This window comes from Myodes glareolus, chromosome 15, assembly GCF_982192425.1.
Source record: "Myodes glareolus chromosome 15, mMyoGla1.1, whole genome shotgun sequence".
Classification (NCBI taxonomy): Eukaryota; Metazoa; Chordata; class Mammalia; order Rodentia; family Cricetidae; genus Myodes; species Myodes glareolus.
The window spans coordinates 75,643,996-75,716,084 of record NC_142040.1 but is presented as its reverse complement, the minus strand read 5'-3'; the positions used below and the strand labels follow the sequence as shown (position 1 = coordinate 75,716,084).

Below are 72,089 nucleotides of genomic sequence, written 5' to 3'. Positions count from 1 at the left end.
TTCTAGAACTTCAGGAAGCCCCCCCCCCCAATTTTTTTCACTTTTGTGACAAAATCCCCTGTAAGTTAGAGCTATGCAATACTGGAGATAGCAAGGTGAGTGCTGGGTGCCATGCATGACATCAACTGTAAGATAGCTTTAGATGGGGCATTTACATTCGCACAGGTCTGGGTAGGCAAAACCCTTGGTCAAAGGCCAGCATCTTCTACTTCTGGTGAGGGCTTTCCCAGGGTTGCCTGTGTACCCCTCCTTCCTGGGTATGTGGTGTTGGAGAAAGTAGAGAAGAACTCTCTTGGATCTCTGCTTATAGATACACTAATTTCTATCTTTTAGATTCGGCTTCAACCTTTGTACCCTACTTAACCTATTTTCTCTCTCAAGAGCCCCACAGCCTCCATCAGCCATGTGGATTTAGGACATTGATATAGATTCGAGTCAGGCACAGTTGTTCAGACATTAACATTCTTTCCATGATCCTGAAAGCGGATACCCTTTGAATATGAAAATTGAATTCTGTCCCCAATCCTTTAAGTCTCAACTTAATCTATCATTACCTTTAAGATCCAGAATGCAACAGGTCCCCCTAAAGAAAAGGTGTGACTTACCGTAATGCACAATCCTTCTCCGCTGATCACCTGTGCGAGCCGGTAAGTCACATGCTTCTCATTAGACTCCTCATTCCAAGGGAGATTAGAAAGGGGTTTCTAAGCAAACCTGAAACCTAATAAGGGAAATCCCTGCTGGTCTTATAACATCACAATAATTCTCAGCTTGATGCTTTACCTGAAAGCTTCGCTAGAACTGCACCTATGTCCCAGGCGTTGGTCCAGTCTTCAAGGTCACAGCAAGGACCTGCCCCCTAAGACATTTCGAGGGGAAATCTGAGCACACAGTTCCTAAAGATGTGGGCTGATCCTTGGGAATCGAGGAGTGCAAGTGCCCTCACCTGGTGATGTTGGTGTGCAGGCCCAGTGGTTCCTGGGACACCTGTGGTAGGCCTGCTCTCTTCGTGAAAGACAAAGCAGAGCTGTATCTGATTAGCATTTTGCCCTGTCCTGTAGACAGGAAGTTTGACTCATGCTGTGTAACCTCTCTGGTTCTCAGTAGTTCACACAGGCAGTGTTTCCACTACAATCCGATGGACAGCCTTTAACTCTAATCAGGTGACTGGTTAAGTCATGGAACCAATCCATGGACCTTTTATGCAGTGATGGTTCAGCCACATTCTGATTACCCTGCTAAATGAAACTACACCCACTACCATGTGTGTGTGTTTGTGTCAATGAGTGTGTTTGTCACATGAATGAGCTGAGAATTTTCCAGCTCTACATGTTCTCATTGTATTTCCCAGACTACTCCCTGCCTTCCTGTGATCTGGGAGAAGACACAACGCTGCTTCTTCAACATTGGTTTAGAAATTCCCAAAGCTAGATGTTTAATTCAATCTCTCCCATGCTGTACCTTCTACAAAGCAAAAGAACACAACTCAGCCTTGATTTCCCTCTTTATTCTGAGGATAATCTTTTCCTGAATGTCTTATCATCTGTTCCTCATTTCTGGTCTCATCTGAGACCTCACTGAAAAGGCATGTCTTGTCCACTTGGCTGTCCATACTCTGAGACATCATAGACTTTTTATAGCATATGCCAGAGGCTTTACCCACCACACAGCCCTAAAACGGCTTCCCGTTTTTTAGGTATTTCCTTATAGCAGCGCCACACTTCTCACGTTAAACTCTGCATTCCTTGGATTTTTCCAGAGAAACTATACCTGTATGATACTGAATGTATCTGACACCTCTCCTCAACAAACTAGTTACACACACATCTCGGTTAGAACAATCAGACTTAGGGCCATGGCAGGATTTCTGGAATCCAGAAGGATATGGTTTGGAAAATCCGGGTCTTCCCTGCACTTACCTATCACAGGACATTGCAGTACAGATTAGACACCCGGGGTTTCCAAAGCTGTCAGCAAGTTTTACCAAGTTGCCATTCTTGGTTCTTGTCTTGTCAAAGGAAAGGATTCAGCCAAGAGACACAGTAGTTTAGACAAAGTTTTATTTAGCAAAGGGTGACTTTCTCTAAAATGAACAAGAGCACTGACTCAAGGGTGGGTAACTCTCTGACATCTGAGCTTTATTAGCTTCCTTGGAGTTTTTAATTAACAATGTGGGATGGGTAGAGTACTCGAGACATGCAATGATCCTGTCCCTTCCTGAATCATGGTGGACTGGATGCACATTTTGGGCTATTTTCTCCCATGGTCCTTTTGAAAGAGTAGGACAAAAAATGCTATGTTAATGATACTATAATGAAGCTGGTGCCTCTTGACAAAGCAGACTCTTCCTTAGTCCATACCCATGACAATTGGTAACGGCCTTTGATGCTTTAATTTCTGTTTTAGTGCAAAGGATCCAAGTATAACCTTAAGGAAGCTTAACCCCAGGCATTCCCACTGGCAGGGGACACAGCTACAGTTCCCTTGTTACCTGACATCTAACCCCATGCTGAGAGTCTCACAAACAGTGATTGTAGTTTGGGTGCCCCTTTTCGGTGACTTCAAACCTAATGCAGAGTAGTTGGGGTGGGGGCCATCATTTCAAGATGTGTCATAACAATGTCACACTTGTGACCTGTAAAATGTCAGCATTGCCTTGATTGGGTGAGGTAGGGATGAACACAGTACCCTTCTTCCTCTTAGGTAGGTTGTTCAAGAAATTTCAAGTCCTTAGTGGGAGGTCCTGCTTGCGAGCACCGCTCTGTGGCTGGCCTGGGGTTGAAATTTCCTAGACACTGAGCAGAGGGAAGCCTGCAGGTGACACAGTACACAGTCACAGTCCTGGTGAGCTGACCAGCAGGTAAAGTTACCCTGAAAGTGCAGCCCACGCCCTTAAAAAGCAGGTTTCCCCAGGGCGGGGAGTGCTTAGTAGGAACAATTACTTAGTAGGAACTGCCCGAGAAAGGTGTTTGGAGAGCAAGAGGTGGACAGGGCAGATTTTCTTACAGAGGTCCTGGGGTTGATTTCTGAAGATTTGGAGACCCCAGGGTCAGGGGTCAGGTCTGAAGGGCAGCAGTGAGTGGATACTGTAGTAATGTGGATTTCGTTTCCATGATGGTTGCTTGACTGAATTTAGGATCACCTAAGGAGACACACTTCTGAGAATGTCTGTGGGGGCTGTTCCAGGGAGGATGAGGACCAGAATTCAACTCACTCTGCTTCTTGAGTGCTGATAATGTGTGACCAGCTCCCTAATGCAACTACCACTATACCTTCTTCACCTCAACAGCCTGTGCCTTCTAACTTTGGGTAAAAATCAACCGAGTGTGATTTTTTTCCAGTGAGGAATGACCCCATAGGCCTGGGCATTGGATCGCTGCATCCCCAGTTTGATGGCACTTATTAGAGAAGCTTTGATGAGACTCAGCCTGTTTGGAGGAAATCCATAACTGCGATGAGGCAGGGGCTTTGAGGATTCAAAGGCTTCCACCGTTTCCAACTTGCTCTCTTTATCTTGTTCTTGCTGTAAAGGGTGTGGTCTTGCCATTTCCTGCTCTAGCTGATATGCCTGTTGCTGGCTGTCATACTTCTGTGCCCTGAAGGACTCATCCCCCTTCAACCATCAGCCTGCCATGACGATCAGAAAAGCAGCCCTCAGAGTGCAGGAGACCCCGGTGACGCCCCCACAGTCGCTACTGGCTTCTAAATCAGCAGGAGAGCATAAAAGGCACTTGGCTTCTCAGAGGCATCATTCCTGTCTTAAATGTGAAATGCATGATATGGAGATATTCAGGCAATCACAAGTTCCTCTGGAACATCCATATGACATGCTACCCTGGATTGTGAGTACAGGCCAACAACTTTCCTAGATGTTTCCTGATGGAAACTCTCAACCAGGGCCCAATGGGCTGAAACTAACACTATTATCTTCATCGCAGAAGGACAAGGGTAAAGTAGTAAAAGCCGAAGTGAGGCATCCAAACCCATACACCCCTAGACTCACAGCGACGTGACAGCGGCCCTTTCTATCTATGGTCTACGTGAACCGCCATCACGCGGAGCCTGATTTGAGGATCAAACGTGTTCCCCTTTGGTTGCTTGGAAGGTGGATATTGGATGGCTTTCTGGAGCTGGTTTATAGGTGCAGAAGAGTTTCTCAGGCTAGAGAGATGGATGGGTCAGTTCCAGATATTTGGAAGCTGCCCAGAAGTCAAGCTTTCTTCAGCAAGCCCTGAGCTTAAGAAGGACCAAGAAGGGAGAGCAAGTGGGTCCTTGGTTAGTCCAAAGACCTGGATTAACATAGCCAGCCTCAGGATCTGAAGTTGTCAAGTCTTTGTTTGGAAGCTGCACTCCTGGCCTCAAAAGAGCTCTTGAAAATAGGACAGCCTCTGTCCATCAGCCGGGGACTGTCTGTTCACTTGTATTAGACTTCTCCAGAGTGATACACAATGAGGCAGCACTTCCTGAAGCTAGACCAGGGCTGCTCCAAGGTCACATGCCTATTTCAAATCACTGATGTTGCCATCAGGAGCGTTAACCACAGGATGCAGGTAGGACCACACCTAGGTCAGCACCTTCCCATCTGTCTCCCCTTTGCAATGCCTTCAAGAGGCCATTTTGCACACTGAGGTATTGAAATGGCCTCTGCTCACCAATCATAATTATCACACAGCCTCGAGTCTCCATTTGGGGGAGTGGGAGAGCAATATGAAGAACATTTAGGTAAAGTGTGCAGCCTCCTTCCTTTAAAGCCTTTAACTCACTCAGGAAAGCCATTTCCATTAGAGAAACTTGATATTAATAAGTTTTTAGGAGCACAAAATAAAAAAAGAAATAGACTTACTCAAATATTGCCCTTCTTGTTTTAAATGGAAGCAGTAACATATCAACAATAATTCCTCCGGATATCTCTTAGCAGGACAAGGGGAGGAGAGCCGGAAGAGCACCCCTTGCCTGAATCTGTATGCAGAGTACTTGTCAACTCTGGGAGGTGATGGCTGTTCCCGATGCCATCTGGGGCAAGGGCTGCATTTTATAACTGTGCTAATACCTTCCCAGCCAGTCACCTCTACAGGCTATGACTTTTTGAGGTGAGAGAACCTTGGGTTTTGCCTCCAGCGGGTCATTAACTGTTGCTAATGATAGACCTCCCGAGGAAATCGGAAGTAACAAGACGTGATTTGGTATAAATACAAGCTGTCAGAGGCTGTCCCCCCAAAACGGCACTGTTGAGGTGGGACACCCTGTACGTCTTGGCCTATTTTCAAACAGCATAGAAGAGCGCCGTGAGGCGCAGGCGCGTCTTCACCCTGCCATTTTTGATCAGCGCACTTCAGGGAAGCTGCAGTCTATCCCTGACCCTAGTTTTGGGCTGGTGCCCTGTGATTACTTGCCTGTCACATGTCAGGTAAAGCGGCATCCTATTCAGTATCCTGCCCCTTCTCATGGGAGCTCAAGTCCATTTGCAAGCGGGTAAGAATACGAAATCAAAACCCCTCTGATACGAATGGTACTTGAGGTGATACTACGGTGAGACTTTGGGAAGATGACGTCTGCTTCCTGGAGGAAACTTGAATATACTCTCTGGACAAAAACCATGTCTCCCAAATAAAAGCACCCAATCACTTCCAAAATAAAAAAGAAACCCAACATATCGATGCCTTCAAGTTTTATCATAGCTATGATTTTCTGTGAAACTTCTAGAGAGTCTCAAGTCTTCGGGTGACTTGCACAAACCGTCGAGGAATATCCCTGGCAGGTAAACAAAGCTGCTTATTTGCATGGGCAGCTTTGTGGGGTCTCTGCCTCTCAGCAGGATCCACACCCAGCAGCTTTTGCACATGTACATGCGTGATACTTTGACAGTTGTAACAGTGCACATTCTTTTCCTTTATTTAATTCATAAAATTGTTCTATTAAATATGGCTTGGTGAGGCCCAGTTTTTCTTAAGGGTCGTCTGAATCTGTTCAAGTGTGGACCAAACGATTTGAACTCCCCAGCATGCTTTGCTCCCCTCATGAACAGCATGTATGAAATGCAGCATCCTCTGACTGGATGGACTTTTCATCAGCTTGCTCGTTGTGCGGTTTGATCCGCATACACCACTGGGCAGATGGAGTTGGGGTGTTGGGTCACCCCCATTTGTCAGCACATCTGGATTCTCTGTACTCATCTGCAGTGCATCAAACCATCACATAAAAAATATGCACTTCTCTATAATTCATTCTTGCTTTATTTACTCATCTATCTTTGCAATAAAATGTCATTCTCTGTTATTAAAATTCTGGAAAGTTTGTAGTTGTTTACATGTTTGCTTTCCTAAGTTCTGATTCAATTGGAGGCATCCTAATTAAAAAGAAAACAAAACAAAAAACCCAAAAAACCAGCATCAGAATCACATGTTCCCAGCAGCCCACCACTTCCATGTGGCTGTCACTACTCATGTAGTTCTATGTTCATGTAGTTCATATGTAGTTCATCTAGTTCTAAGCCCACCCGAAACCTCAGAATACAACTTTACTTAGGATCGGGATCATCACACATATATTTGAATAAGAAGTGACTATGATGGATTACACTCAGCATAAACCCAATGGCAGGTCTCATACAGGAAGAGGGGGAAACACACAGGAAAGACAGACAGGACAAGCCTTGTGGAGGCAGCTGCACGTTGCCTTCACAGAAGACAGAAGACAGGTTGGCAAAGTGCGGCCACCCAGGGCCTGGGTGCTTCCCATGCTGTGAGAGGTAAAGAAAATTTTACCTCATAGCCCTTGGAGGGATAGCAGACAAAAGACAATCAATACACAAGCTGAAATAAATACCAGAGACAGTGGAGCATGCTATCAAATATAAACGTCTATTAATAGTCTGCATTCGTGTATCAGATGCTGATTTAGAAACCACTCCTGGATTCTGCTATGCGGCAAGGGAACACAGTCAGTTGTGTTAAGGTTGTGGCACTTTACCATTGCAGTTACAGAAGAGGAGCCCAGTTCCCAGACTGGGTTGTATAAACCGCCAGTTCTTCCAGTCATTCGGGACAAGCTGAGACACAGGTCCATCCTTGGATGGGAGTGATGGTGAGGCATTTAGTCTTTCTCTGCCCCCACACAGGGTGAGATCACCAGCATGCTGTTCCAGTTCTTTGGTCCACCGTCTCTGTATAAATGGGAAAGGGCGATTGGAAACATTGTTGTGTATCAATCTCCTAATAAATATGTGAACCGCTATAAAACGATCCTTACATGTTATCTGCCGTAACGAGAACTCCATAAAAACATGTTTATGTTAGACTGAGATCAAATGGAAAGGTATCTTTGATGATTTCTCAGTCGTTTAGTAAGCATTTGATTTCAACTCTTTCTGCCTCTTTTGAAACACATTTTGTGTGCACTGGAATTCAGATGTTTGAAAAAAATAACACACGTTATTTCTAATAGTCGGGATCTAAGAAATAATTGCTCACGTACAGTTGTAAAGTAATTTAGGATTTGAGGTGGAGTGAAAATTAATCTAGCTCTTCTGAGAATACTGTTGTGTTGTCAAAATATAACCCTGGATGATCCCTCCATGAATCAGAAGCCAGGGACTAGAAGGGTCTCAGCCCTTACTCCATACTTTCTAAGTCGTGAAACTAGGTGTGTGTGTGGGAACAGTTGACAGAGGTCGCTGGGTAAGGCCTGATCATGTCTGTAGTGCCATGATTTCTACACTCCCCTCCACGTCTTCCTCATCACGGATTTTTTTCTTTTATCAAGTGTATTCATCTCCAAGCGTCTAACCTCCCCTTCCAGTGTCTTTGGCCTCCACTGTTGTAGGAGGCCGCTTGTTCATTTCCCAGCCACCCAAACTCCTGAACCACACAGAAACTGTATTAATTAAATCACTGATTAGCCCACGAGCTCTAGCTTCTTATTGGCTAGCTATTACATCTTAATTTAACCCATCTCCATTAATCTGTGCATCACCACAAGGTCATGGCTTACTAGCAAAGTTTCAGCGTGTCTCTCTCTGGCAGTGACTCCATGGCTTCTCCTTGACTCTACCCTTCTTTCTCCCAGCGTAGCTCTGTTCTACCCTATCAGGCCATGCCAGTTTCTTTATTAAACAATGGTATTCAAAGGATACTGAGGGGGAGTCCCACATCTCTCCACTTTTTCAATCTACTGAGAGAGTAGATGTCATGTTCAGTAGCCTGGCAGGGTCCAGTTGCAAACACCATTGTCAACCCTAATGTCTCAGAATGCAAGGAGTTTCCCCAAGTAAACACTAAGCAGCCCTCACTCACAGAGAGCACCTCTACCAAAGTGCTCCATTCTTTTCTTTGCTATTTTGTTATCACAAAAGAAAAAGATAAAAGAATGCAAAAATAAAAGCAGAAAGCTATTCTTTTCTCGAGACTAACAACACACTGGATTTTGATCTTCAAATTTTATTCAGACTAACATAGACACGACTAAATTTTAATCAAAGAGTATATACTTTTCTCTAATTTGCATTCAGTCAACATTTTTCTGTAGTGTTCTATAATCCTATATACATGGCACATAATAACTAATATATCGAAGGCTGGCTGTTTCTCCTGAAGCATATACTGTAATCCATCATTTCTGCTAGTCAGAGACAGATTTTCTCCAAATCTTTCCTATGCTCACTTCTGCAGTTTTCCCCAAAGACATCTACAATATACAATATTTGATAATGTGCTCCACCATCTCTGGTGCTTGTTCCCGTGCGTGTATTGATTAGCTTTTTATTCTTGTGACTAAAATAACTGACAGAACCAGTCTACAGGAGCAAAGACTCCTTCTGGCCCCGATTTAGGGTTGATGTTTGCTGTTGCCTGACTCGGTACAGAATATCATGGCATCCACATCCTGTGGCAGAGGAGAGCTGTTCACCTTATACACGATAAAGGCCTAATAAACAAGACAGGGCAGGGCCCTCTAACACAGCTTGAAGACCTTGCTTCAGGGACCTACTTCCTCCAGCTAGATCTGTATCTTAGAGTGCCCAGGACTTCCCCAAACAGCACCAACACCAGGGCACCAGACATTCAAAGCAGGAGCTCCAGGGGATATCTCATATTCTAACAGCAATAGTGTGGACCAGAGGAGTCAATGGAGCATAGAGAGTATACAGGTATGATGGTGATGATGGTGCGTGCCAGATCTAATTCTCAGATCCTTTCCCTAACTGAGATTTCTGAGTTAAATTGTCTGCTTCTCTGAAGCCTCGACAGTGGGATGACCTTCTGTTCAGTCTGAAGCAGTACTGAGAAAGCACACAGGTGTGCAGTCTTCTTTGCTGAATGCTCTACATTTACTAGAAAAAAAGTGTGAACTCACTATTACAAGGGGGAACATGGTATGAGCATGCTCACTTTTCAGAACACAGTTCCAGAATCACATCCTCATTTTTTGTGAGAGCCTGTGTCCTGAGCTGGTTAGAGACAGGAAGGACCTGGTTCGCTGTCTGCTTAGGTGACAGGACATTTTGTGGAGGATCAGCCTGGCAGTCACCAACACTCACCCCTGGTGCCAGGTCAGCTGCCGTCTGAGCAGGTCAGAGGGTGGTGACTTACTTTCAGTGTGCATCAGTGGGCTATTTTTATCTTTGTTTTCTTTTTGTTGAGCTGCTTGATTTTATGTGAAGGTCCTACTTAGACCAAACTTTTCTCTAAGGACCAAAGACACAGCGATAAACTCCTGACAAAGATGCTCTCAGGGAGTTTTTCACAGTGCAAGAACACAAACTAGCAACTGAGAAAAACAAAAAGACTCAATAACTAGGCTAAGGTCCTGAAGCAAGGGTGTGAGAGAAAGGAGATCTCTGGGAGGGCTGACCTAGAGGGAAAGCCTTATAGGAAGGGAAGGAAGCCAGGGGCTTCCAAGAACATGGCGTCTCCCTGAGACAGGAGGAAGGGGAACCTGAAGAAGCAGGATTAGCCAGGGTGGAAAGTTTACAAGGGAGGTGGGGGCTTAGGACAGACGATGGGTGTGGCATGCAACAGGGTGTGACGGTGGACCATCTGTGTGACAGCGAAGACTGTTGACATCCTTCCAAAGGAATCAGGAAACTCCTGCAGGACCTTGATGAAAGGAACAAGATTTAAATGCATGTCAGTTTCTGATAACAAATTAGACACAGGATCAATAATTAATCATGACATTAATTACAGCATCCATAACAATGAAATGTCTGCATCACTATTATACTTTTGAACCAATATTAACTATAGTGATTAGTTTAACATAATCTCTGCAATGTAGAACAGTGCATATAATAGCTAAGACAGACACCTAATTAGGATGGCTCTAAGTTCTAGTACTTAAGAGAACATCAAAGGTGCAGGATATTCTTATAGAGTTTGGGTCTGCTGAACCAGTGGAGAGTTTGCAACAATTCGGGATGCAGTAGGGCAGACAGGGCTTCTTTATGCTACTAAGGGATAAAAGCTAGACCTTGCAAATTGTCTATTTCTTGGAGTTTTCCAGTGGAAGCTCCGGACTTGACCCGAGGTATCTGAAACCACACATATACACACACTCCCATGTACACACTCATGCTGGAGCACAGGCACACATGGGCACCCTAACACACACAGACAAGCAGACACATACTCGTACATGCTACAATACTGTGTATAGGAAGATGGTTGAATACACTGTGGAATTGCATCAGAACGCACAGTCCGTCTTCCTCATAGAACAGCAAGGGGAAGTAAGAGCCAAGAAAATAATGACAACGTCTCAAGTCCTCATGATCAGAGGCAAAGAAGAAAGGAAGCATGGTCTCATGACTGCTTTGAAAGCAGACAAGGTGAGGCTGAACTGTAGAACATACGGGAGCTCAGCTCAAGATCTACTTCTGTGTTCCTTCTCTGCCACCCACCAGAATCAAAGACAGAGGCGGGATGGGAAATAAAGATCAGTGTCTGCCGTTAATGCTGCTCAAGGTGACTGGGTGGTGGCAGGGTGAAGTGAGTAGCTCTGGTGACGTGGAGTTGTGACTTTAGTCAAGACCAGAGAGGAAGGTGAAGTACTCTCGATGGAGTGAACGAAACCACCAATTGGTGGGCGTCATGGCGGATGAAACCCAGCACAGACAGGCTCAAGGTGAACCTTTCTGGAGGAATAAATTAAATGCCTCATCTAGGCTGCAAGGCTCTGAATTAGTCAGCCCCTCCTGAGAATAAGATCTAAAACTCCTCACAGTTCAGTGAGGACATCTGCTCTGTGCAGAGCCTCAGTCAGAAACTAGGAACAAGATGTCAGGCTGCGTGAAGAAGCAGATGAAACACGCATGAGTGATGGGAGTCATTACCAGGGAGAGCCCCTCCTATAATCCTTTGTAAAATCCCAGAGAAGGGAACATGAAAGAGGGGGTGGGATGGGAGTAACAGGGGTCAATGGGCTATGCATATGTTAAGACTTCAAAACAAGTCAGAGCGTCCCCGATTTTCACATCCCGTAAATGGATGGTAGAGCGTGGTGCACGCCAGAGACCAAAGTAAGCCGGAGCCATCTTCACTCAGGAAGTGATTGCAGGAGACAGAATGTGTCATGAAATTCCAGGGAAGGCATATTTCAGACAAAGTCTGTGCGCATTTCCTTCTAAGGAAGGGGGTTTCATTTCTGCAGGTGGTGAGCAGCTTCGGTTGGAGCCACGCTTTCAGGGGTGGGGGTGGGGTGGGGACGAGGCTCCCGAGGATTCTCTCAGCACATCTGGCCCACACCCTCCTACAGGGTCCAGAGAGAGCCTCAGTTCAGGGTGAAGTTCAGTGTTTTCCACTTTCCTCCAGGTGACAAACTGTCTTCCTAGGGTCCCTGCGTGTTTGTTCGCGATGCACCCTGCCTTGAGGTCTTGACAAGTCCTTTATCCCTGTTAGATACAGACCTGTTGCTTCTTCTTTTCTTTGTGGATTCCATCTGCACTCAGATGCCTCTAGGGATGTTAAATACCCAGATCCTGTTACTTTGGTTCTACCTGGGTGACACCATCTTTATTTTCATTCTGTACAATGCCTCCTCCATGGAGATGTGTCCTGTTTCCCAACGACTGACAAAGGAGAGATTTCCATGGAAGCATTTGACTCCTGCTCTTACTGTAACTGCCTCATTGGAAGCCTATGTGCACTCCAACATTCTTCGCTGAGATAAATGTCATTCTGTGGTTCAGTTGCCAGAACTAAGCTCACTTCTCAGCTGTGGAAGCTGCAGGTACTGTTTCAGTCTCCCAGGCACATGCTGGTGCTGGTGTGTGTTGGAAAAGCAGCTCCATATAGTCTACATGCTGGGTTTGAATTTTAAAGCCCAATAACCTCCAGTTCTACACTCCGTTGGGCCACCATATCCTAACAACAGCAGGAATCAGCTACCCGCAGATCCTATTGCTCACTCCTGCACTAGATCATTTCCCAACCTGAGTTCTTTTGTCTGCACCCCAAAATTTGCAGTACAACTCTGTAGGGTTCTGGGAAAGATGACCTGATTTTGCATCTTGATTTGATTTTCCCTGTACAGAGAGGCCCAAGGGTCATGGTATGAATTTTAAATGCAGACGGCAGAGGCTCTAAGAGTTTCATTTTGCCTTTCTTATCTCTGCCTTCATCAAAGGCAAGGCTTTAAATGGCCATAGCTGTGTCTGCCTGCTGATTACAGGAGAAGGGGGCTCATGGGGTCTCCTGAGAGGTGCACATTCCAAGTGGATCTAAAGTGTCCCTGTTACTCTGAGATGGCTTGTCCCTGCTATTTTTCATTTCCCTGTTCTGGAAATGGTATGTGGGCAGTCTTTTTGCTCTCGCTGTGTGTTTTCAAATATCTAAAGTGATGCTTGGGATCATACAACTCTGCAGACGTATGTTGACTGGACCAACCCTTAAAGGACTGAATTTTCTGAGAAGGTTGGCTACTTCATAACGATAGAAGGCCTTGGGGTTAAGCTACATTTTTTTTAACTTGCTCCTTCCAGAAAAGTAAGTAGCAACTTTAGGAAACTGAGTGTTAGAAATACCTAATTTATTAAAGATTAGCATCAGATTAGAGTACGTTTCCTGCCAGAACTCAGCCTTCTCAGGACTGGGTCAAGCTCACTTCAAGTTCACCAAACTACAAACGGAAACAGAGTCCTAACTGTGAAGGAAACAAAATGAGTCAGTTTAAGGAATCATAGCTTTTTCACTGAGGTACTTCCTTACTGAACGACCGTCTTCATCCTCTCCTCCATCACTGCCCAGCTAGGCGAACTGACTAGCACACGCATGCGCACTGGAGTCCTTCCGGTCCCAGTTCTCCCATGACTTCCTCCACTCTTAGACTTAACCTTACTGGCAGAGCTGACCACTGACTGACACTTCCCTACTCGCTCCCAAGTCTAACTCTGCTCCGAGAGTTCTGCCTCTGCCAGTTATTCTAATGAAGCATGAAGGCTGATTTTGTATTAAGAATTACGTGAGTAAAGTCAGTCTCTAAGAACTTCCCTTAAAAGTAAGTACAGAAGCTACCATGCTGACATGTATGTTGGGGGCGAGAGATGTGTGCTTGTTATTTTCTTATGGCTGTGCCCCCTTTTCCTACAAAAGAACTTGAGTGTAAATGTGAGCAAATGCTTGTGCAATTACCTCATTACAAGAAGCCAAAATGGTGGAGTCTCAGCAAAACATCTCTGTATTGTCCCGCGTTGATGTTTGTCTTGACCTATTAAATACACTGTTGATTACTATTATGCTACCAGATATGCTTTGGTGGAAATGTACGTTTATGATTTAATTACATAAAAAAAAGAAGTTCCCTTAAAACCAAGCTCCTCCATTCTGTTCCTTTCTCCATCGGGTCCCCACCCCCTTCAGAAGTGTTCTCTTAACCCACCATGACTCTATGTCCCAGAGGATGTGACATGGAGGTCCTCTTGCTTCTCGCTTCTTTTCCTGTATGAACACACAGTCATTTTAACCATCTCCCTCTACTTTATGGGGTGTATTCTGACACAAGGCATCTTCTGCCAGGTCACTGATGCCTCTGGGAACCTTCATCACAGCCCTCCTCCATCTTAAATTTCTGGACTTAGTAATACAGATCATGGTTGTTTAGCCAAGGTGTGTCTGATGGCCTTCCTGCCCCACGCAGCCTCTGGCCACCCTGCCCGGTGCCCTTAGTGCCTACAGCTGTGCCACGCTGTGACAGCTCCCTGCTTCCTCTTCTCTGTCAGTGTCAGGTGCAGTGTTTTTATTTTCTGGTTCGTCCTGCCTGGTATTCCCCAATTACGCCTCTTCATTAAGCTAGAGAAGATTGAGTTTCATAAAAATATAAATATCTTATAACTATTGGTTGTGATTGTTTGAGCATGAATTCCTAGGCAACCTGGAGGTGGAAACAAGAGGATGGTGTGCTTGAGATCAGCCTGGACCACAAGCAAGACATCCCAATAACACAAATGAAAAGGAAACAGGCAAAACACCCTCAGAAATAACATGAAACACCAGACAAGTCTTGGTGAGAAGCATGCATGTAGAATGTGGTGGCTGGGGTTTAAGGCCAAGTCTGTGAGTCTCTTGAGTCCACTCTGTTCCTGCCTTGACCCATGACAGTCGTGAAGACTGTCCTCTCACTAGCAAGCCAGGACTATTCCCTGACCCCAGAGCCTGAAGACAAGGATTAAATTCATGGACCCTTGTTTCTTGGGGACTGGCAATAATATCTCCTCTATAACCATGTTGGATGGGTCAGTGGGCAGCTGTCAACCCGGAAATGGTGAATCACAGCCCTTTGGGAAGTGTGCAGCTGGCATCAGTGACTAACGCAGCTTAAGAATGAGCTGGTAAGACTTAGAAGCATGTCAGCTGCAGAGCCGTCTCTGGGTAGCATTTGAAACATGCACTAGCTAGCTCCCAATAGAGGACAGTACGGGCTTCCCACTGCAGCTCATAGGACAGCTCACTACTCCTCAGGATCCATAAATCCATCGTCACAATTTTGGATAATTGCGAACTCAGACACCTTTTCCTCTCTCTATTTTTCCCCACCTCACCTTACCTTGTGCCTTGTAACTTTTTTGGAATATTTACTGTTCTATGGAAACAAGAACACTAAGACTGGGCATCCCAGCATTTTACCTCAAGGCTTCTGGACTGTGTTTGAGTAAAAGCAATCAATATTGGTTAATAAGCGAGATAGGTGTTATTGGTGTTCTTTTCAACTCTGGAATACTTCATTTTATGTACAGACCGCCTATGAGAACTTGGGCTTGGATCTTGTCTGGACATTGCTGGACATAGTCACTCAAATTAATAACGTGCCAGAATTATCTTACATTTAATGCAGCTGGCTCTGTATTGACTCTGTAAATTAAATTTACTGCACGGTGCTATTGACAGCTGTGTCTTGGCATAGGTAATGGGTTTGAATGGAGACAAGGTGGTGTCTTATGCCTTCAAGCAAAATGCTGATAGCTCATCATTTCCATAAAAGTGGGGAAATTCTTCATCTGTCACCATCCCCTCTCTCGGTAGACTAAATCAGCACAAGAGGTGGCTACAATCGGCTGAATTCACCTCTGCGTTGCAAAGCAGAGAAAACTCTCCCAGGCCGCCTGTAAAACAAGTGCTAGAGGATTCATCGGACGTGCGGTTTGGGAATCCCCACACATCATGAGGAAGAATTTTTGTCTCAAGGACTACAATTGTGTCCTGTGAATTTGATTTGCACATAATGAAAATTCTCATAAATGTGTATGTCCAAGGCCAGGTCTAGACGCACAGCCTTCCACATGTAAACGGCTCTACTTCCAGCATGGGAGGGCTAGCGAGGAACCTGTGCTGCCATCTTTTTTGACTCGTGAAAGTGACCACTTGGGGACAGACGGTATGGGGTACCATGAGAACAACTGGCTACTCCTTCTGTGGGGCACGCGGGCATGAGGTAACAAACAGGCTAACAATAAGGACAGCTTGCAGTACCAAGGCTAACTAAGAGCCTTGTTATATGTTAGGGCAAGGTTTGGCTGGGAGGGATATGTAGGTGAAAGCTGTCTGCTCGGGTAACCCCATCACAACCCCAGAATAGTCTATGTTCACATGGTTCGTTATAGAGGCCTTTGACTAAAAATCCCTTTTTTTGGTTTAGTCATAGATGAATTTATAAAAAGGTGTGTCCTATTCTTTGTCCTATTCTTAAATATATTAATACTGTGCAGCATAGTCAGACCCTGTAACAGTGGGCAGAAGAGAGCAGAATTTGAAAGACAGCTCTATGGGGGGAGTCAGTACATGTTGAGGAAGCTCCCTAGACAGGAAGTAGGTTCATAAGACTTCTGGAAGTGATTGCCAGGCAATGGAAAAGCCCAAGTATACTTGAGACTGCTTCAGGAATTGCTCAAGTGCTGGCTGCAGGAAGGACCACGAAGTTACAGTACTCATATCTGAGCCTTCGCACCACCATCAGCCCCAAACCTCCCGAGACATGCCTTCAGGGCATTCCTCCATTGTAAGACTCTGGGAAGTCAGGGTGGGCTGGTGGCATAAAACCAAAAGCCTGCAGTTCAAAGTCAGGAGCATCTCCACCAAACTTCACTAATGTCTGTGGTTGGTTAGTTGTTTAACTTTTTTGTTGTGTTTTACCTATTGTTCAAGTAAAGAGAAAGGTAGACATTAAAAGAGAGAGAGAAATTGAATTCTATTTTAATTTTTTTCTTGTCAAACCTTCCATGATTCATAAAACCAAATGTATCATTGTCATGTAGAGCCATCAGATTGGGGTGTGAAAAAAGACACACTATACATTTCAGTGTGCAAATAGCTGTTAAGGGGAAAGATTGGTGGGTCAGGAATCCAGTCAAGCCCAGAGCAGAAGGGCATGTACGTGATAGACTCCTCAAAGATTCATGAGTTGAAAGCTGTGTTTCCAAGTCAGCACTTAGATCCAGGACTGCTGGGAGATGATGGGAACATGAGAGCTTCTTCGTCAAGGAATCCATATATTGTAAGCTGAGTTGATGACGTTGTCAGGGTGTGATCCTGGAGGTGGTACCTGGTTTGGGATGTTGGTCAGTGGACTGCTTGTATCATGGTCCTTTCTCATTGTTGTCTCCTGTGCTTCCTGGCTGCTCTGTGCTGAGCAGCTTGCCCTTGTGCCATGGGAGTTTTGACTTGCTTTGGGCCCATGACAATAGAGCCGGCTCGCCAAGTACTAAGATTTCTGAAACAAACCTTTCATCCTTTACTTTACTTCTGGCTGGGGCTTTGTCACTGCAGTGGAATCTAACTCTCAATTGTCTGAATCCCTTAGTTATATCAGCTTGGTTTCCTATAAAAATAGGAGTTCAGTAGCTTTGGTTACTTTCCTGTTCAAAAATCACTTTCCATTGTGACTCCTTTAGTAAGCCCCATCACGCAGGTCACTTGTTCTGCCACTCATCTGGTCGGTCCAACCTCCTTCTCATTCCTTAGATACCAGCACCTCAAGAGTCTGATATTATTAGACTTCCTCATAGGAACTGTAAGCAAGGCAAGTACATGTCGATTTATGCTCAGTAAACTTGAAATTTCTGTAAGAAGCATATTGTTTATAGTGGATCTGTTCGGACTCAGAATTTGGAAAACAAACAAACAAACAAACAAAATGCCTATACACCTGCATCTCATTTTTCTTTCATGGAGTAAAAACAACAGTTGTGTAAGTCACCAAATTACAGAATTATCTCTATCAGTGGTCCTCAACCACCTTGATGCTGTGACCCTTGAATTGAGTTCCTCATGCTGAGGTGACCCCAACCATAAGATGATTTTATTACTATATCGTGATTGTAACGTTACTACTGCTGTGAGTTGTAATGTAAGCATCTGATATATGACCCCAAAGAGTCTTGGCCCACAGGTTGAGAACCACTCGTCTAGGTAATCACAGGTAGCCAACTGATAACTTGGTGGATGATGTTCATATTCTCTTAACAATTTAGGTATTATCTTGCACAATTTTACAGAACTGTGTTTGCGCTCAAATCTTCAAGTGAGATAACACTGAGCAATTAATAGTTCATTTCTAAAGACAAATTACTTTTCTCCTCATAGCCTCGTTCATGACCAAGGCCTTTACTAAAGAGGTATTCCTCCAGTACAACTAATGCTTTTATATGTAAAACTATATGTTTTAATACTGGGAACAAATAGTAGAATTCCTGCAAGACAACAAAATTATAATGTTTAAGTACATTTACCAAATGCGTGGAAGGAATTGCGCAGTGTGAATTGGAAGGAGCCCAGCTGAGAGTCAGGACTTCCGCTGCCCGCTTTTCAAGGGGCCTTTTCTTTGTGCTTCCTTTGAAAAAGTTCATCATAGGAATCAGCTTGAGGAGACTCTTCCTGGTTCATTGGGAAATGCCAAATATTGCTTCATAGTAGACACTCAAGGCCCATGTCTCACGAGTTAGAACGGGATCATGCCTCTCTGTGAATTCATACCTCCACCTCTGAAGCACCTCATGCCTGGTACAAAATCTTCAGAAGAAAATGGCATCTGCCATCCTGTCAGGCTTCTCTGGTCAACCATGAAGGACTTTCTGGGTGGAAGGAATTCTGTGTGGGCAGCGCTGAATAAGCCTTGTTGGTTATTACAGCACTGGAAGAGAGTTCTAGGCGAATGCTTGACCTATTCAGCTGAATCACCTCAGGTCAAGGCTTCCACTTCTCCCCGCTGGGGCTCTCAGCGGACAGCTGCCTCCACTCTCCTGTGATGCTTACTGTAGGGTAAGACAGACCCACGGGTGGCAAACTGTTTGAGCCTTGCTACAGCCTCACACATACTGAGGTGGTGTTGCGCTTAATTGGTTATGGATGCTGCCGGGGTCACATGCTTTCTTCGAGCAAGGGAGAGCCAGGAAGGCTTTCTTTCATCCTCTGTATGAGAGAGAAGCAGGGCTGTGGCACCTAGCAGAGAAGACGGGCGCTCAATGACAGCCGCTTTCAAATGTGCCTCGGGAGCAGATCAAAGTTTTCTCCTCCAGGACTTCCACACGCTCTCCCTTCATCTGGGGGGCTTTCTTGCCCCCCACAAGTAACCATATCCACATAAAGGATCCCAGCTTGGAGTTATGTCGGCATGCCTGCACAGCTCACTCAGTCCCATTGGCCATGTGTTAGTGGTATGGACCAGAGAACTATTCTTACTACGAGAGGGTCGTACATCAAGAGTTCTGGAAGATGTACAAGAGAAGAGGGTTTCAAAGGGCATGCTTCAGTGGACGTGCATTCCTGCAGCTCATCTATAAAAAGACTCTCAGGCACGCAGGCAGCTCTTGGCAGTCTCAATTTCCCCTTGATTTCTAAGCTCTAGCAAACCGCAAGCAGTGCTGTGGGCTTCTGCTCCAAGCTGGCCTAACAGATGGGAGGCAGAGGCAGAGTCTGCCCTAAATCAGGACTGCATGCGGAAAAGAAGATGTCCTGGCCCTGGAGTGTCACACATCACCCTAAAGATGCCCGCTGCAAGAGTTCACCAAGTGCAGGCGTCCAAATGCATGCCTTTGGTAACACTCGGCTCTGTGGTGCTGCTTGTCTTTCGGGCTTTGAATGAATTTCTTTTTGGTTAAAAAAATGTCATCTCGTGTGTCCGTGAGAAACAGGACTGAACTTTTTCTCTTTTTAAACAGGACTGTAACAATGAGGTGAGTGGTAGGCTGTTTCTTTATTAGTTCTCCTTGCATTTGAAATGGGAATCACATGATAGATGTATCTGGACTCCAAGTAGAATCCATGAGCCCTCCCTGCCCACCCTGGCCTCATAGACTGGGACTGCTGTGTCCCAGTAGCTTCTCAATGGTGCCCAGGTGAGCCAGCTCTGCTAGTTCACACCCTGACCCACAACTTACTTCAGGTGACTCTGGAATGGGGCTCAAGGCTTTAAGACAGAAGTAGGAACAATATCCCAGAGAAGCAGGGAAGACTAGGAAATGCCCAGCTTCTGAGAGTATTTTCTCAGCCTGGACATTGAACAGGACCCCACAGCATGTGGTATTTGCTCAGGTACAGCAGGCATAGGGCTGTTGACCTTGCATTGTGCTCTGAGAATTTGGGATTTCAAGGAACACTCCTGTAGCATACAAGCTCCTTTTCTCTCTCATAAACAAAATAAATATTATGAGCCAAAAATAATCAAATCTGTCTTTGAACACAAAGAGAGACCCATTTGCAGTACTTTTTAAAATAAAATTTGAAGTTTGCTTTATCTTGTAGAGTGATTTGTAATTTCTGATATTAGTAATGTTGGATTCTCAAATCTGACACCTGCTAGTTTTCTTTGTCAAAGAGTCCTCCTGATTCTCAAAGGATTCTCACAAGGTTACCTCATTGTCATTTTCAATTGAGAATTCTTCTCATCCTTGCTTTAACATGATAAAAGCTAAACAATCTAAACACTTTCCTCCCCACTCTCTTCTCCCATGAATCCCACATACCTTCTCATTGCTATTTTAGACACTTTGTTCTCCTTCCTGTCCCTCCTTTCCACCTTCTTCTTTTTCCCTTCCTTTCTTTCTTTCCTCCTTCCTTTTTATTCCCTCCTTCATTTTCCTCCCTCTTTCTCTCCCTCCCTCTCTTCCTCCATCTTTTTCTGTCTCTCTCTCCCTTTTATTTTGTGATACAATCTTCTTTTGTAGTCCAGGCTGACCCAAAACTAATAAACTTCTCTCGTGTTGGGATTTCAAACACAAGGCACCATGCCTCCTTTTGCTCTTCTCCGGTCTCCAACTAACGAGAGTCCAGGTGAGAAGCAGAGGTAGTTCTTCACCTGTGTTAGAAGGAAGTAAATGTTGACAGTGTGACTGGACATTGACCTTAACTCTGCTTAGTCAGTTGGGCAGTCCAGTCTTCCCACTGAAGAAGAACCTTTGTAATTCCTTGTACCGGATAAACATTTCCAGAAGGTACACCATGAAGGAGGTCAGCCTAAAGGCTGCCCTTGAAAAGGACACAGGGACTGGTAGCCCAGTGTATGTTCTTGTGGGTACAGGGTCTTTGTGGTTTCTGGGAAAGTTGGGGCCATCACATCGGACACACAGACAAGTGATTTCTAGATTTGATTTTGTCATAAAAAGACAGAAAAGATGAGACACCATTGGCTCTTGAAGAAGGAGAGGGGAAGTATGACCAACTCTTTCTTGAATTATTTACTAGGAGGGAGGCCTTCAGGAGCAAGAAGGATCCAGTTGATTTGTTGTACTTCATCTGTTAATTAGAACTCTGCTGGTGTTTGCTGCCCAGTAACTGCAGTCCCGTACTACCCCTGCACACAGCTGGGAGTCACTCCCACTGCCTGCCCTCTGCAGTGTCAGAAAATAAGGCAGTTTTATTTAGTCACAGGCTTTAAGGTCGTCTTAATCTTTCTGTCTTTCTTTTTCTTGGTTCTCATCAGTCAAAGAAAGCACCAGCAGAGCTATTATTGGATACTCTATAATTTTACTAGCACCTCAAAGACTAAAATGTCTCAGTGTGTCCAGGGATGTGTAAATCTCTGGATTTTATCTCTAGGCTTGCTCTTTCCTTTACTGTGTTCTTAGTGAGTTAAAACCAGCCCTGAATGGGAGCTCCAACTATTGATCCACGTGCAATACAACTTGCAATGCCAACTAGAAAACGATCTGTTATGATTCCCTTTGTATTTGCATTATCAAGTAGGAAGAAGCACAGGTGTTTGTAAATGTGTGTTCATGTGTACAGTGCCTGTGAGTGTATATGTGTATGCATGGTGCAGTGCATGTGGGAATGTATGTGAGTGCTGTATGTGTACAGGAAAATGTGTGTGTGTGTGTGTGTGTGTGTGTGTGTGTGTGTGTGTGTGTGTAAATGTATGAGCATGTGTGTGAGGCAGAAGATCCCATTTCCATAGTTCTTTCAAGGAGATGATCACACTCAGAAATTATGACTCTACTTAATTAGCAGAACAAACAGTTTTTTTACAAAGTGATGTTTAAAATTGGACCTGGTGTGTGAATCACTGATTTTTGAAATTTACATATTTTGAAACCAGACAGTCAGTATTTCTTGGACTCAGAAGGGTTTTTTTTCTAATGGAGCTTAGTAAGTGAACAGGGAGAAGCATGTGAAAGGTCAAGTCTTTGCAGGGTCCCTTTATTTAACTCTGACCTTTATTCTCCTTCCTGATCAATGAAATCAACTTCACCAAGAAACGGAAGACGAAGGTAGATAGATATTCTCTGTCTATGCTCAAGGCCCTTTTCATGTAGTCCAAAACACAACATCTGTTCACTCATCCTTGTGTATAGTTTTCTAGACAAGGCCTTCCACAATCCTATCGTGTTTTGAACGGAGACTGCATTTTAGTTTCCCAGCCACCCAGACCTGAATAATCACACAAAAACTATTTTAATTACAACACTGTTTGGCCAAAGACTCAGATGTATTTCTAGCTAGCTCTTATATCTTAAAATAAACTACTTCTATTAATCTATGTATTGCCATGAGGGCGTGACTTACCAGTAAGTTTCTGGCATCTTTCTCTTTCAATAGCTACACGGGGTCTGCCTGACTCTACCATCTTTCGCCCTGCTTTCAGTTTTATCTATATATGAATTACCTATATTCTGCCCCGCCAAAGGCCAAAGCAGCTTCTTTATTAACCAATGGTAATAAAAACATATTCACAGCATATAGACATGGAAAAGCATACATGTGCACATATGAACACACATACAAACCTATACATTCATTCATGCACACATACATACACTTAAACACTTGTACACACGTGAATACACATATATACACATGTACACATATGAACACAATCACATAAACACATATGCATATGAACATCCACCTATTCATCTACATGCCCACATACACACATACACTTAAACACATGCATGTACACATATGAATACTCACAGAAGATTTAAATAGGAAGTACTACCCAGATATCTCAAAGGATGAGATACCACCTGTCTTTCAAATGCTTCTTCAGAGAGAAAATGAAATTCAGGGAATTTTGTAAAACTTCAAATTTTTAAAAAGCTGTTTTTGCCATTTATGTGTGAGTGTGTGTATGTGAATGTGTATACATGTATAAAGGTGTAGGTGTGTACATGTGTATATATGTGTGTCTTTATTCTTGTATTTGGCTTTGTATGTGTATACATATGAGTATTATGTATTTATCTATTTGTAGGTGTATGTATATGTGTGTGTGTGTATGTGTATGTACATGGGTGTATGTATGTGTATGTGTTTATGGATTATTGGTATACATGGGTTGTTGGGGTTTCTGTCCTGTCCTGTTCCTGCAATTGTTAAGTCCCAAAGAAATCACACAGAGGTCTACATTAACTATAAACTGATTGACCAATTAGCTCAGGCTTCTTATTAACTCTTATAACTTATATTAGCCCATTACTCTAGTACATGTTAGCCACATGGCTTGGTGCCTTTTTCAGCAAGGCAGTCACATCTTGCTTCTTCTGTGGCTAGGGTCACAAATGCAGAGGAATAGGCTTCCTTCTTCCCAGAATTCCCCTGTTCTCATTGACCTGCCTCTACTTCCTGTCTAGTTGTCCTGCCTATATTTCCTGCCTGGCTACTGGCCAATCAGCATTTATTTAAAATATAAGTGACAGAATATAGACCATGGTCCCACACCATACATATATGTATGTGTGTTTGACTATGTGTACATAGGTATATTGTGTGTATATGTGACTGTATATAATTATGTATATATTTATGTGTGTTTGTTGTGTATGTGTCTATGTTTATATTATGTATGAGTATACATGTGTATGTAGGTATGCAAGTGTATGTTTATATGAATGTATGTACATATCTATATGTAATTGTGTATACGTATGTGTTTCTTGTGTGTACTTGTGTGCATGCTGTTGTATAATACAGGTACACAGGCACTGTGGCATGTCAGCTCTTGCCATGTATCACATCAGAGTCATGGTTTTACTGTCTAGTGCCTCATTCACCAGAATCCCTCACCCTTGAGATTCTGGAGACTCTGTTTTCCCCATTCTCTCTCTCTCTGTAGGAGCTCTGGGATTACACACGTGACCGTGCCCAGCTTTACATGGCTTCTGGAGATATAAACTGAGACAAATGCTTTTCCTACTGAGTCGGCATTCCTGCCCCGTCTCTGTTTCTCCTCCTTACCTCAGCGCTATGGGAGGTGGAGACCCCCATCAGTGGCCGCGGTGCTCGGGCTTTCTAGTCCCACCCGCCATTTTGACAAATAGACCAAAGGGTTTGTAGAGAGGCCATATTCTGAGACCAGCTGTCTATAGCGGTTCATGGCAGTGTTGTCTGCACTTTCCTGGACAGTGTCTGCTCTCTGTAGTTTCTAATCGGGACCTGAGATAGAATGCTTTGGTTTCAAGTGATGCCAAGAGAATCTCTAATGCTTGGTGTCTGTGACCACCCCCCTCTAGCTCCCCGTTCTGAGGAGTTTGCACAGGAAGATGCACCTTTGACACGAGTGCAGCTCGTCAAGTCTGACTTCACAGTTCTGTCTCACTGGGGAATCTCATCTCGACAGCCAAGAGCTTCCACATCCCTCTGAACAGGGATATGATTTCAAAGAAGCGACTTCTTCAAAGGGAACATGGGATTCATTCTTCTAAATACAGCCTGAAGAGGAAGTCGAAGGTGAGGCTCACTTCCACCGAAACTGCTTCCGTGTGCCCAGATGCTCCAGAGGGATTCTGAGCCAGCGCACCTGATCATCTCACTGGACCAAACGGTGAAGCTGAGGCAGCACACCTGAGCATCAACCTGAGCCAGATGAGGAGACCATATCTCCATAAAGAGGAACCGGAAAGCACACTTACTTCTTATCAATGCAAGAGTAGGTCAGAGAGTCTGGGGGTGTAAATACACTCTGCACAGACCTGTGGCCAGAGCAAATGAGAGTCTTCCTCAGCTGAGTGTCTCCATGGCGGCCTCTCTGACTCAGTGCTTGCTGGATTTGCACCATGAGCAGTGAGGAATGCCAGAAGGCTCCCTCCTTCTGGTGAAACCCTGATTGAAAGAGAACTCGACAGAGGTCCTAGATGATGTCACTCTACAGACCACTTGCATGCTTCTGAAGCTGACCCTCTGCCAGATTCCTTATGTGTGTGTTGGGAATGAGAATTCTGAACTCCTGAGCAGCCCATCTTCCTAGAAGACAGAAGACTAGAGACTTCAACCTAGTAATACCTCTGAAGATTACGCCCAGAGACTCGGTTTACAGCATCCAGAGGAGCTGAGGGTTTGTGTGGGTTTGTTCTACAGTTGCCCTGATTTTGGAGCTGAGCAGTGTGTAGTTTGTTGTAACACACAAACGTGTTTCTAAGCATTGTCAGATTTCCTCCAGCTGGACGGTAAACCTGCCTTCTGGTCTGCATGCTGAAGACTTACATCTATGCTTAATGGAATTCTGTTTGATCTCGGAGCTAAAGGAATCACCTCCAAATAACACAAATTGATGAAATCCTTGGGGACATCAGGAGATGTTTGAAATTAAATCTATTTTACTCTGGCCCTGTGAAAACCTTATCTCTGGTCTCCAGTTCATTAACCTGCAGGAGTTGCTGTGTGTGGACTCAATAAATATGTCATGTCCAGGTCTGAACAGGAGCCGCCTTTAGTTTAGGACTATGGGAATCAAAACTATGTCACCCAAGTCATTTGAAGGAGATAGTAAGTTTTCCAGGGGAAAAGAAAGGTAGTCTTGGAAATTCTAGCAATGTGTATAATATTATCCGTGCCAATTCCAGCCTATTTCAGGACTCACTGGGAACGGCAGCGGCCTTGTGTGAGAGCCCCTCTGTGCCTGTACTGTCTGTTGATGGCTTGGGTGGGGAGAAGTCAAGCTTTGCTCTCTCCGTGGCCACGGCATTTGATTTCCTTCAGGATTAATGCTTTGATTCTGTTGTTTTGACATACAGTTGACTAGAATATTCCATGAGTGTTATTTTGCAAGTGACGGTATTGACCAACAAAAGCTAAGAATAGCATTGTCCTTCATAAATGGGGCAGGAAATTCTGAAGACCTCCAGCAATAAATGTCACAGGGAGATAAAAAGAAGCCACTCATTACACAAGAACAGAAAGGTGAAAGGATATGTTTGTGCTGAAAGGCAGAGAGCATCAGACATGGGACTTCTAAGTAAAAGTGAGATGCGGCCTCCAGACAGTGGAGAGCTGGGTTCACAGGAGAACAATGGGTGTCTGTTTGGTGTCCACACAATATGGTCCATTCTCTTCCCCGAAACAAAGGCGTTTCAGCCTCATTCATGAAGCATTCACAGAAAGAAAATTCTAAATGTTGTTTTTGGGAGATGAAAGAGTGTCCCCTCAGGCTCCTCAGATCATCAATGCACAGTTCGGGGAAGGAGAGAAAAGACAACAGTGGACCATTGTCACCAAGCACTCGATGGCAGAGCAGTGCCCAGAGCAAGGTGTGCGGCCAACGGAGGGGAAGGGGGGGATCCCACCTCTTCCTTCTTTTCCTTTTCTTCTAAATGATGAGGGTGTGCCACGCGTGCTTTCACTTCTGAACTGTTCAAGACCCGCATTTTGCTTAAATGATCAGAGCATCCGAACCCTTCCAAGAACGCTGTAATGTTAGATGGGAAATCCAGCCCATCTCAAATTCCCTATCAATCATGGACATGTGGTCTAGGAGAGAGGGTACAGGGAAAAACAAGAACTGTTGGGGTTGGTTCAACGGGTTTACAACGGAAATACTTCTCTACATTCGGCAGCGCCTTTATTTTCTCATGCATAGATTGAAATGAAATAACCATATCATAGTTACCTTCCAAAGCCTGCGTGAAATTTAATTCACATGTCTGTCAGGATGAGGACGAAGATCTGTATCCCAGCTCTAGTCACCGTTTTATGCTTTTAAAATGTCTGCAAGTTGTACCGAAGAGTTATTCTGGTCTCCACTTATAAAACACTGATAAAGACAATAAAATACATTTTAAAATAACAAAACATCACAGAATCACATAATTCAAAGTAATAAAACATGAACAAAATGCTGCCTCTAGAAATAAACTGTTAAAGAATTAACTTTTAAGTCTAATTCAGGGATGAAGAATTTTTTCTGAAGTTTAGGTTGTAATACAGTTGAAAAGCACCCAGATTCAAAGGCACGGTCACTTTCTGATGCCTTTATAAACACTAATAAATTATTCTCTCAAGAAGTTCCCTGATCTTGGCATGCCTGGCTTTGCTTGTCCGTGTGTTTCACCCAGAACCATGGGCCGCTGAGGAGGGATCACCATCCACACTTGCTCATGATCGCCACTTGCTCTCTGCTGATTTTTCTTCACCCCTAAGTATCAAGCGTTCTTGCAGCTTGTGTACTTCTGAGTGCCCCCCACCTCCCGTCCAAAAAAACGTGTTGAACTTTTGGGGAGAAACATCTCCTTGCCTGTGGTTTTACAAACTGAAGTACAGTGAGCATATTTAGAAGCCCTCTTGGAGCACTGATGAAAATGTATTATCTTAAGCTCTGTGTATGTTTCACATTGCGTAGGAAAAGGCCGGCTGTCCACTCAGTGCCTGTGTGCGAAAAGTTCATGCATCTTTATTTTTTTGTTTGTTTTATCTATTTTTTTGTTAAAGACTTGAGGTCATCTATTACGGGATGAAGCAGTCACAGTAACAATTCAAAGAGAGAATATCAAACCTCTCCTGCATTCCCTCTGATCTTTGCACCTCTGTTATTTTTCTTAGACACTTGTTTCACAGAGGCAATTTAAATTTTTTTGATAAAAGATTTTTAAAGGCTGTAGTTCAGCAAAAGTGCAATTTCTAGAAATACGCGTTTGGCATGGAATCCAGGAAACTCTTGCCATCTCTTGCTGTGTCCTCAGGAGTGAGAGTCTTAGACTTTCTTGCCTGATCCTCTAAAGAATTGAAAAGTGAACTTGTCTGTGAGAAGGGTGCACCCAACTCAAGGCAATGCTCAACCTTCTCTTATTTCTCTTACTCGGTCAACGGATGAAACATCAGGTCCACACAATCATGGAGGTGATGGCTGTTGGTCATTTGGCTGTGGGGTAGTAAGAGTAGCTTAGCCAAGGGGAGAATAGGGTATAGTACATGATCCACTCTGATGGTTAAATGTAGAGAGCCCTATGGACCTTCTGTGGCTCAGACACAGACCTCTTGCCTAGATGTGAAAGGCAGGATCCTAATGCGGAGATCCAAACCTAAAGGGTCTGAACCCTGGTACGTCACTTCAGAGGCGAGCAGGACTCCCTTCACAGTCTATCTTCTTTGAATTCTCACACATTTTTTTTATGTAAAATTGGTAGTTTTAAAACTCATTAGGTTCCTTAATACGATGCTAGGATGATCAGTTTGTAAATGCTCAAGAGCTCAGTGCAACACAACAAATTTAAAAGTTCTGCACATTCTATTTAGTCTACTGCTTTCTGTCAAATAGCTAACCTCCAAGTCAGTCCGATCAGAGTCATATCAAATCAACTCCAATGGGAATGGAATAAAGTATCATTAGTCACCATTTGCTCCAAACAGAGGAACCGAAATGGGATCACCAGCTCATCACATCTCTAGAATCTTCTCGGTCAGGACCTGTGCCGTTTCCCTGATGTAGGCCTGAGGCAGCCACTGCTGGGGTTCCACGTCCCAGGGAGGGGGATGTGCAGAACCCCAGGGCAGCATGGAGAGGGCAGGCACTGTGGAATGGAGCCAGCTGTTTCCACTCTCAGTGAAGCTGGATGAAACAATTGTTCATCGAGTTTACGCAATAGGAAGCGTGGGAGCTGAAAAGCATAATATTTACTTGGATTAGATACCGCACATTTTCAATTTGCCCTCAGAAAAATTACATTGGAACGAGAAGAGTTGGAATGATCCCTTTAATAGATCCAACGGATAACAATTTTTTTTTTCAGCCAAAGAGTACAAAAAGGACATTCTTCTGCTTTATTTATCTTTAATTGAAGACGCTATGTAAGCATTTGCCAAACTATTCAAGTGAGAGCCGTAATTAGGCACTGCAAGTGGGGAAAGAGAAGCGGTAAGTGCCAACAATCACGCATCTATTTATGGATATTACCCCACATAATGAAAGCAAAACAGTTGTAGCTATGTATTAAATTTAGAGTTTCATTCCCAACACTGCTCCCCATGTGTGAAACAGTTGGCAGGAAGTATCAACAGGAGGCCAAGCCCATGATGGTTGGACAGTTAAGAAACTAATGCAAATAATTAAGGATTAAATAAATAAAGCAACTGGGTAGGAACAAAAAATAGCACAGGCTACAAGGCTTTAGAGTACAAAGTGACATGGCTCTGTCCTGAATTATCTTTTTTATTGCTTTCAAAAATATTAACCGCATAATTGTCAGATAGCTGCTTTGCAGAACAAGCCAGATTTCCCACTTAATATGTACCCTATAAAAATAGATGGATTGGGAAATAATATGTTAAGCAGAGCCCTAAGATTAATGTGTTAAAAATAAATATCACTTTGCTAAGTTAAATCCAGTTGTTCAGACACACGTCTCTTCACGTAACTGTGGGACGGAGGTACACATCTTTGGAGTCCTGAGGGATATTCAGTGTGTCTAGATGTTGGTTATTGAATTAATGTCACTGATCCTATGGATCGTCAGTTCACTCATTCATAAGAAGATTAGTACAAGGCAAAGATTTTTACCATCTCAAGAAAGTAGTAACATTTTATACGAATAATCTACATCGAATTCCCTGCTTCTTTCTGTAGGTAAGGCCTTCCACAAGTTAAGGTACATGGCCTTTTAGAGATTTGGGGATATGTGTAAGTGTTTAAAAAGTCACTGCACCAAATTCAGTGGCACCAAATTACTCATGGTGACTGACACCTTGTCAGATCATCGAAGCTGCCCAAGGTGTCCATCATAAGTACATATTTAACCTGATATGAAAAGTTAGTGGGGGAAGAAAAGGGACTTCACACAAATGGAATGACATGTCTGAGGTATGAAAATCGTGCTTTTCCCACATGGGTTAGAGAAGCAAACTCAGGGAAGCCTGAGCTAAAAAGGCAAACTCCGGGTAGCCTGGGCTAGAGAGGCAAACCCAGGGTAGCCTGGGCTAGAGAGCCAAACTCCGGGTAGCCTGGGCTAGAGAGGCAAACCCAGGGTAGCCTGGGCTAGAGAGGCAAACCCAGGGTAGCCTGGGCTAGAGAGGCAAACTCAGGGTAGCCTGGGCTAGAGAGCCAAACTCAGGGTAGCCTAGGCAAGAGAGGCAAACTCAGGGTAGCCTGGGCTAGAGAGGCAAACTCAGTGTGGCCTACACGTAACAGCACTACTTGAGTTCACACATGGGCCCAACTCTTGAACAGTTCCTTCAAAAACCAAAATCATCCTAATAAAGTGGCCTTTCCTGCTGGTCAACCACAATAATTTGAATATCTTTCAACTGCGACCCTCACCAAAACGTCCCTTCAGACTCTCCTCTCTGGATGTTGGTTCCCATTTTCCGAGATTCATGACTGATTGCTGCAGAGGGGTCTTCTATGCTGAGTCTGAGTGGAGTGCAGACTCTTTCAGACTGTCACAGGAAGAGTCTCCCGCCACCTCGAGCCCAAGCACTAACTTGCTTAGCTCCACCAGTTTACTTCACCTGAAGGGAGAGCCCACGCGAGGTAGAGTTCTTTCTCCCACCCTTTCATCTCTGCCATGAGACTGTGGCCCTCTTCACCCACTCTGGGTGTCCCTTATCCCAATTCGTTGTCATTTACTGCAGAATACTAGGAATCAGGTCCTCAGCCTTGTACTTAGAGGGTGTGAATTTTACCACGGAGCTCAGTGTCACACCGTGGCTACCAGCTCGATGCTGCTATTTCTTCATGGACTGCTTTCCTTCAGACCCCCACCCAGGCCTCCTACACGAGAGCCCTAGTGTCCCGTGTGGTCCTTAGACTCTCTGGACACACCTCAGTGCTTGGGACGGTTATTCAGCGAAGGCCTGTTGTTCTTTAGCCACGCATGGGTGGATTGCTGTGGTTGAAGGGGAACAGAGAGGGCAGCGGTGGAAGCAGGGGAGAAGTGAGCTGGCAGCTCATGTGGACTGGAGTTGAATCTCGCAGTAGAGGATGATATGGTCCAGCTCCAAAGACTAGGTCAGTGTCCGTTTGCCGAGGGGGTAGAAATCCACAGAGGTTAGCAGAAGTATGTCCTAACCATAATGATAATGGGTAGGAAATGAAGTTCCTGAGACTGCCCCTGTCTGAGCAGAACACCCTTCCAGGGTCAGGTCCTGTAGCTTATAGATAGCCTTACCGAGCTGTTGTTGGAAGCCAACTGCATGCGATAGAGCCTGCTCACTCAGGGAAGGGACTATCCCAAGACACGTTCTTCTAAGAGAATTAATAGCTACCCAGTCAGTGGCCCCCAGAGACTGTGTTCGCGGATTCCTGTAGCTTTTCCGTCTTAAACAAATGAATGGCACCCATTTGTAGCTCGGAACTGTGTCCCCACATGCTGCGCTGGGATGCAGGCTTTCAACTGTCTGTTTGCTATTTGCTTCGCTGTGTTTTTCCTGTCAGTTTCTTTGACAAGATTCAGCTTGGGGAAGAGGAAGTGACTAACCCACTGCTCCTGAGAAAACATGAAAGGGGCCTGGGTTCCAGCTCTCTTCAATGCGCGCTGTTCATCTTTCAAAGATTCTTGGCAGCAAACATTTGCACAAAGGCTGATAACCAAATAGAGGGGATTACAATGCTCTTATTATTACACGTGCTCTGGAAAGAAAGAAATGTACCAAGCAGTGTAGCAGTGGAAAGGTTGAAATCCTTCTTGCAAAGTAGAAAGACAAATAAATTATTCTCATAAAAACTTTTGGTCGGACCTTGGCAGTGGGTAGCATGTGAAAGCAATACAATAAATTAGAAGGCTTGACTAGTTCAGTTGTCCTGTATATTTAGTAAAGCAGAATAGTTTTATGAACGCCAACATAAGTGAATTGTGCCAGCAAAGGAGTTGTTGTTTTTTGGAGACTTGTTGAAACTGGCCAGTGGCCTCTGTGGTAGACTCCAAATGAGAAACTTCCTGAAGATGCAGGTGAGAGAGTACTCAAGGATTCCACATGCACGGGGAGGTCCAGCACCCTTGGGTTTTAGTCTGGAATCTCTTCCTGGGTTACATTTCCAAGTTTGTGTTTTTGTTTGCTCTTGAAGAAAGAAATGACCAGACAGGGTGGCTCATGCTTGTAATCTGAGTCCTAGAAGGTAGCCACTGGAGAAGCAGAAATTTTAAAATCGTTCTCCTTTACAGAGTTCTAAGTTGGCTTGAAGTACAGGAGACCCTTTCTCATGGAAAAAGAAAAGGAAGAGACAGAAAGAAGGTTGCTGTGTAACATGTACAGATCCAATAATCCCCACTTTCTGTTTTTAAAGTGGAGTCCTGAGCTTAGGCATGGAGACTCCCACCTATAATCAAGGAATCAGGGATGCTAAGGATGGAGAACAACCAGAAACTGGAGGCCTTGCTATGCTACCTAACGAGGACCAAGTAAGTCTGGATGTGCTGTGAGGCCCTGCAGATGGAGCAGAGCAGGGACGAAGACGGAATTCTCCAACCATGAGCACTCACTGTTTCCCAACCGTGTGCAATATTCTAGTAGCTCTCTCTTGCATTGTAGTTACCATGTGTAGAACAGGTTAGAACAGGATCTAGGGCCACAGACAGTTGATAGCGGCAGAGTTTTTTGCACCACATGAACTTCTGCAGGAAGAAAGCAACCAAAAGTCCTAAGCAGCAATGACACCTGTGAGTCAAAGAAACTGGCAGCATGGCGCCATAGTCCTAAGGGTGCAATATGGGCATGGACACGTTCATGATAACCAACTCAATAAAAGGGCAATGATGCCTGGCACTGAAATACTAGCCAGTAACCCAACGCTTGTGAAATCATGGATCTTGGACAAAAATCTACAATCGCGCCAGTTTTCTAAACCAGCACAATCCCTAACTTCTAACTATCTTAAACCCACAGATAAGTGTAGCCCTCGCCCATCATCAAGGAGACTTCTGTTGGCAACAGGGAAAGTGCATTAAGGAAACCACAGCCAATCAAAATGCAGAGCTTTGGAACCAGTGGATACATCCACAATACAACCTCCACACTGGAGCCTCAGGGATCATTGCAGAAGAGGAGACAGAAAGATGGTAAGTGCAGAGGATTAGGAAGTTTCCTGTGGGAATATGTCTCCTAGTAACTCAGAAGACACATGCATAAAGTCTCGCCAACATGTCGCTGAACAAGGACACCTACACTAGACATTCTGAATGGAAAGTGGTGAGAGCACACAGGCCACCTCAACCAATGCCTAAAGCAGGATAAAGAGTTTTCCCCTGGGAAGAGCACACCAATTGATTATCCAATACCAAATGGTCAAAGATATGGAGAACATCTGATTTGTACACAGAAGTTCGGATGACGTCAATGAGGTCAACTCTGGCTTGAAACAAATCACAATAGGGTGAGACAGCACAGAGGTTAGAATACCTGCTGCCCTTCAGGAGGACCTGAGTTCAGTTCCTACACCCTAGCTCCAGGGCAACTGGCATCTTTGGACAGCTTTACATATACTGGGCATGCACATCCATGCACACATGCATACAAATAGAAACAAAATAAAGTTAAAGAATTGTCATTATGAATTTTTACACACAATTATTTTTCCTGAATAACTGAAGTAGATTAAATTATGCACTGTGCTAACCACTTTCTTCCTGTCGTTTGTAAACGTGGGAGTTAGTAAAAAATCCAATATAAAGGAGTCGAGTCAATGTCTGTTTCTCCTGGGGCCGTCATTGTTCCCAGTGCCTCGCTCCTCTTCCCTTTAAGAATGTCAGTTAAACTAAGGACATATTTGTCAAGATCTTTCAAGACAGTGTAGGAAGGAGGCTGCTAGTTTGTTTCCAGCTGCTTAGCCCCAAAATAATCACACAGAAACTATATTATTTAAAACACTGCTTGGCCCATTAACTCTAACTTCTTATTGGCTAACTCTTACATCTTAATTGAACCCATTTCCATTCATCTGTGTATCACCATGTGGCAGTGGCTTACCAGGTAAAGTTCCCAGCATCTATCTCCAGTGACTCCGTGGTTTTTCTCTGACTCCGCCCTTCTTTCTCCCAGCATTCCATCCAGTCCTCTCTGCCTAGCTCTGCTCTGCCCTGCCCTGCTGCGGGCTCAAAGCGGTTCTTTATTCATTAACGGTAATCATGGCATACGGAAGGGAATCCCACAAGACAGGGTTGGTCCGGATAAAGAGTGATTCTGTGTGAGAGGTGACTGAGGACTGGGGACAGCTTGAGTAGAGTGCTCAATGTACAAACTCGAAGATCAGCGTTTGTGTCCCCAATCTCGTGTAAAAGCCTATTGGGCCTTTCAACCTTCCTGTCATTTCTGAGCAGGAAAGGAAGATGAAGACTGAGAATCCCCCAATAAAGCTGACAAGCTCGAGGAGCCAGTTGGAGAGGAATGGGTTCAAATGAGACAGCCTGGCTCTGTTAGGATTCAGGTATTATGCCGGCCTGACCAGCCCAGGGTCCTAGTCTGTATGCAGGTGCAAAAGGGTCCTTTAAGAGACAAGCCCCGCCCACTCCTGCTCTCTCTCCTGTCTGCTGTTCTTCTGAAGGGGAACACATCAATTTTCCTGCTTATTTCTCTCTCTCTCTCTCTCTCTCTCTCTCTCTCTCTCTCTCTCTCGGTGTCTTTCTTTGCCTTTTTCTCTTCTTTTCCTTCCTTCCCCCCTCCTTACTCCTCCCCCCAATAAAACTGCTTTCTTAAGTTCTGTTTGCATGGTGAATTCTGTCACCCACCATGGTTTGGACCCACTTACCAAGGGAGCTGCAAAGGTCTCTCTCCTGCCATATTTACAACAGGCTCAAAGGTCAGGAGGAACCCAGATGTCCACCTTGGCCTTAGCTCCTGTGTGCCCATGGTATGTGCACAAACATGCATGCACAAAGGCACACATATCACATGCATATTCACATACAATAGTGTAAAAACAATTAATTAAAGAAATTCAGTTACAGAATACATAGAATACTAGTGCTGGAAGGCAGTGCCTTATGCAAGAGTGAATTCTCAACTACCAAAGCCCAACCCAGCCCCATTCAAAGCCATCCCATGTGCTCCCACTGGAAGGAGTGCCACTCAGGTAACCAAGGAAACAAGAGCTCTCTCTAAGTGTCCACAGTGGGAGAAAAAAAGTGTGCTCTATAGTCACGGAGTCCCTGGTGCAGGCGCCACTGAGGAATTAATAGCCACTGGGGACAGCCAGCCCTCACTCTGTTCGTCAAACCCCAGGCAATGTTCCTGTTGATTGCTGCTTTGTTCAGTTATTGGTGGTGCAGGGTTCACCTTATGAGTATTTTGCTGTTCAGCTGTGTTTCTCTAACACACACTGACTTAGGTTTACATTCAGTCTGTACATTTCAATATCTACCTCAAGGATATAGAAACAGGAGCCTCCCAGACACAGTCATGTGGACACTTTGGGGGATTTATTTAAAAACAAATTCAAATAGACACAACATGAATGTAACTCTCTCTCTCTCTCTCTCTCTCTCTCTCTCTCTCTCTCTCTTTCTCTCTGTGTGTGTGTGTGTGTGTGGGTGGGTGTAAGAAAGAGAGACAGAAGAAGAAAAGAGGAATGGTGTGTTTGCATGACTTTTTGTGTGAGTATATTGTATGAATGTGTGTTTGTGAGTGTATGTATATGTGAGAGAGACAGTATGCACATGAGCATGTGTGTGTGCATATGTATGTGTGTGTGAAATAAATTGATGTATTTTTATTCCAAGGTGTTTTTATATTCAAATGAGGATTAGACACATGACTGTTACTCTCTAGCCCAAATCTGGAAATCACACTTCTATAAGGTTGGAGGTCACCATTTGGGTAGCTGCATACTCTTTACAAAGGTGGGAAGTTCAGTTTCAGAAGAAAGAAGCATAAAGTAAAAATGCTGCGTCAATAGTAATGTGTTGACCTATGACAACCAGCATTCTTGCATGCACATGTTTAAGCCCCACTGCCCATAGTTAAGCTCACATGAAAGCATACATGATGCTTAGCACCAGGCTTCTATGTCCAGGGGTCAGATTCAAACCTGCAGCCAGAGGTTAGGGTGCTTTGAGTCAATGACAGATGACTTAGCAGTGTTTGGTAAGGCAGTGACCTTCATAAAGGACTTGTGAAGGTCACACACAGCTGTCTGGATGTCTGGACTGTGATGATCCCAAACTGGATGTGTCAACTATGTCTGCCATGCATTCGGGTTAATTCTAGTCTCATGAGGACCCGGGCTACAGTCATTTTCTACTCAAGAGGTTTCTCTAGTGATAGAAGAGTTCATGCAATTACGAGTTTATAACGTCATTAAAATAACACAACTCTATAAAAACTGATCAATCATAGATTACGCAAATGAAGTACTTTGAAATTTGTTATATTTTGTAAAGTTGGCTTTTCCCAGTCACTTGTCTGTGTAGTAGCAATACCCTGACCATATTTTAGAATTCCTTTCTGTTTCTGAGATAATTCCTGTATGTAATATTTTAAGCCACTGAATCATTTCTTAGAGACATACAACATCAAACACGTGATTTCTCAGTGTAGGACGGCCGGCCTGGGAATGTCCCTGTGTGGCATGCCATCATTCCTTGTCCTCATTCCTCAATCCCAGCCCTGGTTTCTCCTCCTCAGGAATGAGCATCCTCTTTATGTTCTAGATGCAAGTAGAAAGCACAACCATTTCCATCACGGTGGTGAATGCCCCACATCTCTCTACTGGAACACGAATGGTAGACATTTTCTGAATAAGAATACTGCAGCACTGGCTGAGTTTCTAGAGTCAAGTCGAAGAGAGAGAGAGAGAGAGAGAGAGAGAGAGAGAGAGAGAGAGAGAGAGAGAAAGAGAGAGAGAGAGGAGTGATAATATGAGCAAAGGGGTCAAGACCTTGATGGGGAGACCCACAGAAACAGCTGACCTGAGATAGTGGGAGCTCACTGACTCCAGACTGACAGCTGGGGAACCTGCATAGGACTGAACTAGGCCCCCTGAATGCAGGTAATAGTGGTGTGGCTTGGGCAGTTTATCGGACCACTGGCAGTGGGACCAGGATTTGCAGTGCTTGAACTGGAGTTTTGGAGCCCATTCCCTATGAAGAGCTACCTGGTTCAGGCTAGATACATACAGTGGCAGGGCCTTGGTCCTGCCTCAATGTGATGTGACAGACTTTGTTGACTCCCCATGGGAGACCTTACTCTCTCTGAGGAGTGGATGGGGATGGGGTGGAGAGAAGGTGGGGGGAGCAGAAGGAAGGGAGGGAGGGAAATTGGAATTGGTATGTAAAATAAAAATGATTGGTTTTAATAAACAATACTACAGCTGATGTGGGCTTACATCTTAGGATGAACATGTAACCTGAGACACTGGAAGCTGCATCTTTGGGCTCTACAGAAATAGCAGAGATTAAAGCACAATGAAGCACTCATGGTTTACCTTGGTAAAACTTTGACTTCAAGAAGGTGTGATATCTAAGGAAGATAACACTGAGCTACGTTCAAATAATGGATCCTTAAAGCATGAAGGTTTGGTTTATGGGCCGAGCAGTTTTCCAGTATGGAAATTATTGTTGCTGTTATGACAATGACTTCTGGTGTTTTAGATTAAGAGATGAAATTAATATGCTAATAGAGAGGGTATTAACTTTAAAAAGAACATGGGTTCTAGATACATTTCAACTTTTTTCATTAGAAATGAGAAACCAAGTTGAGTGTTATCTTTAATGGATGGCCTGCTACCCATGTGTCTGAACAACTGGGTGGATACCGTCTTTTGAGTCTACAAATTGTACCAGGAGAGTAGCACGTGTTTGACCTGATTGTTGCCATGATTTATTGAGCTCCTCTCCAGCTAAGTCACATGTATGGCAAGCCTGTTTGTGCCCCACATCCCATCTCAGCAGGAGTTCCTAGCACCAGTGTAGAACAAAGGTGGGGTTCAGAAGTCAGGCAGTGAGAACTCTCAACCTGCTTGCTTCTACACTATTTTATTCTTCATATAGTAATCTAGAATACATAGTGACAGAGGCAGTCAGCTGTAAGAGGGGAGTGAGCTGCTTGTTCTTCCCGGCCACCCTGCTAGCTTACACCTGAAATAATCACACAGAAACCTTATTAATTAAATCACTGCTTGGCCTATTAGCTCTAACTTCTTATTGGCTAATTCTTACTTCTTACTTTAATCCATCTCCATTAATCTGTGCATCACCACGAGCTTGTGACCTACCAGCAAAGCTTCAGCCCATCTATCTCTGGTGGCGTTGGCTCCATGGTGTCTCTTAATCCACCCTTCTTTTTTCCAGCATTCAGTTCCATCTTCCCTGCCTACCTAAATTCTGTTCCATCAACAGGCCAAGACAGTGTCTTTATTCATTAATGGTAATCAGAGCACACAGAGGAGAATCCCACATCAGTCAGCTGCATCTGTAACCACAGAGGAACCTGGAGTCCACATCAGTTCCTCTCAACCTCCATCCAACACTCTCATTTGTAAACCAAAGTTCAGCTTTCATCAAACAGAATCAGGCCACCACTGAGTGCTCAGGGAGCTTTAGGAAGGTCTGGCGTAGGTCATGTGGGAAAGGTCTATTTACATGGTAAAACATGGTAGCACATGTGAGATGCACTGAAAGAAAAGTCAGCCATGTTGGAATGAGAGCAGTCAGGAGGAAGCTGGAACAATGGGACAGGAAATGAAATCTTAGCTGCTTTGTTTCTGGAGGTTTGAAAAGTCAGAACTCACTGAAAGTGGCTTTGACTGTATTTGTCTATACTTTCACACAAAAACATTTCAAAACTCAAGTTATTTCTGTTGTGGACTGAGTGAGCTTTAAGAATATTGTGTCAGGTTTTCCACTATAAAAGGGATTTACTACCTTTGTCATTAAGTGTGACCGTGGCCATTAACTGTCTTCAGTCCGACATAGGTGATCCTGGGTAACTTTTCCTTAAGCAGATGGAAGAGAATGACTATTAAGAAAGTTATTTGTTTTTAATCACACATAATTGGTGAGAGTGTACTATTACTGCAAAGTGAATCACATCCATGGATATTCAAGAGTATTATAATGGAACAGCTAATTGTTCCAAAATTCGGTATAATTATACTTTTTGAAGAAAAAACAAAGTCACTCATAGGAACTCAACCCTGTTCTGAGTGCTGCTTCTTTTCTGAGAGATAGGAGCCTCAAAACCAGCTGCACCCCACCATTATTCTCCCATGTAGCCTTGGTCATCACATGTAAAAGGACTTTGTACATTGCCAGTTTACGAGAAAGGAAGATGTTGGTATCTTGGAATCCCTGTGAGGAAGTAGTTTGCACTTTCTCTGAATATAAATGGATTTGCTTAATGGGATTTCAGGTAGCAGAATGATTAATAGTGCATTGTGTCATACTGAGCCTTTCCATCTGCAGTAATGAGTTATAAGCATTAAATGTGTATTTATTCCCCGTTAACCCCACTTCAAATCAGCATGCACTAGCCCGAGGCTTTTAAGATCTTTTAGGATAATTAAGTTAATAGGACATTATAGATCACAGCATGACAAACAAACAGTCCAGCTCTGACATGACAGGTAGACACAGCAGGCTGTGTAAACTGACTACCATTACTGACTTGAGGTTTGGAAGAAAATCAGGTAGAGACATGGAAAAGCGAGAGACCGGAAGGCTTCTGTCTTCATGCTTGTCTGTCCAGTCGACATTAGAGTCTTAGTAAGTAGGGACTTCTTGACGGAAAATTCTTGGTTGGATTAATTCCTTATACCAGTGATGTTTTAGCCCCAGTTCAAGCATTCATAAGATTTTACGGTCACTTCAGGTTTTGGTTCGTTGACAAACATAACAATAAAAATGCACACAGATCAGCAAAAGCTGCCCCTCTTTTCTCTACTTTTTCCAAACCTATTTTTTTTGTCAGTTTGTCTTTGGTGCTGATTCCCCTCTTTTTCCTCCCAGGGTGTTCACCTGAGCGGCGTCAGGCATTTGTTCTAACAATCTGCTTTCCCGCTGAAACCTGGCAGAGCTGCTGCCACGCCACAGCGGTGTTGGTTCCCGGGATGCTGAGGCATCAACAGTCAAGATGGCTGACTTAGATGGCGAGGAAACTGCCAGGAAGCTGCTTCCGCAATAGAACCAAATCATGTGACACTCACGCCAACCCTGTTTCCTCATCTCAGTACAATGCTTCTTTTCATTTATGCTGCGTCACCATGGGAACACAGGATGTTGCCACGTAATCATGTCCTGTGAATTGAACTGTCTTTCTGGGAAGGAGGAGTTGAGCTCAGGAGACTCAGAAAGCTGAGGGAACATACAGTGCCCAGGGAGTTCACGTCCCAAAGGTTGTCTAAGTGTGAACAGCGACTGGAGGGCAAGACAGCAATGGAGTTTCATGAGAGTTGGACAGGAGGCTCCAGGAATACAGCTTTCCGTGTAGGGGTGGACTTTGGGTGAAGCCGGTGTCTTCTTTCTGAGTCACCCCAACTGCTATAATGCAACCTTTTACCCAAACTCCTGTGGATAACCCCAATCAATGTGTTTGCTAACCAAGCTAGTCTGAAGTGAAACAGCTCTTTGGCTTGCCACTGACTCTGAGTGGGGTGAAGTAGACGTGTGGGCTCATCTCCTCGAGAAAACTCATACAAATCAATAAAATATATGAACCGCAAATGCTCCTGACCAGAATAGGGTAAGCAAAACCATCTGATTTAAGGCAGCCTTGGATCTGAACCACTGGACAAGTAGAAAGTAAATCAAATGCAGAAAGTTTATTGACATTATAGGCCAAGGTTACAGTATTTCTGAAATAGGAACGATTCAGAGAACTTAACCAAGTGGCCAAAGTCTGTACTAAACTTGGATATCCTTGGCCATCTTTGTGTACATTCAGCTCCTGACAAGAGGAAGGTCTACATAGCTGAGGGGACAGTTCAGCCTGTGCCGTATCTGGCTCCTGAGAGGGAGGACATTACTGCCTACAAGGACAGATATGATGTGTATCATTACAATGATATGGGCCATTAAAATCTAATTAGGAATATAAGAGACAATCTTTGTCTTGAAAACTTTACCCAATGATCAGCAGAGTTTGGCTCCAAGACTCCTAAAAGAAATTCTGAAAACTTGATATGAAAGACTGTCAGACTCATTACTTGTGCCAGCATGTATATCTTTGAATCAGTTTTTTTCCTTCCTCTGTTGAATGTGCCTCAGGGCTTTGAATCATCTGTTCTTGAGAACAGGGCTTTACCTGGGACTTAAATAGGTCATTTAACTTTATTGTGATTCCACATGGTGAGTCCAAATCCATTAATTCCTATAAAACCCTTAAAATATATTTTCAAGTTACATAAAATAATTGAGAATTTTACAGTCAAAAGACATTTAATTTTCCCAATTCCACTATTTACTAAATGTTTTAATTTCTTTAGTTATACTTGAACAAGGCTTCTAAGTCTCTGAATATTAGCTTCTGCTTTGAAAATGGGCTAAATCTACGTTTCTGGAACAATGCAATCACAGGTTTTATCCCTACTATTCACTGCTTGATGTCATTATTTTATAAGTGATTATTTGATCATGGCAGGTTTATAACAGTCACGGTCCATGATCTAATGAGTATTTCTCACATAATTGCATTTTAATGAATTTCACTTCGGAAAAACAAGTGAAACTCCCAACCGCAATACAATGATACGGTGATGAGTCCACATTCAGACTAACAGTTGATTAAACGGGATTGCAAGGTTTTAATAAAATACTAAACTCAAATCAACCTCAGTAAAGTTTCCTCCTGTACTAAAATGGACTTGGCTTAGGTCACTCACATAACAATGGCTCGGATATTTGAATTGAAGACAGAAGTTGTGTGGGCTGTTTCTTGGCTCTCCCATGGGTGGAGAATGCCATCTCTGAGACAGAGATGGCTGCGTGGGTGAGCGCTAGCCACAGGCATGACCGCCTATTCAGTAAGAAGCATCAAGTCCTAAAGAGCAGACACGGGGAAACCTGAGCAGGCTCTGTGCTCAATGGGTGAATTGTCTCTCTGTGTAACTGTGGTTAGCAGCAGTTGGGACAGGGAACATTGTTGAGCTTGTGCTTGATTCTGCAGCATTGGGTGATTATCCTGAGGTCAGGAAGAGGAAATCTGAAGCCTACTGGACAAAGTGTTAGCATATCTAAGCCGCTTTCCTTCCAGCTCAGTGTTAAAAAGCCGTTCAATGAGGTCTGTCTAAAGTCCTGGGAGAACTGCGGTTCTTCTCTTGTGTTAATCCCTAACCCAAACTGCAATAGTTCCAGTCTGCATCTTTCACTAATACTCCTTAAGCATACTAAATTAGTACAAAGCTAGAACTGGTTTAAACTGGATTGGGCTTTTAGGGGAGTTTCATAATTTATTCTTGAATTTTAAAGTTGGTTTACTACTTGTTTTAATTAGTTGAGACAAGGGAGGATATGTCTCAGGGTGTTTTAGAAAGGATTTACTACAGAGTAAGTTCAGAAGTGGGTGGGTACTAACGATCAACAGTCAGAGAGAGGGTGAGGAATATGGAGGGCAGAGGTAAAAGAACATAAAATATGTAGGATGAAAAAAATGAAAGATCTAGCATGAGACACAAGTACTGTCATCAACAGCTGTGTGTGGTATTCAGCAGCATTTGTGTTAAATTAGTAGACTTTTGCTGCTATGGCCACAGGAACATGGTGGTCATGGTATATCAGGATAGACATGTTGATTTCCTCAACAGGATCCAATTTAGTGCACACACAGAGATTATAATATGATGCAGTTTGTATTAAATTTGCACAGAAAGTATCTTCAAAAAGGATACTGTACATTAAACTACGTAGTGTTACCAACTCACCCATTTGAATGGCTATCTCCATGAAGACAAACAATCCCTAATTGTTTGCAAGGATGTGAAGATGGGGATACTTACACACCCCCCTTGGGACTGTTAGTACCCTCTGGTACATCCACCGTGGAAATCAGTATGGAGCTTCCTTAAAAAGCTAGGAATTTAATGATACATGACTCACCTACATGGCTCATGGGTGTACATATGAAGTTGTGCCCCAGAGATGCCACCACTTCCATGTGTCTTGCAGCATTTCTTCACAATAACTAAAAAATCGAATAGGACCGCATGTCCATTCATAGAAGACTAGATGAAGAAAATGTGGGACCTATACAGGATACAATTCTATTTAACCATAAAGAACAATAAAATCATGACATTTGCAGGAAGGTGGATGCAACCGAAATATCCTAATGCTAAATGGAATAAGCTGGAATCAGAAAGCAAATATCTCAGGCTTTTTTTTCTAATACATGTTAGAAAAATAAACTGATATCGGACTATATACAACATATTTTCATTAAATTATAAGGGACATACATACAAGAGGCACGAGGGCAGTGGATGGAGTGGGATTTGTGAGAGAGTAATGTGGGAGAAAGTCTTGTATGCAGAGTCTAGGTTGAACCACACATATGATACATGCACATCTGTTATGGACCCAAACGGAAGATGATCTGAGAGAGGGTGAGTACTCGTGAGGAAAAAGGGGGGCACAGGAAAAGGGGGGAGAACATGACCAATGTGCAGTGATATCCACATAAGAAATCTTCATATAGTAAAAGGAATGACTGTGCATTCTTAGCTCAGATCTTCTTCTGGCTAACATATTGCATAAAGATGTCATATTTGTCAAAAGTAAATAAATAATATTCACATGAAACCATTAACTAGACCACAGAGCATATTATTCAAATGGGAACAGATTTTCACCAAGTGTCCGTTTTTCAGATTCCAGTTGGTGTCTCAGACTGCCTTGCTCATCCCTCATCCCATCTCCGTGACAACCTCTGATCTGTGAGAGATGAGTATTGTTAGGTTGTGACACATCTCCTGGTGTGGGTCTGGTCAGTGGTTTTCCGTCATGACCATGGAGAAGTGGGCACTGGGGCACAGACATCCCTGGGAAGAAGTAGTGTTCTGTACTGTGTATCATCCATCCCAGGCAGTCCACGTGCAAGGCTTGGCCAGGACCCTCTGCTCTAAGTTGGGTGTTTCCATTTTCAAATGAAATCACTGGAGAGTCAGTCACTAAATCCAACCCATACTCCAAGGGAAAGATTCTCCCCATCTTCTGGGGAGATGCTGTAAATGGGGTACATATACGCCTTCAGGTCTGGGAGGTAAGAGAACACCCAGAGAGAGTCATCTCCTCCTTCTACCGTACAGGGCATGAGGACTGAGCTGCATTCACCTTCACTTGCCGAATGTTCTCATACTCCAGTGTAGACCTTCTGTGCTCAAATTTCAAAATAAGTCTGGAAGGACTCTAATTTGTTACAAGAATTTAAAAAAAAAAGATTGTAGTTAAGTCTTGTTCAGATGCTAGATAAAATTGCTCCTTGAAATCATCTCATGACCTTCTCTTTACTAGGAGGCTTAAGCACTAATTCAGGATCCTCACATTTTGATCAGATTTTAGTTTCTTTATTATTCCATTTTGTTGGATTGTGTTTTTCTAATATATATGCACTTCTTCTATGTAAACAAAGAGTTCTGCTTCGCCCAGTCCTTCGGTCATTCAGTCCCAAAGAAACACACAGAGGCTCATAAAAATTATAAACTGTTTGGACTATTAGCTCTGGCTTATTATTAACTAGTTTTTATAATTTAAATTAACATATAATTCTTATCTATGTTTAGCCACGTGGCTTGGTATCTTTTCTCAGGACAGTGTTCTCATCTTGCTTCCTCTGTGTCTGGCTGGTGACTGCATCTCTGCCTTTTCTCTTCCCAGAATTCTCCTGGTGTGTTCACCCCACCTATACTTCCAGCCTGGCTACTGGCCAATTAGTGTTTTGTTTAATCAATACAAGTGTCAAATCGTTGCAGGGTACAAGAGCATTTCTTTCAGCAATTCTAGCATGTCCAACATACTGTGTACCTACTCACAGCATCCTGGGTCTGGGTCTTTAATTGCTGTGGGTTTCCTTAGGGTACTATTTATTTTTCACTTTCACTTATTTGGATATTTTATTTTTTTCCTTAGTTGGTTTGTCAATTTTTATCTTCTTTTCAAAAAACCAATTCTTAGTTTCTCGGAATTTTTTCCCATTGTATCCCTGAATGCTCTTAATTTTGACCCAGATAATGTTATTTTTCCTTCTGCTGATTTTGGGTTTACTGGTCTCTTATTTTTCTGGTTCATTGATGTAAAGTGGCATTGGAGACTCCTGTGTGTTTATCTAGGCCTTCTCTCAATAAAGTTCCCTGATAACCCTGAACTTGCCAAATCGCATGGTACTTTTTAATCCCCTGCAACTACCACAGGCCCCTATGTGTTGCTAGTGTGTTCCACCTCCAAACACACTGTTTCCTTTGGTTTTGTTTACCCCGCTGATATCGATCTCTAGTTTCACAACATTGTGGTTGAAAAGAATGCTACAGATGATTTCAGCCTTCTTAAGTTGGGCTTTGTCTGCGCCTAGAAGAGATCTTTCTTGGAGACTTTGTCTGTGTGCTTGAGGGGAATGTATGCTGCTGTTGCTGTGGAACACAGAGCCCATTGCCGTCCCTTAGTGCAGCCCGCTCTGCTGTGTCCTTATTGATTTCCTGTCGGGATGATCCATCCTTTGGTGAGAGTGAGGTATTGAAGTCCCCTACTCTGATTGTATTGCTATCCATTTCTCCCTGTAGTTCTGTTAATATTTGCTTTATACATTTTGGTGAGCTGATGTTGGGCGCATATATACTGATAATAGCAGTATCCTCTGGATGAATTGATCTCTTCATCATTATATAATGAGCTCCTCTGTCTCTTCTGACAGATTTCAACCGAGAGTCTACATTATCTAATGCCAGCTTAGCCACTGTGGTCATCTCTCAATTGCCATTTCGGTAGACCCTCCCTTTGCATTGTGCTGGTTTCAGAGTCTCTAAACTCTACAGATGCTCACCTGGCAGCATCTTGTTAAGTCTTTTTTAAAATTTTCATTTATTTTGCTGCTTTGCGTATATTGATTAGCATTTCATTCTACTTATACTTAAGTAGTTATTGGTCCTTTATCTTTTCAAATTTCTCTATAGCAATGCTCTATTTTCATAATCTTGCTGTTATATTGTTTCATTGTTCTCTTGGACTAGAAATGTTCCAACCTTTCTCCCTGTGCTTGTGAATTGTTGGGGTTACCATGAGGCTTATCAAAACTGTCTAATATTACATGTATTTTAAGTTAATAAGAGCCTAAATCCCATTATATCTGAATATCTGCACTTCTACTTTTTGAATTTTATGTCATTGACATAAAGCACATCTTCCTACATCCTTAGTCATTAAGAAATTATTTTAACCTGTATTTATTTTAATCCTTTTTTTATTTTGAAGATGTAATAGTTTAGTGCAGTATTATAACTCAGATCATGTAGTGCCAACATCTGATTTCATCTCCTTTTGTTGCTTCTTCGTATTCTTTCATTTCATATTACTCTCTTCAGCATTTTATGGAAGCGAGTGTGGTTGTGATGGATCCTCTCAGTTCTTTACTTGCTTGTCTACAACTCTTTATAGTGTCCTCATTTCTGAAAGATTCCTTAGCATGCATAATATTCTTGTTTGGTTCAATATTTTGAATATACTGTAACACTCTTTTTTGGAAAATTCCTGTCAAAATGCACTGGCTGCTTGTGAACAGTCTCCTGCATATGACAAAAGGACTTTGCCTTGTGGTTTTTAATTTTCCTTTCTTTGTCTCTGAAATGTGACAGTTTGAACATAATAATATCAGGCCACCTTTTGCTTGATGTTCCTTGGACTTTGTGACTCTGGCTGTCCATCTCCCTCTGCAATGGTTACGGTTCATCATCAACTTGACAGGGTCTAGAACCACCTGGGGGACAAGCCCCTGGGTATGCTTGTCAGGGATTATTGAGTTAGATGAACTGAGATTGGAAGTAGTCCAGCTGTACCTATGGGCAGGGCCATTCCATGGGTGGGAGCCTTGGGTCGAACAGAAAGACAAAAATGTGTCTGAATACCTGTGTTCATCACTCTTGGCTCCTGATGTAGAAACACACTATCAGCTGCCTTCTGCTACTAACACCATAACTTTCCTGCCATAATGGGCTTTCCTCCAAATTGTAATTCAAAATAAAGCTCATTTTCTTCAGGCATGTTGATACAGTGACACGTAAAGTAACTAGTGTGCATTCCACGATTTGGGGAAATTTCAGACATTATTTTGTTAAGTAATCAAATCTCTTTCTCAGTACTTTTTACTATAACCCTCTGAAAACAGTGAGAACGGGGTCCCTCACAGGCGTCTCCCGCTGAACTTCAGGTTGTGAGCCATTCCTCCTCAACGGCCAGGAAATCAGACAACTTTTTTACCTTCTAGATATCTCACTCCATGAGTGGCAGGAGAAAGCATGAAAGAGGATGAAGGACCATTACAGAAAACCACAACCAATCAAAATGCAGAGATTTAGATCCCAGTTCATCTACAAAACACTCCCACACCGAAGGCTCAGGGAGCATTGCAGAAGAGGAACAGAAGGATCGTAAGGTCCAGAGGATCCAGGAGTTTGCTGTGAGAGTGTCGCAGCAGCGTCAGACGCTGTATCCGTGAAGTCTCATTAGCAGAAGCTGAACAAGGACGACCCCGTTGGACATGTGAGGGGCGAAAGCCCAAGAGGCCTCTGAAGAGCTACATACAACTGAGTACAGATCGAAGGATAGGGGTCCTCTCCAGGGACAAGCACACCACCAAGGAGTCCAGTGCCTAATCGTCAGCTCTAAACACATGCATACAAGGAGCATCCTATTGACCAGTTACATTTGACAGGCTGTAATTTCAAAGAGGCTACAATTCTTGTTTATGGAAAAAGGATGTTAGAAGCAGGAAGTTCAGATTTGTTGCAACGGGTTGCAACTAAACATCAGGCCTATGCTTATGTACCAGCAATCCTTTGGGTAGGTACACCATTTGAGTCACTGTGAACTATTTAGTGCTTAATGAGAACACACTGTGAAATGGTCCCAATACAGGACAGCTTTGAGTGTTTGGACATATGAATACAACTGGATAAAGCATACTTAAACTGTAGTTTACATTTTGAGATTAATTTCTTTGATATTTGAGATGATAGCTGCTTCCAATTGTCCTCCTTTATCTAAAGAATATTAATATCACGCTATTGCTTTTCTGTTGTTGGGCTATTTCAAAGTTAATTTGTTGGTTATATATTTTTTGTAATTGTGAAAGGTGAAATTTAATGCCCAAGTCTAAATTTTATTTAGATTTATTCATATGTAGAGTTTAGGTCACCCAAGATTTATGATCTGAGTGTTAATCTCATTTGGTACTAAGTGGCCACAATCAAATGAAATGTTAGATTGTTGAGCTGTGGGAAGTACTTCTTTGAGTTGTTCCTGATACAGAGACTTAGCTGTACTTTTTTCCAGTGAGCTCTGTGTTCTAAGAGTTCTAACCTGGGTGGTCCAAAGCTCTTTCACTTCTTTTCCCTGCAGCCTGTGTCAGGCAGGCAATGAAAGGAATCTCCTGGTAGAATGTCAGCACACAACATGCTGTCCTTTTTGTTATCAAGAACTGAGACCTAAGAAGCAAAGGGCCTCTGTCCTGTTCCTCTGTGCCATGATTCTCTTGAGGCAAGGCAAACAGACGACTGCCTAATGGCCTTCCCAGAAGCAAAGGCACCCAGTTCATCAAGGGCAGGGTACTGAGCAGGCTGGGAATATCAGGGAAAGATATTCAGAGGACGTGGATGCTATAACACTCGAGGATATTCAGAATGTATGAACCAGTTCATACTGATGGTGGTAGTTCCTCTTGTGTTTTCCAGATTGGTTCTGCTTCAGAACAATCTCTCGTAAAGACACCTATGATGCCACAGGCCAGTGCGCATTGTTCTTCACTGGCTAGAAATGTGGCAAAGAGATCCTGGAAAAACCTTCAAAATGGACCTCGGTGAGGGACTTCAAAACCAAATCCAACAACCAGAGCACATAACCAGAACAGTAGTGATCATAGCCTTCAGGCGATTATTTTATTGACGTGTCTTACAACTTCAAGTGAAGTGGTAGATATAAGTGAACGTGAGTTCTGAGAAGATGATGTAGCAATTTGAGAAACATAAACCTCATCCATATGAAGATATGAGAATCTAGGAGAATTGATTCACCCTGTCACTGGAGACCCAAAAGGGGCAAATGTGTGGCTTCCACAAAACATGCTTAGGATCTCTCACAATCTAAAGGACAAACAAAGCAATACAGGCAAAACCAAAAAATGTTAATATTAAAATTAGATTGCAAGAAAAGCAAACACTTAACGGCCATAGTAAAATGCATACCAGCAAGGAGAATGAAGGGGAAATGCCCCAGAAAAAGGAATCCATGATAAAAAATGATATACACTTTGATAAACCCTCCCAGAACATAGAAACTCCTAGCTTATAAAGAAGAAACAATTAACAAGAGTAGAACATAGTTCTTTCCAAGGAAGGCATCAATTGAAATAAAAAGATACAAGCTAGCGCATAAATATACTTTCTAAGATATTGAGGCAGACAAATTTCATGAACTTAAAATTACATGTGTGCCCAGAATGAGAACATGCAATGTAACTATAGAACAAACAAAACTGCATGCAAATAAACATACCTACACAGCCTTCAGTTTTAGAGACAACGAGACAAAGACAATGTGTTAGCTGGTGGTGATGGCACAAAACTCTAATCTCAGCACTCAGAAGGCAGAAGCAGGTGGAGTTCTATGAGTTCAAGGCCAGCCTGGTCTACAGAGTGAGTTTCGGGACATCCAGAGCTATGCAGAATCAATCCCTGTCTCAAAAAAAAAAAAAAAAAACCAAAACCAAACAAACTAAACAAAGATAAAGTTTTAGAAAAATTGGCATTGGCAGCAACAAGAAGTTTTAGCAAGGTATTGACAAGAAGATTTATGCTCAAAGGTTCCTTGCAGTGCAAATATTTTTAAAAGGACACCAAATGAAGCAATGTATATAAAACTTGAAGACGAGCCTAAGAAATGAGTTAAAAGTGAAGACAAGATCACATATTTTTAAGGCATATTGTTTGGCTGGAATTTCCAGCTCAGTCCCATTTCTCTCTCTCTCCAAACCCTGCCCTCACAGAAAGACTGTCAAGAAGTCCAGTCTCATATTCCTGGCAGCTGCAGTGGCTCATTCTCTGAAGCTGCCAGCTAGCCAGTCCCTGCCTAAAATGTTATAATTGGGCACAAACCCAGTCTGTGGAGGACAAGTCATCACCCAGCACCTACAGGACATTCAAGCCCCTTCCTTTAGATCAGCCAAGTGATTTTTCCTGCCTTGCCCACCACCTGGCTCCACCAGGGCCTAGAGGAGTCACTTGGGAGTGACTTTGCTCAGAATATACTTGCTCTTTTACTTTTTAATTTGATTTGACCTGCCTTATTGCATCAGTGGAGAAACCTATTATTGGCGTCCAGAAAGCTTATTAAATACAGTACTTGAAAAACCATTTTGTCCTCTACAAACGTGAAGTGGTTCCAAGGATCTCCAGTGTTAAGAATGCTGCCTTAGCTAGGATTTCTATTGCTCTCATGAAACACCACCCAAAAGTAACTTGAAAGGGGGGAGGGATGAATTTATTTGGCTTATGCTTCTATATCACTATTCATCAACCAAGGATGTCAAGACAGGAATTCACACAGGGCAGGATTCTGGAGGCAGGAGTTGAAGCAGAGATACTGGCTTGCTCCTCATAGCTTCCTGAGCCTATTTCCTTACAGAACCCAGGACTGCCAGCCCAGAGATTGCCCACCCACAACAGACTCTTCCATCAAGGACTGAATGTGAAAATTCCTACAGGCTTGCCTACAGCCCCATCTTACCGAGGGATTTTCTGAACTGAGACTCCTTCCTCTCCGATGATTTTAGCTTGTGTCAAGCTGGCACAGAGCTATCCAGCACCTATATTAAGGGTATAATCTAGACTTCTGGACTCCACCTGCTCTAGTTCTCTGTTTAAATCCTGCCTGGCTGCGAATTTCAACCCCAGACATCCAGATCTTCTGCCTCCCGTGCTCTGACCAGTTTACCAGCTCCGAGGGAGCCCTGCCTCCTGGTTTTCTGTCTCAGCTCTCGGCCTATCATGAGGTCCTACCTTACTACTGCGATACTTCTGCCATGGCAGAGTCTTAAGACATCCTTGCTACTCCAGTAATCCAGGGTGAGCTGTTCATTGTTGTAGAATATTATTTTAAGGTGTGTTGCTTTTTTTTATGCTCTGGAACATCTGCTTAATGATGCAAAGAAGTGTTTGATTAAATAAAATTCACCAGTGGTTCGGAGGCTGCGTTAGCAATGAGCTTACAGGAAGTAGTAGGGAGGAGCCAGGTGAAGGGTTTTTAAAGAGGGGCAAGAAAGAGCACAGGGGCTTCTTGGGAGATGCAAGGAGATAAGCGCTTGCTATTCGGCCTCTGGGGAGCAGGATTCTACCTCAATCTTTGAATCTTGAGTTTTTTAGCTGGACAGAGATTTAGATAAATTTAGTAGTTTTGAAAGAGTTGGTACCTGAGGGAACAGAATGCCTTCAGGCAGTGGCTCTTGCTGTGTAGCCACTGCTGGTAGGGGCCGAGTTGCAGTTGCTGACCAGGACAGCTGGAGTTTAAAAGGCAGATGATTAAAAAAGAGAACAACAATTGATACCCTATGTAGGGTGTTCAAATGTGGTATGACATTTTTATTCTTTTGACTTTTTGAGGATCCCATTACCCAGATCTCACACAGAGGCTTATTCTTACCTATGAATGTCCGACCTTAACTTATTTCCTGCCAGCTTTTTTTTTTTTTAACTTAAATTAACCTGACTACCCTTTGCCTCTGGGTTTTTATCTTTTCCTATTTCTATTACCTTCCTTTACGGCTTTCTCCGTGGCTTGCTGTAGCTGTCTGACCTCTAGTGTTCTCCTCTCCTCATTTTCTCGTTTCCTCCTTGCCCTCCTCCTCATTTCTCATGTTATCCTCTCTGCCCACCAGCCCCCCCCCCCGTCCTTACTCCTGCCTCACTATTGGCCGTTCATCTCTTTATTAGGACTGTCAGGTGTTTTAGGCAGGCAGAGTAACACAGCTTCACAGAGTTAAACAAATGCAGCATAAACAAAAGACACACCTGAAAATAATATTCCCCAACAGCTCCTCTTCTTGCTTTAAGTTGTCTTCCTTACTGCTTTGTCACATGGAAGAAAACTGATGAACACACAGAATAAAAACTAGAAGTAAAACGGAAGGGATGGGACTGCTCCGGGGTGTGGCGGAGGAGAAAGTTTGTTGTAGTTAAAAGGGAGGGCATAGCCAACAGCCGAGATATCTGTGAGAGTCCAGAGTCGACAAGCCCTGAGCCATGTGAGGAGGGGGGGAGCGGAAGGAAGAAGGAAACCTAGAGGGAAGCCACATGCAGCAGCCAAAAAAGCAAAGGTACAAAAAAAGGGGGGGGGGGGGACAGGGACCAAAATGGCTCGATTGTATAGTGAAGAGCCCCTGGAGGAAGGACAGTCCAGTTCTGGGACTGGAGAGTTGGAGCAGAGGGCACATTGCACCATACGGCAGCCATACCCTGTAGCAGGTAGGGGCTGAGGGATGCTAGGAGAACCTGGTGGCCAGGTCTGCTTTGACATATTCAAGAGACACCTCAACAATTTGTTCCAGGGTTAACAACTATCACCACGTAAGGAAATGTAAATTATAGCAGTGGCTGCTCTGGTTTTCCTTCTGTTGCTTTGATGATGCATTCACACTGAAGAGGAAATGGTTTGTCTCTGTTTTCACTTCCGGGTCACAGCCTATAGTTAAGGAAAGTCAGAAGTCAGCAGGACTTGGAACGGAGATGTCATGGGGGAACACTAACTGCTAGCTGGCTTCCTGGCTTGTTCAAGGGCTCGCATGTAGCTAGCATTTTTAATTATATCAGGACCACTCCCACAATGGTGCCACACCCATTCTACAGAGTCTTCCCACACCAATGAATACTCAAGACCACCTGCACAGACAGGCCCACAAGACAGTCGGACACAAGAAGTTCCTCGATGGCAGCTTTAAGTGGAAAGTTAGTGCTAACTAGGACAATGGTGATTCCACACCATACACTCATACAGACAAAACAAAGCCAAAATGACAACTTTTAGAGCAGGCGCGTTAGAGTGGCGTCTCCCACATCCATGTGGTAAAAGCACCCATGATGCAGCTCATTGAGAGCCGGTCCAGTGTATCTCAGGAGCTTACAGTCCGTTTGCATAGGACTCCCCACCCGCCCTTACCTACTTACCTAAGAGAGCACAAGATGTGCACCTACAGAAGGCTTCCTTCCGCAGGAATGCCCCTAAGAGCTTCCCTTGGAAAGGCCTCTGCCTGAAACAAGTGCTCGCACTGTGGCACACCCACCCTGCTGCTAAGCAACAGGAAAGAGAACCCTCTGGTGCTTAGCCCAAGAGCAAACGTCACAATGATTAGGCTGAGCAAATGCCACACAAAGCAGAGCATATACTATATGACTCTGCTCATAAAGCCCTGGATGAAGTCAGCTTATGTGTGCTGAGAGATCAAAGCTGACTAAAGACTTCTCTGGGGAAGGACTTTGGAGAAGGGCAGACAAAGGGGCAACAGAAGGAAGCGGGAGCAGAGTTTTGATCGTGCTGACGGTTCTGTGGATGTAAAAATAAGTCTACATTTATCAAATCATATACTTTAAATGTTTGCCCTGTGTTGCATCTTAAGGACAGCTTTTAAAATTGTAGCTGATAGTTTCTTTCTGTGTGTAGAATGGATAGGAGTTTAAAACAAGGCGCTAAAGTTTAAAAACCAGAAAAAGTAAACGATGTCACAAGTTTACCTTCAGGAAACTCAGATCATTAAAATGGGAGTTATTTGACAATTTTAGGCCAAATAAATAGTAATTCCAAACCTGCCAGAAAGCCTTGAAAATGCCAGAGGAACAAATGCTGCACAGCATATTACCTTAGCAGGTAGCACAGTCAGGAAAGCTCCAAAGAGTCAAGGCAGTCAGTCACCTTCATGAGCAGAGTTAGGAAGCTTAATATCCAAAACTACAGGGCCGAATGCATCAGACTTTAAAAATACCCCCCAAGCAAGCATGCAACTGAGATGGAAACATGGCTTACTCCAGGGAAAACTGATGATTTAGGCCACCATGTGGGTCACATGAGAGCAGAGCCGGCATCCCCAAAACAGGAAGGAAATTGCCCCAATGTAACAGCTATTTGCCATAAAAAATGAAAATAAATATCTTAATGATTTACATTAAAATTGCTAGTTAAAAATGTGGCAGGGAGAAAGGCATGAGAGTCATTAGCTTGGAAGGGAACAACGCCTCGGGCAGTTCTGCTACCAGGAGAATAGCATATCCTGTTTGCATAAGTCCATACTCAGAAAGAAAGGAAATATTAAACCACAATGCTGCGCATAAATAGAAGAAGTTGTTGTGGATTGATCATTTGAGTTTCTGTTTGTGAAATTCAAGGGGATCAGCTGGCAGGATTAAGATCCCTGGTGGCAAAATAAATATGTTCAATCCTAGGAAGAGAATTCTGTCCCAGTGGCAGAGACTGTGGATGCTGTGCAGAAGGCAGCCTAACTCTGACTGTGGAGGACCTGCGCAAACAGGACCAGAGGAGCTGGGTGTGGCTCCGTGGTATCGCCCTTGCCTAGTACACATAAGAGGCTGGGGGAGGTCCTGTATTCCAGCCCCAACAGCTCTCACTGCCCCTAAGAAGGCTCGAGTTCTTTCATGGGATTTCATAGAAGATGTGGCACAGAACGCTGAAGGACTATAATCCCAATTGGAAAACAAAAATAGTATTTTTAAATTGTCAATTATCCCAAAATTAAACTGCAGTATAGTAAAAATCCAAAACCAGGTTAGGCTGTTGGGGTGAGGATAACCAAGCAGTCATAAATGATCCACTTGAAAGCTAAATAGTTGGATAGCGGAGGTCTGAGTTCTGCTGGTGACCTGTCTCAATCCAGAAGAATCAGGCTTGCTGGACTTTGGGTGAAGCTATGCAAGACACTCACTCAGACTGCTTTCTTATTTTCAACTCTAATGAAAACAATAATTATAACTTATTTTGTCTGGATACCAGGATAGCATGAATCCCAAATGCTGCCAAGAAAAAGCGTAGACAAACAATGCATCAGGAATTGAAGCATAAATGACCTACTTTCAATCGACCTGATATACCGAGACAAGACCTCGCACCCTGCTTCATTGAGTGAGCATCACTTAATCATATTAAGAGGTGAGAAGATATTTGATAAACTGCAGCAATTATACCTAATCATCGTGTTTAGAAAAAGAGACATGGGCTCTTATTCACAGCCACACCAAGCCCATTAGAATTCAATCTGAAACACCGTAATTAACGGGGGGAAACTGGTGAAAATGTAATTAGTGCTAAGAGCAGGTGAGCCATGCCAACTCCCAGCCAATATTGTTCCTGGGGTCTCAGCCAGAACAGTGCAGAGAGAAAAAGAAAGCAAGAGCCTTGGAGCAAACGTCTCAAGGCAGCAGTGGAGGTTAGTGAGTTACTAATGGGAACCTTGGTAACAGAGCTTCTGGAAGTGGGGATGCTCGATGGCCCTTCTGTGTTTTCTGTGGGAACCGTAATTAGCAGCTCTTCCATGCATTCATTAGGTTTGGAGGATGGCTGAGCACAAGAACACTGAAGTTCCTAGGAGTCTCAAACCAACAAGGAAAGAGAACCTCCCAGGATGGGAGTGGAGAGGCTACGAGCGAGCAGTTCTGATAGATAGTAAGATAGCATGCCTTTATAATCCCTACCACTTGATGGGTAAGACAGAAAGGTCCCTGAGGGGGTCTGTTATTGGGGCACAGGCGTCTCAGTCAGAAGGTGAGCGATGCTACCTCACAACCCTTGCTGCCTCTTAGCTTTATTCCGGAAGTGGAAACGAGTGTAAAATTTCAGACATTTGAGGAGATACCACTATCTTATTATTCTGTTGTTATGAGGAGACACCATGGCCAAGAAAACTCTTATAAAAGAAAACATTTGACTGGGGAATTGCTTGCAGTGTTAAAAGGTTAGTGCATGTGCTGGGATAGGGCTTGAGAGCTTCACGGGCTGATCAGCAGACAGCAGGCAGAGAGAGACTGGACCTGGCATGGACTTTCAAAACCTCAAAGCCAGCACCCCAGTGGCATATGTCCTCCAACAAGGCCACACCCACTCCAACAGGCCACACCTCCTGGTCCTTCTAATCCTTTTCCAGTAGTCCCATTCTCTGGTGACTTAACATTCAAATATGTGAGCCAGTAAGGGCCACTCCCAGACAGGTCACCACATCCTCTGAGTATGCACAATAGAAAATAAGGCAGTCATTGTATAGAATAGAGCTAATTGTTGCCGAGGTCAACTGTGCCATTAGGGTCAGCCCTTCATCTTTCTGCCTTTATTCAAGATTCTCCTTGGATAATCGTCCTGTAAAAGTCACATCACCTATGTGTCCACAAACGCTTGAGATTGCAGTGCACACAGCAACTGTAAGTAGACCACAACTCACTAAACACTCACCTGCATTCTTTTCTGGCACAAGCTCTACAGGTCTCTTCCAGTTCTCTCTTCAGTGGACAACATCTCCTTAACACTTCTATTCTATGAACTCTTTTTGGTTTTTTTTTAAACTTATTTATTTTTTAAAAATTTCCACCTCCTCCCCACCTCCGTTTTCCCTCCCCCTCCCCACCTCACCCTCCCTCTCTAGTCCTAAAAGTTGTCAGGGTTCCCTGCCCCATGGGAAGTCCAAGGTCTTCCCGCCTCCATCCAGGTCTATATAGGTGAGCATCCAAACAAACTAGGTTCCCACAGAGTCAGTCCATGCAGTAGAATCAAAACCCAGTGCCATTGTCCTTGTTTTTGAGGTAATGTGGTGTTTGAATATAATTGGATCCTGCAATCTCCTAGAAAGTAGCACTATTAGGAGGTGTGGCTTTGTTGGAGTGGGTAAGGCCTTGTTGGAGGAAGTGTGTTACTATGGGGGTGAGATTTGAGGTTTTCTATGCTCAGAATGATGCCCAGTATCTCAGTTGACTTCCTGTGGCCTGCAAAATGTTAAGAGTCTCAGTTACTCCTCAAACGCCACATTTGCTTGCATGCCTCCATACTCCCCAACATGATGAGAATGGAATGAACTTCTGAAACTGTAAGAGAGCCTACTCAATTAAATGTTTTCCTTTTAAGAGTTGCTATAGTCGTGGTGTCTCTTTACAGCAATAGAAGCTGTGGTTTGAACAAGCATCTTAGCTTGCCCTTTTCCCAGTATTCCAGTACCCCATCCAATACACTCAAGGATTCATTCCCCCAAAATTCACATATTTCTTTCATACCTATGAGTGACTCTCGATGACCCTTAATCTAGCTGACTTTATATACTCTTTCTAGATTGGCTTATCTAGGTTGTCTTTGAATTTTTCATTTGGATCATGAATGAATATGTGAGTCATATTTCTTCAAAGGCAAGGCCTCTGAGATATGCATATGAATAAATTTTGATCAATTAGTATGTAAGAATGGTTTTTCAAATGACAAAGAACAGTCACCCAATTCAAAATTGAGTATGCCTTCAAGCCTTCTATACTTCCTGACGTCGGGAAAGTCACTTCTGAGAACCTCCATTCGTGATGTGCTTTCTGACAATATCAGAGAAATTCATCCTGGGACTTCATCCCTAGGTACTTCCTGGTGATGTCAGGAAAGAGGACCCACATAGTTTATAAGTCAGCAAGCTTGTGTCTAAAAGCAGTAGCTGTTCTGTCTTTAAGACCTTGTGGACACAGCTTGCAAAGAAAGACTATCCCAGCGTAAAGACTCTATCTCAGTTTATCAGTTCTAGTGACCTGGGGGTGTTCTTGAGTGGCCCCAGAATGATGGATATAGAAAACCATATGCAGTGAATTACTGACAAAGCATTGGTCAGTTCATCAGGGGATGTCTTTCTTTTGGAACCTTGACCTGCCTACCCTTCTTCCTGTCTTTAGACACTTTTATCCTTGAATGCAGAACCAAGTGATACTGTGGCTCTGATACTTGGGGCTGTTTAGACGCAAAGAGATTCCTAGTGGGCTCCTCACAGCCATGCATTCCACTCTGCTATTAGGATTCTAATTATTCTGTCATTGCATTTATGTTATTGTTATTATAAAAATGTAGAACTGCTTTGATTTTTCTGAATTCTATGAATGCTAAATTGTATTCCTAAAATAATGGATTTGTATGTTATTTTCATCATCCCAATGAGGTAAATGAAATTTTGGCATTTCATCATTTGAATTGTCTTCCAGCAGGTCACCAGGTGTGAGCCAGGGTTTCATGCGTTTTCCCTGTGTGTGTTATGAAAGACATATCAATCAGTACTATGTATCTATCTTTCTCTGAATATTTTGTAATCTTAATGACTTTAAGTTCATGGTTTCACTGGCAATCAAACTTGCCATATCTGATCTTCCAAATATTTGGTGATATTCAGTTTAATAGCAAAATATCACTTGTGGAGTAATATATTCCAGGTTAATTAAAATAATTCTGGGGTCCTGCCCAGGATCGTATCCTGCTCATTGGGGGGAACCTGCATAGAAAGCACAACTCCCAGTGATCCCAGCATAGCCATGCCAGAATTCTGTCTATGACTCTACCCAGGACCCTTTGCTTTCTATATATCTCCATATTGAATTTTCCATAATGCTATTCCAAGGATAGTCAAAGCCTTGAGTGAGAAACTCAGCAACAATGGTTACTACACTCATTATCTATCCTTATAATTAACCCTCAGCATCGACTGAAACCTGTGTCTGTACACAAAGCTTGATGATGTCTGTCTGCAGAGATGTGTATGAATCTATGGCAATACATGCATGGGTACACATGTGTGGCTGTGTGCTTCCATGTATGTCTGTGTGTATGTGTGAACATGTTCATATTTCTATGGATACATGCTAGATATCTTTCCTAGTGAAAGCAAGACCTTTCTAGGATAGCATAGTCCGAGTTAAGACTTTTCTCCCCCTGCATCTCGAGTGTTCCCACTTTCTTGACTTCCCCTTCCCATCCTACTTCATCTCCTGACTTTTTTATAAGCACTTATCCTTATTGATCTAACATTATTTTCTTCCACAATTCAATCCTTAGAAGGAGAAAAAGTAACTTCCACAAGAATCTCTCCCCTGCATTTTCACAACCTGAAGGCAGTACCCTCCCTGAGGAGGGAGATAAAGAAGAACCACCAAACACCCAAGGTTCTCTAGATACAGAACCCAAAAGAGACTTTCTCAATGCCTAGAGAATTTGTGACACACTGGTGCTGAAGGCAGCTGAACTCAGCTACATTTTAGAGTTACAGCTCTAGCCCCAAAGCTAAGCAAGTTGAGCAAGCCATTATGCAAAGGCCCTCTTGTGTAGCAGAAATGCCTCAACAATCTCAACATTGAGAGCCCTTTGAGGCTGGCCATTCATGAATGTGCCAGGCTGTTCCCCTCCTTAGAGCTGTCTGGGCATTATATGAGAGCTTGGAGGCTGCTTTAATTAAAGTTATCTGAATAGAGTACAGTATGCCAGATGTTCATAATAAATATAATGTTGCTTATGTAATGTTATGCCATCATGGAATATATTGGAATGGTTGTGACTCTCCATTATCAGCCACAATAAATCGAAATTTATTTCACTGTGTTTAGGCATTAAGTATTTCTCAACCTCTATAAATTAGTTCAGTATTTGAACTTCACCTTATGCTGAAGGTTTTCAATAGAGATAATTAAAGAGCTCTTCTGGCAAAATTAGTGCACATTATTTCCACTAGAATTAAGCACACACAGGGGATACTGTACACTATGCTACTGATGCCTTTGATTGACATTTTTACAGTGTAAATGTCAGTTAAGCATTTTTCCCCTTTTCTTGCATTTTCCCAAACTGCACAATGGTTAAAACTGTAATTTAATCTTATAAGAAATCTGCACAGCGTAATGCTAATCTAACCTTTTTTAAGGTGGAAAGCCATTCAAAATCTTCAACTGATAAGTACCTGGTGCCTGGGCTCCTGCACATCTGTGCCAAGGCTCTTGTAAAAGTTCAGTGTAATTGAGGAGCTGCTGTCACAATGGCAGGATGAGGGTAGATGGGCAATAATTATTCTTAAAGATGTGTTTCACACACCGTACTTATGCCTAGTGGGATTGGAGGGGAAAAAAAGAAACAATGGTCACTATGGCTGGGGGTAAAGTCTCCCAAGCTGGGTGGGCCTGTACTCTTTTTGTTCCTGAAGCTATTGACCCTCTGACTAGAGATTCAGGAATCCAGACTGCTACAGATCAGGGTGAATTTGAACTCATCTTGTCATCAGCTGGTTAGGTGCTGTCTTCATGGCCAAAGTGCTGGTTCAGAGGTGCCAGCTACATAGCTGAGTATAAACATGAATGTGTCTACTTACACACCTTTGAAGTGCTGGCATATGTAAGCTTGGGACCTGCCAAGATATAGATGGACTTGAAGCAATGGCCGGAAGGAGAGCACCATGATAGAAGGGCTTTAGATAAGTCAAGAGATGGAGGAGGATTTATCTTGTAGGAGAGAGAAGTGAAGACATCAGAAAAAGCAAAGGAGACAGACAAAAATCATTTTATGAATGAAGGCTGTGGACCAATCAGAGGTAAACTTTTGAACAGGAACAGCCTGGCACAGAATGTATTGTGGCCAAGTCAAACTATTGGTTCTGATGTCTGTGACCTTCTGATTATTGAGCCCCAGGAAATAGCTTGGTGGGTGTCACAGTGATGGACCCTCAGCTTCTCAGGAGGGTGAAGCAGGATAATCAAAATTTCATGGTCCACCTGGGCTATGTTGGAAGTTCAAAGCCAGCCTCAAAACTCTGTGAAACCCTGTCTTAATGTGGAGAATGTAAGGGAGAAAGGGCTGTATGCAGAGACAACTCAGTGGTAGATTGAAACCCTGGGAGCAATCCTCTCTCTCAAAACACTGAGAGAGGAAAAAGAAGCAGGGGGCTCATAACAGGTGTGTTTTCTCATCTCAAAGAAGGAGCTTGCATTGTGCTATACTTTGGAGGGACATTTGTGCATGTCTAAGTATTTCTTCTAAAGAATAATTCTTTTATTTACTTTCAGAAATTTTCCAGCTTAAATTACATGTCAGTTTTTGGTTGCTTTTGCAAATCTCCAAATACGTTAAAAGACAAACAAACAAATATCCCTTTGACTCTCTAGCAGCTCAGAGCATAACCCTTCCCCATGCATCTGGTCCATTCCTCCAGGAGCTCATGTCATCCTTTCAACCCGTGCTGAGTGAAATGAATAAAACCTTAGGAGACACAAAGGAGTGGAATGGAGTCACGGAAATATGAAATCACAGGTCAATCTGTTTGAATTTGATTATAAGGATAGCCCGGAAAAGTACTCACCAAAAGAACTGGGAGGATCAACCTTACAGCTTGCTAAAGAACAAGGTCCTCTGTTCTGCTTGCCCAGTCAAACTGAACACAGCCAAATCAGTTTGGAAGTCTCTTTCAGTGCAAAATGGGAATTTCTATTCAAGAAATCAATGGTGACAGGCAGTTATTTTCTAGCTTAAAATTGAGGGGAACACCAAAGGAACACAGTCAAGGAGTGATTTATCAGAAATTTTCTCTCGTTAAAATATTATTCAAAATGTGTGGGCAAGTCCTTTGAAAGTACAGGTATTCTTGGAGATCTTTCTTTCTCAATTTGGAACAATTAGTATAACTATATGTTATTAGCATTATTTCATTGATACTAGCACTGCGTGTGACAGCATTCACTGTTGATTATATGATACATAATTATGCTGTTGATAAAGTAATGTGCATCGTAACATGTCTGTGTTTATCACTGTGTATATGGTATGTATTGTATTCATGTTCATGTATGTGTTCACACACTGTGAAGCTGACCAACACTGACTAGGGTGATACCAGTTGCAATCAGTACCTCTGTGTGTTCATACCTATCAGCTTATTTAACTGTAGAAGTTAAATGTCAGAAAGTAAAGACACAGTGTGACTTCAACATTTTCAAGCTACTGCCTCTTTTAAGTTTCTTCAGATTGAAAATCACAAGTAATAGTGTGTAGAAGGAAGTTTCTGTCCCACCTGGTCCTATAATCATTCAGTTCCAAAGAAACACACAGAGGCTTATATTAATTACAAACTGTTTGGCCTATTAGTTCAGGCTTATTATTAACTAGCTCTTACAACTTAAATTAACCCGTAATTCTTAAATGTTTAGTCACATGTCTTGGTACCTTTTCTTAGTGTGGCATTCTCATTTTGATTTCTCTGCATCTGGCTGGTGACTGACTCTTTGCATTTTATCTTCCCAGAATTCTTTTAGTCTGGCTGCCCCATCTATACTTCCTGCCGGCTACTGGCCAATCAGCATTTTATTAAACCAATGCGAGTGACAAATCTTTACATTGTGCGAGATCATTATCCCACACCAATAGTGTTTATATTTAAATAATTTAGCCGTTTAGCTCTATGAAAACCACAAAGGTAAAGATACTTGCTCTTGAGGACAGGTATACAGCTCAGTCAGTAAAGTGACTGTATAAACACATGAGAAGTTTAATTCCTATCATCCGTGACAAAAGCCAGGGTATAGTGGCATGTACTGTGACTCCAGCACTGGGAGATAGGGGTGGATCATGTGGCTTACTCACTGCCATGAACTGAAGAGATGAACTCCCAGCTCAATGAGAGTCTCAATAGATAAATGATAGGTAGATGATAGATAGATAGATAGATAGATAGATAGATAGATAGATAGATAAATAATAGATAGATAGATAGATGGATAGATAGATAATGAGTGGACTACAATAGAGTAGAAATAAGAAACCTGACATCAATCTTTGAAATCTACACACCAAACACATACACACACACACACACACACACAAGCATACATGTGCACATACACATAATCAAGTGTGTGTGGATACACACACACACACATATACACAAGCTTGCTGCTAAACCTTTTATTTGTATAAACAGTTTGGCTAGATTTGGTTAGAATCATTGCTGAGGATGCAGATCCAGGAACACCCAGTTTTTCAACATTGGAGATGATGGACAAGATGAAAATAGCTCTCCTGGTTTCATATATGGTTTTCCGTGGCATCTGTGATATGACACTGTGGGCTCTGGAATGGCAGAACCTCTTCACTCCTCCAGCTCAGTGGCTGTTGTATAGCTGGGTCCCTGGCCCATCATTGGCCCTATGCCTCCTCTCTTCTCATTCTCAAGTTTCCCATAAAAATAATGATTACAAGAACTACCTAGACTGGCCAGGACAATCAGCCTACCTCACGTAATATGACAGATTGAGAATTTGCTCTAAACATTTGGAAGAGACCATTATTCTGTCTATTGCTATTTCCTTAAGTTATTTTCATTTTTATAATCTTAAGATTAAAGGTTAATATGGATGTTTAGATTTTATTTCACTAAATATTGCTGCCTATTACTAAAGATCAAGACTTAAACTCGTAGAAAATGGCTGCCTCCTGAGGGCAGACACCATCTAAGGAATCTGTTCTCCAATTCCATCTGCGACTGTGCATCTATGGAATTCTATTAAATGAACACAGACTATAGCATCTCTGTGTGGCAAAGGGAAAGTCTGAGACACTGTTATCATCCTTCATTCACTCAACAAGTGTTAGATGAGATCCCCTCTTGGCAGGTCCTGCTAGCATGGCAGGAATCAGCCCATAACAATGTCGAGGGGGAGACACTGATACAGAGCAGTCACACTGACTACAGATCCATCTGTCAAGTAGGCTGGGTCAAAGCAAGACAAGCATCTGGTTGAGCCATGACATTGCCCAAACCCTTTGAATTATACCTCGAATCTTGTCATTAAGCCCTTCTTTTTGAAATATTTGTATTCATTTCTCGAAAATTTCATGGAGTCTATTTTGATCATATCAAACTCTCCACTTTTCCCATCATAACTCCTCATAGATTCTCTACCCCCACAAATTCATTTCATTTTCTTCTTTTTGTTTAATAACCCATCTAGTTGAACGTATGTTATCCATATATTCCCAGGCATGAAGCCACCCAATACAACATGTTTATCTTACGAGGGGCCACACCCTTAAAGGAAACTGTCTTTCCCTTCCTAGGAAGTCATCAACTATCCACAGCACTGTAGTTAAGGATGAAGGGTCCAAGACCCTCTTTCCTGTCTATGTGAGAATGCTGACTTGATCTTTTTATACATTCTAATCACTTTACTCCCTCCAGTCACATCTAAGTCCCTTTCTTCTGACTCCTTCCAAACCCCTATCTGCTCACTCTCAAACTGAGAACCTCTTTTTAATTATTATTGTTATATGTGTGTGTGACAACTATTTAAATACAAAGTGTTGAGTCCATTTTTATTCTTTGTGTGGATGTGGTTTCAGGGCTGAGCACTCTATATTAGACAATCACTCTTGTGCAAGCCTTGTGCAGGTACTCACAGCCACTGTGAGTGCAAGAGTGCTCCCGTCTGCCCTGCCCTCTGGATCCTCAGTCTGTCTGTCTGTCTACCTTCTCTTCCACAACGATGCCTGAGCCTTCAGGAGGCCTGATGTAGATACCCCACTTGTGCCTCGGCACCCCGACACTTGTTCTCTACAGACCCCTATTTCCTTGTACAGGGTTGATATCTAACACATTAAGCCTCTCATAGCTGATGTTGAGTGTGACCTGGTCTTTCATGAGGCCCAAGAAGTATGGGACGTTATTAGGAGGCCCTGCTGCTCAGAGCTTGCACTCTACCATGGCCTGAAAGTTTTCTTCAAGCTCAGCAACATGAAGGATTCCCTCCACACTGAGACTTCCTGCTCTCTACCTGCCCTCATTTGGAGGCTGTCTCTAGGCGCGGATGTCTGGTTTATCTCAAGGATGACCTTTGACATAGTTCCTGGCAAATGTTCTTCCCCTGATGATAATTAGGTCAGTGCTCTAGCCATTTTGATAGGGTCATGCTTCCACTAATCCAGCTATATGATAGAAGCTGCTATTTAATGAAAATTGGGGTTTTTCCCCCAAGTTTCCCAATTCTGTTTATTTCCTATATTCTGTAATAAAGTTGAGTTGTCTTACGGAAGTCATGTCCTGGAGGGCAATCATCTCTGTTGTATCCACAGCCATCTAGACCCTGTTTCCTGATTCTGCTCCCTCCACACTCGTGGACTGGTGGCCAATGACCCCCGAGGAAGAAGGAGCCCCACAGTTGATTCATGGGTTGTCACCAAGTGCTTTAGCTGTAGCATAGCTAGAGAGAAGGGTGCCTGAGGTCATGGTGGTAGCTGGAGGTCCAGGGACAGATATCTGACTCTAGGTTGCCATGGCAGCCAAGGCAATCTGGGGTTTTAAAGGACAAGTGTGGGAGGAAGGAAGTGCTAGTGCAGTTGCTACGAGCTGCAGTTGGCATGCACTGATGTACAAAGGTTGATGCAGTTGTTAAGAATTTCAGTTGGCATGCACTGACATGCAAAGGCTGGCACAGTGACTAAGAGCTGCAGTTAGCATGCACTGATTTGCAAAGGTTGATGCGGTTGCTTAGAGTTGCCGTTGGCTTGCCTTGACATACAAGGGCTGGTGCAGTTGCTAAGAGTTGCCATTGGCATGCACTGATGTGCAAAGGTTGATGAAGTTGCAAAGAGCTGCTGTTGGCATGCACTGACATGCAGAGGCTGATGCAGTTGGCATGCCCTGACGTGCAAAGGCTGTGGGTGGACATGACTTGGGGAGAGGAGGGAAGGTCTAGGTTTAGACACAAGGAGATAGGGATTTCAGAAACATGGGGCAGAGGTGGCCTGCTCTGGACCTCACACTAGTCAATCTTCACTATTATCCAGTTAATATTTCTGTTGCAAATGCACATCGACTGGGAGTGTTGCTCTACATGAGCCAGCCCTGAGCCCTGTCCTCAACCTCTGAGGTTGATTCCTCAAGGCCTAGCTTCTTCCTCCCTTTTGAAAAGACAAGGTCTCCTGAGTAAATTGGGAGCATGGGGACCTTGGGGGAGGGTTAAGGGGAGAGGGGAGAGGCAGAAAGGGGAGCAGAGAAAAATGTAGAGCTCAATAAAAATCAATAAAAAAAAAGAAGAGGTGTTCAAATTGCTCTTTCTCAGTTTTCAGACTACTTACTATGGCGGTCCTCTTTCCTGCCCCCTGGTTCCCTCCCACTGAGGTTCACCTGTCATGTGCTTGGCATGCATGTTGCTCACTCTCCATCTCTCTCCCGCAGAAGGCCTGTTCTGAGGGAGCAGTATACGTGCTGTCATTGATGTCTCACGTACATACACCTTGTGGGTTGCTGGTGATACTTGCTGCAGGGGTGAGCAGATGTTGCTTACACTGTCTGTATCATTTGTGATCCTCTGAAAACATGTAAAACTGTTAATTCTATCCATTAAGCCGCGGTGGGGGAGGCTCACCTAAGCTCGTCCCAGGCACAGCGCCGGGGCTACAAAACCTCTCGGTGTTCAGGCCAAACCTGCTGAAGGAGGAGCATCCAGTGGGAATGTCTTTAATTTCTCTGTATCCCTTTGATTCTGGTGAGCTTCATCTGCCTGCTCATATTGAAGCCATGTGGCTCCAGGAGAGAGCTGAGACCATATCCAGATGTGCTCGTCAACGTTGGCAGCGATCATATTTTTATCCATTTTGAACATATTTTTCTTGATTAATACAAGGAGACCTATGTAGAGATTCTTAAAATTTACCTAACAGCTGCAGAGTCAGCTCAGATAAGATCATGATCAGAAGATGTTCATTTCAGATGAAAGGATGATGTCATGTTCTACCCCCATTTGCCTCTGTTCTGTAAAATTCAAACCTTTGGGATTTACACTCTCAGCTTTTCTAACCATAGGTGTAATAAGGTTGCGGTCATAAATATGCTAAGTGTCCCATTAAACCTTTTAGGACTAATTCGTATAGCTCAGCAGTCCGGGGCTTCTCTGGCATACACACTGCTCTAGGATAGCTCCTCAAAAGTACCGAAAGAAAGTATGAGGTTCGTCTCCAATAAAGGATCTGCTTGCCTGGTGTGTGCTGTGTTCATGTTCTCGTCTGAAGGGCCCTGGATCTCAAGTGGCTTTCTTTATGGACTGCCTGACTTTCTGGATATTTTTCCGGAAAGTTGATGGGGGGGGGGGACTACAGAAGAATGCCAACTTCTTCACTTGACAACCTGCAAAACCAGCCTTATTTGGAAATGCATTTGTTGAAGATGTAACCAAGTCTTGGTGAGTCCTCACCCTGAGGACATGTGTGTGCGAAGGAAGAACGTATAGACTTCTGCTACGTGTTGAAGGAGACCAAAGTTGCTGCTAGACCAGCCATTCAGTGTGAAGGACAGGAGACAACAGACGGTAAGAGAGAGATGTAAGGGACTTTCTGAATTACTCGACTTTCCATTACCATAGGAAATGCCCAAGATAATCAGTTCCAAAGGAAGGATGGCTGGTTTCATACCGTGATCTCAGAGGTTTTGCTTTCTACGCTATGTTGGCACAGCACATTGCATGAGATAGAAAAAAGTCACTTAACTTATCATAAGGAAGAAAGAGACAGGAGAAAGCTGTGTTTCCATATCCTGTTCAAGTGCATTCCTCCAGTGTCTTTCCTCTTAGACCTTACCTACGAAAGGTGCCACTGTCTCCCAACCATGCAATCTGAGGATTGAGACTCCTACATGTGGGTCTGTGAAGACACAACAGTAGAAACAAACTCCAGGTAATGATTCATCCCTTACTGCCTCAGTGGCAGCTCTGACTGTTGGCATGGGATTTCAGATGTCTGTCCTCAAAGCTGGGCGAGAGCCATGTTAACTACTGTACCTGGGTGACCATGAGACAGTGACCAGAGTGTTGGTGGAACTGGTCGCTGTCTCTCCTCCCCAGGAGTCCTAGCCCCACACAGAAATGTTGGAGAGATGGAGCTGGAACCAAAGGATAGAATTCCGTCGAGGGAGGGGCTAATTGATTGATGGAGCCGAGAGGGACACTGGTGTGTGCCACAGATGTGTGCCAGGAGAAAAGAAAAGGAAGTTTCTCTTTGAAGCTAGAAAATAAGTCTCAAATTTTAGACGTCAGATAGGAATGACCTCTATAAAATGTTATTTTCTGATCATTCAACAACCAGCGGAGAAAATGGGAACTGTTAAGATTGTTCTTGAGCTAAAATTGCAGATATTTTATTCCCATATGCTTATGGAAAATCATCATTCGAATACAAAGAACTCAGTAGAAAAAGTGGGTAATAGATATTTTCATAGCTATATTATACTGAAAGTGAAATTAATACAAACTCTGTGATGAAGACAGGATGCCCAAGAACAAACCGAGTGTCCTTGGAGGCTGAAGCGGACCCCGTTCATTCCTTAAGTTCAGCACTAAATCTGCAGATGCTGAACACACAACCCTGAGAATTTCACAGCTCTGTGTGTGCAAATTAGTATAAATTGGAATGATAGAGCCCTGGAATTGTAGCGAGAAGTCTTTTAAATGTTTATTTCTTCCCCCTGATTACTGTGCAACCTGGAGGATTGTGAAGGCCCTTGCCTTCCCTCGAATGTTCTTCTGTCAGAAGGGAAAGATCCCCCTTCCTCCCAGCCTTATCTACATTCTGCCTCTGCCTCTGACAGAGATGTCGAGAGGATAAAGCGATCACACAGGCAAAGTTCTGGGAGCTTCTCAGAAGCAATCTAATTTGCCTACTTAGAAGGTTTACTGAGAGGATAAAGGGAACTCCGATTCCTGTGAAGTGTTGTGAAGCTCTCTGAAGAAAGGCAGGGAGCGCTCCCAGACTGGCATCCAGGAATTGTCATGCGGGAGGGTGAAACTTAAGCGTGTTCAGCCTCACTGCAAAGCCCTCAGAACAGACTTTCCCTGTGAGCTCTTCAGCTGTCTTGTGATTATCCACAATAGGTTAATCCTCTACGTGGTGGCGCCATTGGATCCCGGGTGGAGAAAGAGGCAGTACTGCAGGCTTCCGTGATGGACTTAACAGAAACCTTACCAAACATTGCTCGTGAGAAGCATCTGAACAGTACATGAAACAAAAGCAACTGCTAGATGTGCTCTCAAAATTGTCACCCATGTGCTGGGGATGGCTCAGCAGCTAACGGGCTTGCTGTTGAAGCAAACCGACCAGAGATCCCTAAAAGCCACGTACAAGCCAAGCCTCAAACATGGAGATGAAGGAGGGAATCCCTAGAACCGTTTAGCTGTAGGACTAGCTACACAGCAAGCTCTGGGTTTGGGAGTTTCGGCCTTAAAAGAATAATGTCGAAGCGTAGCTTAGGGAAGTCCCGGCATCAATCGCAGGCCTGCACACATCAGTGCACAAACGCAGGAAAAGTGCCGCTGTGGCTCCCCCAGGGCTGCAGACGTTTGCATCGCATGGCACTGGGCACCCGTCAGTTCTCCCGCAGTGCCCCTTCCTCTGGACTCTGAGTCACACCCCAATCCGCCTTTTCCTGACCCTACACCTATGACAGGTCCTGAGCCGACCCTACCCGGAAGGCAAGGCTTCGCGTCTCTGCCCCCACTTCTACCCAGTGTGATAGGAATGACTCCTGCCCTGCTGTTGACTAACGGTGCCTTACTCACTCTCGTCCACAGACGCCCTTCCAACCCTTATTCTCTCCACTTCTTAGAGACTGAGAGGGCCCAACCCACCCCAGGAAGTAACCACGGAGGACCTACTTGTACCTTTCAGCCACACTTCTCAGTGGAGCCTACCCATGTGCCCATTTGGAAATTCGAGGGTGTTTATCATGGAGATGAGGAGCTAAGGGCCTAGAGTGGTCATGGCGGGTAGGGTGTGTAATACACAGTCTGGTTCTTCCTCCACTTTAGTCAGAGAACAGAGGCATGACACGTGTCACCCACCCCTCCCATCTGGATGCTGAGTTCTTGGGTGGTAAAAATGGTGCAGGCAACTCTCCATAAACTTCAGCCATTGAGTTGGCAAGCAATAGCCAAGCAATCATGAAGGAGGTCACAGGATGTTCATGCAGGTCAGCTATGATGGGGGAGATTTTTCCATACACCCAATAGGCTTCTCAATGATGCTGAACTTAAAGTACTACTGAAAGTATGAATTGTGACCTACCACATATGTACAAACAAATATACGTGCCGGTGCATGCATATACACACATGTACATATACACAAACATATATGCACATGCACATATACACATGCATTTGCACATATATACATACACAGATACATGTATATAAACACACATATGCAGATACATACACACACAGAGATGGGGGAAGAAGAGGTGGGACTGGGTGAACTGGGCTCTCTGATGGAGAGACCTCAGCACCTCAGAACTTAGCGTGTTTTTTACATAGAGTTGAACAGCGAGGTGGGGTTACTGCACAGAGCTGATCACAGAGTTGGGGTTATTGCATACAGAAAAACAAGGAGGGGGTTATCCCACAGTTAAACAAGGAGGTAGATTTAGCTCGTCTTGGTGATAGCCGTCTCTGGAGAGGAGCTGCCTTCAGACTGTAAATAACTAGGAAGAGAAGGCTACAGTGGACGTTTTCTGTGCTCATCATAAGCATCCACACACGCGTCAGAGGAAGGCTTTGCCATTTTCCTATCAGTTCAGGCTAGGGGTCTTCATGTCTGTGTCAACGAAACAAACACACCACCCACTTCGTTCACACAAGCGGGGCTTCCTGTACACCCCACAAATCGGGGCTCTATACAAACTTCCAGCCCTGGAGTCTCTCTTGAAGGGAACTGGTTCATTTCCTCTCAGGGTTTGTTAGGAGAGTGGGAGCATTTGGAGATTACACCATGCCTGCTCTAAGTAGTGTGCAATAATGGCTTTCAGGCTCTGCCTCCACCTGGGAGCCTTCGTTTTCCTAACACATTTGACTGCATTTTTGAGTCAAGCACCGAGGCAGAATGACTCTGTGTCTCCTTTGTGTGTGCAGACACCACCACCTGTTAGCAGCAACCAGAAGACAGGCTGATGACATTCTAATGGTGAATACGTGTTATCTCTAGACCTCTGGAAGGAGGCTGGATACACATGGGCACGGGAAGGTATTAGAACCATACTGGAAGGGTCGGGAAAAAGCTCAGTCTGTAAAGCACTTGTCTCATAAGCCTGGGGACCTAAGTTTGATCCCCAAGTCTGGCATAATGGGTCTGAAATCTGTTAGACCAGAGCAAAAGAAGTGGGGACAGGAAGGTCACTGGGACTCACTCTTCTGTCAGCATAATCACTGATCATATTCCATGCTAGTGAAGATGCTGGCTGTCTCAAAAACAGAACAGCAAAGACAAAGTGGACATCTGAGCAGAGCAGCCAAAATTGCCCTCTGTCTCACATATGAATACACATACATATGTACAACTACACACACACACACACACACACACACACACACACACACACACGGAGGGGGGAAGGGCAGAGCAAAGTTTCATATGTATCAATAATGCCCAAGGACACACCAAGTACACTGGACTAATGATGGTCATGGCCCTCTCACCCTATAAAGAGGGACGCTTGATGTAGGTGGGTTTTCTGTCTATGTGTTATTTTCATTGGTTAATAAAGAGACTGCATTGGCCCTTTGATAGGACAGAAAATTAGGTAGGCGGAGTAAACAGAACAGAATGCTGGGAAGAGGGCAATGAGGCAGATGCCATGAAGCCAGCTACCAGGTCAGACATGTTGAATCTTTCCCAGTAAGCCACCACCTCGTGGTGCTACACAGATTATTAGAAATGGGTTAATCAAGATGTGAGAGTTAGCCAGTAACTAACTCTCTAGAGATAATGGGCCAGG

General features: G+C 43.6%; 1 long non-coding RNA gene across 1 annotated transcript; it reads left to right on the top strand.

Moving 5' to 3' along the window:
• The first annotated feature begins 18,421 nt into the window (after positions 1-18,421).
• LOC146891523 (uncharacterized) lies at positions 18,422-26,987 on the top strand. Its single transcript, XR_014996979.2, has 2 exons — positions 18,422-19,657; positions 24,434-26,987. It is a non-coding gene; the product is annotated as an uncharacterized LOC146891523 (long non-coding RNA).
• Positions 26,988-72,089: the final 45,102 nt, after the last annotated feature.